At 35.3% G+C, this 72,089-nt stretch overlaps 2 protein-coding genes across 3 annotated transcripts; one reads left to right on the forward strand and one right to left on the reverse strand.

The window, feature by feature from the left end:
- Nucleotides 1–286: 286 nt before the first annotated feature.
- On the reverse strand, nucleotides 287–9,817 carry LOC128218989 (F-box/LRR-repeat protein 6-like). Of its 2 annotated transcripts, XM_052926782.1 has the most exons (11): nucleotides 9,679–9,817; nucleotides 9,307–9,445; nucleotides 8,453–8,589; nucleotides 7,420–7,516; nucleotides 6,737–6,941; nucleotides 6,469–6,600; nucleotides 4,717–4,839; nucleotides 3,414–3,821; nucleotides 2,548–2,577; nucleotides 2,265–2,428; nucleotides 287–1,180 (listed from the first exon to the last, which is right to left on the reverse strand). In XM_052926782.1, the coding sequence occupies exons 2-11, from the start codon at nucleotides 9,435–9,437 to the stop codon at nucleotides 1,042–1,044; spliced, it is 1,566 nt and encodes a 521-aa protein (XP_052782742.1). In that variant the 5' UTR covers nucleotides 9,438–9,445; nucleotides 9,679–9,817; the 3' UTR covers nucleotides 287–1,041. The 2 variants fall into 2 exon arrangements, with proteins under 2 accessions (XP_052782742.1, XP_052782743.1); XM_052926783.1 differs by lacking the exon at nucleotides 2,548–2,577.
- Nucleotides 9,818–16,169: 6,352 nt separating this feature from the next.
- Nucleotides 16,170–28,522, forward strand: LOC128220726 (uncharacterized). The gene is made up of 6 exons (XM_052929227.1): nucleotides 16,170–16,367; nucleotides 24,845–25,003; nucleotides 25,857–25,996; nucleotides 26,799–26,890; nucleotides 27,242–27,511; nucleotides 28,187–28,522. The coding sequence occupies exons 2-6, from the start codon at nucleotides 24,851–24,853 to the stop codon at nucleotides 28,231–28,233; spliced, it is 702 nt and encodes a 233-aa protein (XP_052785187.1). The 5' UTR covers nucleotides 16,170–16,367; nucleotides 24,845–24,850; the 3' UTR covers nucleotides 28,234–28,522.
- Nucleotides 28,523–72,089: the final 43,567 nt, after the last annotated feature.

A 72,089-nucleotide genomic window follows, 5' to 3' on the forward strand; every position in this document is an offset into this window, starting at 1 on the left:
TTGTTTCAGATTTTAAGGCCAATTAAAGAACACTTTGTATAATCGCCATTATCAATAAACGAAATGAACAACATTGTTTCCTCATTGGCAGTTAACCTTGCTGTTCACAACTTACAGATATAAGAGGATAACTCTTGTATTCACCATATTTATTTATGGGGCAACTTCCTCTAAATCCGGTACGACTTAGAAGTGGAACAAGTTCGTATTGGCACGACTTCGAGATATATCCCAGAAGGTCTAAGAAGATTTCTTGCTAGACACGCTCATATTAGAAGTCAGGCAATTAGTTTTCAATGTTTAATCAGGTATAAAACTCAATCATCAATACCAGACAATAAAAATTATAACTGATCCATTTAAACCTGAAGTCCATGTAAATCCTAGATAAATATCAGGCAATAATAGATGATGGTGTTCCCTGGCACTGATATAAATGGACTTATTTAATTAAATCCAGTTAATCAATAATTAAAACATTAAACACATTGAGAGAAAACTTCACATATCAGAAGACAAATGGTGTTTGTTAAAAGCATAATACAACATTTTTACAATACACTTGGAACTGCATAAATATTAAACAAGTTTAAAGTAAATACATGCACAATGTAGACTGTTGATGGTAGATGCTCTGAGATCACACTTGAAAGAAAAATGTGTTGTTTTTTTCTTCTTACAGTTTTGTGTGTCTGTAATATATGGTACAACATCAAGAAATGAAACTCTAGGTCAATAACTGACAATTAAGTTTTACAATTTGGATGAAAAATATAATATTCAATAAATTCCATGTACACCGCCCTTGCTTGGGAAGATAAATGAAAATACATGTAATTCCATTCCATGCAGATAATTTAAGTCTTATATACCCAAGTTTATTCGATTTTTATTCAAAACAGAAAACAATATCTTGTACAAAAATATATAATTTAAAAAAAGTCCTGCATGTAGTAATTACAGTGCTGAACCTCTAATTTCAGTTGTTATCGAATCCAATCAAAACAAACACCAAACCAAACTTTCTTCGCCAGCGTGTTTCTAAGATTTTTTCTGCAAATCCTTTTTCAAGTTTGACATTTCTCTTCGATTCTTATATTCCCTTTTGATTCCCCTGGCCAGCTCCCGACATGATGTTAGATTCAAATCTTCAATTGAAATACAATTTGTCAACAGCTCCCTGAAATGCATGCATACAAAACTGGGTTTACTCTTATCAGTTACAAGGGCCGATCAAGGATTTGACTTTTGAGGGGTCTTAACCTAAGGACATAACTAAAAGTGCAGGTAAGTGTACGGGTCACTCCTGAAACCCAAGACAAATACAGGCTTTATAAGTGTTTGAAGTTACTCTCCCAAGGAAGTTGGCAAATAATAGTCTTAATTAGTGTTTTCTATGAATATTCTTTCTACCATATTCTCCTGCCAAGTTAATAGAGGTAAACCAATTTGGGGGGGGTCCCCTCCTTTCTCTGAATCCATTAATGAGAAATGTTTTTGAAGTACCATCAAATAGTAACTGTTTATGCTACTCATGTTAAGGGTTAAGGTGCAGCAATTCAGACTACTACATGATTTACTGTCAGTATGACAGTTATAACTGTCATACTGACAGTAAATCATGTAGTAGTCTGAATTATCCCCCTTGATAATACACTCTGAAAAGGGTTCTGGAATGTGTTGTCACTGGAATATACATGCTGTAGCGAATCACTTAGGGAAATGTATTTGCCCAAGGGATAATATACATAAACATATTTCACTAAAGCCATGAAAAAGGTTAGAACCCTCAAGTTAATGTGCTGGAATACTGTGTTTAAGGGGCATATAACTGCTGTATTGAATTATGTAGAAACAAAGGTTATCTCCCCTGATCATTCTCTCACCCTACTGAAGCCATGGAACAGGTTATAACCCCGAAAGTTTATGTGCTGGAATGCTGTGTTATAGGGGCATATAACTGCTGTATTGGATTATATAGAGGCAAAGGTTATCTCCCCTGATCATTCTCTCACCCTACTGAAGCCATGGAACAGGTTAGAGCCCTCAAGTTAATGTGCTGAAACGCTGTGTTATAGGGGCATATAACTGCTGTATTAAATTATGTAGAAACAACGGTTATCTCCCCTGATACCTCAGTCACCTTACTGAAGCCATAGAACAGTTAGAACCACTCAAGATTATGTGCTGCAACGCTGTGTTGAAGCAGAAAGGGGTATATTACTACTGTATTGAAATAAAATCTCCCTTGATAATTCACTCACCTGATAGCAGTGGTTGAACAATTCGAACCACTCAAATTAATGTGCTGCAGTGTTGTGTGGGTGTTACGGGCATGTAACACCCGTAGACTATCATCTACCAGCTTGATTAGTCTCCCCTGACCAACTATTCCTGAGAGATCCAAGTGTGTCAGACTGTGGCGCCACTGGAACCAAAGGTTGTATATATTAACATTCAAATGCTTCACATACAAAATACAATCAGAAGTTTATTAGTCTACAAATAATACAGCAGATAATAGATTTTGCAAATAGATCTTAATACCTTTCTTGTTCTGATTCTTGTAGGGCAATACTTTAAAAAAGAAGAATACAGAATATTAAATTGAAGCCAAGATTTAAAAACTCAACTTATATAATTAATTTAATAGCTATCAAATGCACCACCACAAGTGGATATATCTTTAATACTAATATGTATAAAACATGATGTTAAACTTAAACTAGATTTTCAACCCTGCACCCCCCCCCTCCTCTTTTCCGCCGACCCTTAAATCTTATTGACTAAAATGAAAATGTTGCACTAGGATCAGTATTTGTGTTTTGGTCTGGTACTGTCAAGGAACCTCGTTTATTCATACCTACAGTGTAAATGTATAACATTCATATGTAAAAAGGAGGATTATTCCAGTCATGTTTGTGGTCTGTCTATAAACACATGAAATGGTCCCTTATGCAATAAGAAAGAGCATGAACTCATATTCAATGGTAAAACAGTGATCTAAGTAAAATTGAAATACATGTAAAATGTCAACCAACGCCCCCATTTTAAAAAAAAACAGATGGCCTAAAATATATTTGACACGATGCCAAAAACTAATAACTCCAAAAGTTATCACTATAATAACCATTTTTGTTTGACATGAGCCAACGCACTATGGTAATACATGTAATTCACATAAATTGAATTAACTTTGGACAAATTTTAGCTATTTACATTAACTTAAAGGCAATAACTCTTGTGCAACTGACTTCGTTGAGATAAATCTTATGCAAACTAGTTTCTTTTCAGTATTTTCATAGGAATAGCTCCTGAATGATGAAAAGACGGACGGACAGTGCCAAATCTATACCCCTCACAGATTTGTTACGGCAGGGGATAACTAAATGTAGCATTATATAAAATTATACCTTTCTAATAATGTGTGGGAGCTCCTCACAGCTGCTGGCCTGACTTTTGCCCAAAAACAATTGTTCTACATTATCTGCTTCAATGTCTTTTAAGCACCCCACCACGTTAGTCTTGACACAACCCCTCAAATCCAATAACCGCAACTTTGGTGAGCATTTCAACATCCTTGACACAAAAGTTTCTGTGATCAGTGTAGTATCCTGGCATGCTAAACTCAGCTCTTCCAGGAGCGGGAATCCCTGACTTGCATCAATTGCCTCCCGGGTCGAATGGCTGCATCCAAGAAGTGTATTTGATAGGTAGAGAGATTGTAGTTTCGGAAATGCTGATTGCAGCTGTTCTATATTGATTGCATTCTGTGCTTTGCAATTACTCAAGTCAAGGTGCTGCAAGTTTGGACATTCTTGCTGAAAAAGTAATTGCACCAAAAATAGAATTATTTCAATGGGTTGCTATCGAAGTGTTGTTTTAACTATAAACATATAATTTTAATCTACTCAAAGTATACACGTAACTTATGCAAGATTAAATGAAATAAGTTTAAAACTCACATTAGACAAACTACATAAATAACAACAATGACGATAACAAAAAAGGTGTTGCCAGTCAGGAGTGTCAGGACCTTTGACTCTAAAATCAAAAGGAATCATCTACTGACCGTGCACATGGCAAATGACATACCAATGATGGCAAATGACATACCAATGATGGCAAATGACATACCAATGATGGCAAATGACATACCAATGATGGCTAATGACATATCAATGATGGCAACTGACATACCAATGATGGCAAATGACATACCAATGATGGCAACTGACATAACAATGATGGCTAATGACATACCAATGATGGCAAATGACATACCAATTATGGCAAATGACATACCAATGATGGCAAATACCAATGATGGCAAATGTTGCCATACCAATGATGGCAACTGACATACCAATGATGGCAAATGACATACCAATGATGGCAAATGACATACCAATGATGGCAACTGACATACCAATGATGGCAAATGACATACCAATGATGGCAACTGACATACCAATGATGGCAAATGACATACCAATGATGGCAACTGACATACCAATGATGGCAAATGACATACCAATGATGGCAAATGACATACCAATGATTAATACTCTACACCAAAACATTCAAATGATTTTGATTAGATACAAAAATATAACCCAAAGCAATTCTTGTCAGGAATGTGTCAGCCATACTTTGCAGATGAGACAGAAATAGCCCTTCATTTCCAGCTTTTAAGAAAAATAAACCATGCCTTACCGCAAGTATATTAATGATTCTTGAAAACCCATCAAGTCGGTTGTTGGCTAGGCTGAGCCTAGTGAGATTTTGCCCGAGTTGCTCAGATATTGTGGAAATTGTCTTTGTTGAAACACTATCGGGCTGAAAATGTTCATTTAAGAGTTTTCATAAACAACATAATGTATTACAATTTCTTTAAATTTATTTGGCTATAGAGCAGTTCAATTGGAAAGTTTCAAATTTTTTCGAAAATCCATGGAAGCCAGTAACTATATTACTGCTGACAGAAAATCAGAACCGAGAATTTCATATCTTAGTTCAAAATTTGATGTTTTAAGCATTTTTAGTAAACCGTTAGTTACGAACATGCTTGAACATAAAACATAAATTTTCGAACGGAAATATGAAAATCTGGGATTTTTTGTCAGCAGTCTTATATCATTGGTTTGCAGATATTTACGCAAAAATTTGCTCTTTCCAAGACAAAAAATAAAAAAGTTGTCAAAATGGTAAATCTGTGAGAGTGCAGCTTTAATATATGAAATTTATTCTAATTTTTATTCTAATTTTCTAGTTGCTGATGCATACCGGTTCATGGAGCAATGATCAAGGGGCACTTAGCATAGCATTTAGGTTTCCCCATGTTGCGCAATGTCAGAGTCTTTTTGTTCCACTTATTCTTTTTACATGGCTCTCACTTATAGCATGATTTTTTAAGGTCAGAACCTTCAGACTGCTCCACCCAGTAACAAAAGATCCAATTTATTGCAATTGCCTGCATTTTCACAAGTCACTTCATTATTCAAGGAATCAATCAAAACTTCTTTTTTAAAATCCACCGTTCTTTATGTGCTATTGCAATTTTGTTTTTCAGATTTGCTTGTTGAGTAAACTTTTCTTCATTAGTTTTGACAATATTCTGGGCTGGTTCTGATATCTTCTTTGAGGTATTTCCACATTAATTTAACATGCATGCGCATTATACTTTCGATTTTGCAAATCAGATACACACTGTGCAGTGAGCTAGCTCATTTGATAAGCAACATGTTTATGACTCTGATAGATATTTTTACACACAGTGTCAAGTAATAAACATGTAACTAAAGTCATAAATTATGTGATAAAAACTTATTCATCTTTTGGGGTTTTTTTTGCTGAATTTTAAGAGTCCCGACCAAATACCTAATTGTCCCTTCTAAAAACTTATTGGCTCCTCAGGTTTACAGCACTCCGTTAGTGTCGAATGCGTTTAGGCATCATACCAATTATTGCAATTTGTCAAGGTTGTTAGGAAAGATGTTACAGAAAATCTATTCGAATCGCAACCATAGGCTATTATCTATTTGCAAAAATAATCCATTATTGGTTAACAGATTGAGAACTGGCGACTGGTCAATTCATTTGATATTTTCAGGAAAAGTGTACAGCTGAAATCTTCTATTGATCAACTCTTCTAAGGGGCAATAACCTGTCATATCTGGAAGGGTATCTACAAACTATTTGTCTTTGTTCCATACTTAATGTTCTTCATATGGCAGTAAATAAGAACTTAAAATTAACAATCCTTTTTGTGGCTCAAAAAAGCTACCGGTAATTAAAGTAAATGCAAATAAACATCTATGGTATCAAATTATACTGTAAAATCATTTAAAAAATGGCCATTTCAATACCTATCTGTTACATTTTCATACCAGTTTAATGCAAGCTGACAATCTTATTCAATGACTGTTAGTTGTAAATTTATATTGAACTGAAAAAGCTAGTTCATACTGTTGTGTTCGAGAGGTCTAATTCACGCAGGTGTTGGCACGCACGAACAATAGTCTCCATCGAGCCAGCTGGCAGCTTGGAACAGTTGGACAGGTTCAGTGAACGCAGTACACCGACATGCTGGCATAAAGCCTATAATATACATGTAATTATTAGTTTTAAAACTGCAGTAACTTCACTGTGTAAATGCTTATACACTTAATGAAGCCTGTCTATCTGTAAGAAAAATAAATCTTATTGAATATAAGCCCAGAAAAAATACACTCACACTGACAGCCCATGTCTTAGACATGAAGGGGCACCCAGAAACGTTTAGACTATGGCAGGCTGTAAGGGATTTCTCACAGAATTTTTTAAACCTAGCCTCGTTCATTTTCTTCCAGCCTTGGTAGAGACCTGAGTTCATGTCTACTTTTCTCCATAGCTCCGGTCTGTTCACAAGCTCTGCAAACATGTGACACACCTTCCGAAGCCTGTAATATGCAAGCATTCTTAAAACATTACTGTGGGTGAATTTTACACAACAGTTATACCTTAATAAAACAGATATGCTCCTTGTACATGTTTGTATTTCTTGAGACTCTGTAACCCAGACTTAAGACATTTATGAATATGGGCTTGAGGCTCTTGTCGTCTTGTCAAAACAGTTCCCCTGCAAAAGGCTATAAATTTTGAATCAAGACTTAATGAACCTTTTGTAATGCAAGATGCTGGACCCAGGTTTAAGTAAAAGCTTCTTAAAAGTGTTTTTTTTTTTTTTTTATATGAGTGACTGAACTTTTACTGAAGTTATTGATGGTGTTTTGACAAAACATCAATTTTGTACATGAGTTTTTTACAAAACCTCAACCTAAAGATATTTTCCAGGTCTGCAAACTGTCGTTTTTTAAAAGCCCTGGTCTTGATACACAGATTCAAAGTAAATAACTAATAAAATTTCCAAATAAATACCTTGGCAGGGTGGGCAATGCCCCCTCCTCCTGTACCACCAGGATAAAGATCTTCAACCATAGCTCGGGGGGAAGTCCTGGCACAGACACATCACTCACTTGATGGGGGAAACAATTGTATGTCAATGAAAATTATACTATAAATAAGTATATGATTTTTGCAAGCTTTATTAACAATTATAACAATAACTAGTGTTCTCACAGACTAGCATATTTAATTCCCTGGACTCCAACATTGGCTACGGCACTAACATAGGGTGGACTCAGTCACTCATACTTTTTCAAAAAATAGCCTTTGGGGCTCACACTTTCAAGACTTAAATAAAGAACCATGAATAACAAGGACATCAAGCTTTGTTAGTAAAAATAGGAAATTATCTAAACAAAAATGCTACCCAGAGTGATAGAACTGGCTAAACACAATTGCTTTATGTATTTTTTTGCCTGAAAAATAAACTTTATTAAAAAAGAGAGTCAAATAATCAATTAAACAAAGTGTGTGGCCACTGCACTTTAACACAAATAATGAGGTCATGGTAAACTGCCAAAAACAAAACAGTCCAACACAAGATTTTAAACTGGTTGAAGTTATGTTACAAGACAATCCAATATTCACATTTGTGCCCATTTTGGACTGTCTCTCATGTTAAGTGGTTTACCCAGATAGTTCAAATTTTATTTTCAGCATACCTGGTCATTTCAAATTGTGAAGTTTAGTGACATGATACTAAAACACCATTTACTGTCAATTTTCCGACGTTGAGCTTCTATAATTCAGCAGGCAATCATTGATTTGGGTAACACTGCTACTATTTAATGCTTCAAAAAAAACTCTGAAGAAAATTGTAGAAGCTTACATCAAACAAGAGGATTTTGTTAATATCCTTAACAATTTCATGGCTAAAATTCTTAAATCTACCTCTAACATTTCCAACTAAGGCTCAGAGGTTCATACAACTTTCATTCAGTTTTAATTTAAAAGTAAATATCCATTATATACATGTTGTTTATAATATGAAAGCAGTTACATGTACCTCCTTTTAAACCCTTGGTAGTTCTGGTAGCTATAATGGATTTACTGTCATCAGGTTTACACGTTTTGGAACTCTCCTGTTTTCTCTGTTTCTTAACAGTTGGGGTTTTTGTTCTTTCTTCATCAGAATCTGAATATCTGTAAAATAAACGTCATGATCTCCGGATGCAAAACAGGTAATTCCTGTTGAAAGACAGTGCCAAGCAAAGTTTATTTTGTTTTAATGTGTTTACAATAAGTAGCATCTAAATGTGTATAATGTTTCTAAAGTTGACCACCATTGAGAATTGAAGTATAAAATCAAAGAAATTGAATATAAAATTATACTTTCTGATTGTCAAAATTAAATTGACAAATATGTATAATTGAATCGCTACTTTTGTGATTTTAAGAAGCATGTCCACAATTAATAAAACTGACAACAATATTGACAACATCTTCTTAGCCACCACATTCACAAAATATTATATTACCATAAATATTTTGATTCATTTGTACCGAGAAAACCAACTGATAGCTGTAGAATTTGACTACTTTTTACTAGTTGCAAATCAAAAATTTGGGGAATCTATTTTCGTAGTCAGTCAATAGCTATTCATAGCTAATGTTTTCTCTGTTATGTCATACCGACTAAAAATAAAATTTGATTTGATTTGATATATGGTCAATATATTAATCAAGTCTTTAATATTTCCCACTCACTGTGACACATTAAATATTATTGTTAATATCCTATATTGACAATATTTTTGTCACTTTTAGAGAGCAAAATTAAAGATTATACCCATAATTGTCCATTGATGGGCTAATTTTGATACTGAGTGTTATCAGGTTAATGGAAGACCTGTTGCTTACCCTGGTGAAAAGTCTGAGTCGTCATCTTCTGATGGCCATTCCTCTCCTTCCCTTGTTTGGAACGAAAACAAAATCTGTCCCTGGCGTGGTACACCCAAGATTCCTCGGCTTACACGTCTACGCTTACTCATGTTTTTAACTGGATAAATGTAGTGTATTTGTAAGATTCAAAAGCCAGCTTTAAACCACACGATTAGTATAATTGCCAGTATATACACAAAAAAGTAACACATACATGCATACTTGTGAATTTTAGCCAGTAGAAACTAAGAAAGAAAAGAGAAGACAAAAGGTCAGAAAAACAAATCAACTTTCAGAGGATTGACATGAAAATAAAGGAAATATACATTTCATCAAAAAGGCACTACTTACCACCACCAGAAACGCCATACAAATGAAGAAATTGAATTTCTCAAACTTGTGCAACATTTAAATATTTACATTCAAACTACGTAAGCGACCGCCGCATTCGCTAGTATAATTCAAAGTCGTTAAACTAGTGTTATAGGTTACATTCAACTTATATAATCGAGCAAAAAAAAACAACACTATACATTGATTACGTCCCTTCAAAAAACATTTTTCTTATCATGATAGCTATTAATACAATAAACCAAATTTGCACTTTACTCTTTAGTAATTGTTATGTGATAATATTGTGGTGACTTTCAGGTTACTTTAATATACCAATAAGCATAGGTTATTTGGGACAATTACCTCTCCTTAAGGTATCTGCATAACCCGTATATTCGTCTAAGAAAGTAACTTTTTACTTTCAACTACAGCAATCTTGCTCCTGGCCTCATGCCTCGGATTCGTCTCCCTTCTTCCCAGGTCCTGGTTCCTGGTTATCTCCCTTTGACTAATCTACTAGCTGGGTAGGGTACCAGTACCGAACGATACCACACCGTCACCCCCATCCTATTATTTAGGCTGGGAGTATATGATGCTAGCAGACTTGTGTAATCCCTAGTTGGACCCAGATACTTCAAAGCCTTTGACCTACTTCAAAGCATTAGACAGCTGGACCCCAGAGAGAACCCCTGAGATACTTGTCGGCATGACAAGAACTGGTCAGGACTACTTTGAAACTTTAGTCAATAGCTTCAAAGAGAACCGACCTAACTACAAAGATACCTCTGTATTAGTTTCTAATGAGCACCACTACTCATAAGCCAAGCCAGAAAGATAACTGACAAGGCTACTTTGAGGTCTGGGATGATACCTCAACGAGTACCTGCCTACAGAGAGACCTCTGCATCAGTGCGCATCTGCAGCAGTGAGAAGCCTCAAACCGTTGGAACGTTATACACGTTGAGACACTCTTAAACATGAGTCTGAGGGAGTCATAGGAATAGATACCTGTACATAATAATTAAGCAGAGAAGATCAAGGGCTGTCAATATATGTATATATGTTTGTTAACCGCCTAGAGAGACCATAGACAAGGGAAAACCAAGAAACGTCCGCATGACAAACAGCTAGAGGCATGTCAGAAATTTGAACAACTTATTTTAATGAGTTAATGTTTTCAAGTCCCTAAAAGGACAAAGATGAAGAAACACAAATCAGTTATCTCCTCATATGGATTTGAGTAAATGGACGTGATATATAAAACACATGAACACTTTTAGCTAAATAAAAGAATCACATGATTTTTTTTTTAAACATTACGTTCAACATAAGCTCAACCCTGTTTTGCTACATATATATATACAAAATGGCAAACGACTGTGATTTTGTGATTTATGAAGTTCTCTATATGTTTCTATATTCAGTTTCCTCTCAATGAAATGTCTTTAAGACTTAGTGTTATCCAAATGAATCCAACCCAAGGCGAACACCAAAAGGGTGCTGTTTCCAAGAGGTGTAAATGTTATACTGTTTGACACTATAGTATAATATTACGTTTACATAACAATATTGACCGCATGGGCAAATCTACCCCATGCAGGTACAAATATGAGCATATGAATGCAAATGATCACGGGTAAAAGTTTACTAATGGGTAAAAATTAACTTGCCACGAGTCTAGAGGTGGGATGAATTTTACGCCTGGGTTTTCATGTCACATAAGCACAACAATAGATTTTTGGGTATTCATTTTGATTTGGCAGAATTTAGCAGTACACAAGTACAGAAGGGATATTGTTATTAATTCATTTTTTTTATTCTGTAAATTTGTTCTTGAAGTTTCTCGGAAGACTGATTCTACAAAGGACTGAAATGTTTGAAATATCACGTCAAATTTTGATTTAAATATTTTGTATTCATATCTAGCTATTTCGTCTTTCTTGGAGATTCATACGCTACCAAAATGGAATGCTTAACTTTCAAATACATTTCATTAATATAACCTATCGCACTTCTATTTCAGCTGATACTTAAAAAGTTATCAACTTTAAACATATTCTTGATTCTTTTTTTAGAATGAAATAAACGTGAATACGTGCAGTTTATATTTTTTTCGGACCGTACTTATTTCCCGACGTTGCATAAACACACATATCTTTATATTTTTATTATGGATATATGCTATAACTGTTCCATGATGCACTTAGGCATTTAAAAATCAAGTTCAAAATCATTTATATGTCAAAGTTCAAATATGACAAATATCGATAGCACTATTGCTTATTTCATTATTTTATTTGAAAAGTCTTAACACAAATAAAATTACAAAGCCTTTTTAATTTAAGTCCATCTCTTTTGTAAGGTAAAAATCAAGCTAACCATACAATGGCCCTACTCTAGCGCATTTAGTGCTTAACAAGCTTCATGTGAAATACTTGTATGAGCTTCCTGTAGTCCTATCCAGCAGGAAAAAAATATAAAAAAGAAATTGAGCGTATAGATCAGCGGGTAGGCAGCTAGAGGACAAGGTGGATTCGGTTGACGTTGAGGCGGCGCAGATCGCCACTTTGGAAAAACAGCTGGAAGATCTTCGGGACGATGTTACGTACTTGAAGTCGCAATCTATGAGGAACGATCTGATTTTTACTAATATCTCCGAAGATAATTCCACCGGCAACGAGTCAACTGAGGTCACCGAAGACACGCTCCGCCAACACCTTTAGGATACACTCAAGTTTGCGAAGAAGACGGCCAAGTCCATTCAATTTGAGCGGGTTAACCTGTCTCCATGGCAACCAGTGGCGGGTAAAATCAGCAACATCGCTGCAAAATTCAATTTTTTTAGGATTGGGACGTAGTAAGGATACAGTGGAAGCAGTTTGCGGGGACGGGTCGTCCGATGTACGAGCAGATTCAACCGGAAGTAGTTGACAAGCGCGTCAGACTTGTGCCCGAAATGAAGGACGCCAGGGAGGAGGCCGAACAATCATGGATGGCGTTCAACACCCTGTACGTAGACGGCAAGCCGGTGAGGAGCTGGGGACACGATGGAGTTATACTCTTGGTTTCTTTAGTGGAATGTTCATGGACTAAATAGGGACAATAAAGAGAGTGTAGACTTCTAGTTATATTTTGATTTAAAGGGATATAAGTCAATTATTTGACTCATTTGTTGTTTAATTTTAAATTTCAGCTGGAGGTTTGGGGGTACACCAAATGTAAGGAATTATAAAGAACTCATCATATGTTTTTAAAAGATAATTTAGTCGTAATAAGCATCATTATATAACGATATGGAGAATATTTTTTTACAGTGTAAGATCGTCATATATTTCCCCGAGTGAGCACAACAATTTATATTTCTCGTGTCTTTCACTGGAACATTTTCTTATGTTTTTATTGTGAGCCTTAAATTGGAATTAAAAATCATTCAATTACACTTGTTCAAAAAACGCGCCAAGTTGTCTGCGCACATCACGTCATTTCTGAAATAACGATATTCCTTTCTACATGCTCAAGTACACTGTCGTCAGATAATTCGTCTAGCGGGATGACGATTCAGCCATTTTGAAAACTGTTTGCGACTAACAAGGCAGTCAATATAGTAGTTAGCGGTGCGAGCTGTTCCCGGCTCACGTTTGCGGAAGCTGAACGCACTGCTGTTTCAAGGCCCTGTGCGCGCTAACGTTTTATTTGGAACCGGAGGCGGTCTTTAATTACAAAACAGTGAAAAATATCAAATTGACAGGTTCACTGTTTGAAAAAAATTCTAAAAAAAACTACCGGAAAGCATGATATAAATAGGGGTCTTTGCCATTTTAACCGGTATGTTAATCATTTTCAAAGAAATAATGATTGCTAGAATAATTCACTTTTCACATCTTAATAATCACTTAATAACACTAAACAAGGCAGTTATTCAGGTCACAGGAAGTATTACAACTGCGTTTGTATATATTAATATTCTTATATGTACGCTGGGCATCTTTAATTTCGACCGCTATTTTGGGTGAATACACAGCGGGCTGAGCTATTTCAATCATACACATATTTCGGCAAGAGTATTAATTAAGTTTCATAATGTTAACCTTCGGACTAACTAATCTACGATGTTTAAAGCTTAGTGAGAGACCAAACCTTTCATATCGACCAAGTGTTTGGTGAATTTTGTTGTTGGTTTTGATTCGTAATTTTCTACTTACGAAATAAATCATTGGCGACGTAACAAACGTTTTATTTCAATTAAGCGATACACTAAAATAATTCAGTTGAAATCAATTATTAAGTTATGTTATTAATACTTTCATAATATTTATATCATATATTTAATATTATACAAGCGCACTAAATTGGGCATAAACGGTCCTTAAATGCAACCGTGACTCGAAACTGCTCATGTTTAGATCATTTTAAACTTTGATTATTTTACAACGATGGTGACGAAAATTACATTGACTCATACTTGGCAAGATCTAAAATAGAGTGTAATCCTGTGTTGTTGGGGAAACCTTGGCACCCGGAGGAAACCAAGTTGTCCGTCTTGTTTACTATAAACAAAACTCACATGCACCCGAGCCGGGAATCGAACCGGATACAGATTACCTGATTGTGTCTGTTTTTTGGTGTTATTTATTTCCTTGAATTTCCGGTAAGATGTAGAACACAGTAAGTTCTCATTCTTATGCATGCACACACACGTTATGTGTTATCATTAACATGTATGCATACACACGTTATGTGTTCGCATGAACATGTATGCACACACACGTTATGTGTTCTCATTAACATGTATGCATACACACGTTATGTGTTCGCATGAACATGTATGCACACACACGTTATGTGTTCTCATTAACATGCATGCATACACACGTTATGTGTTCTCATTAACATGTATGCATACACACGTTATGTGTTCTCATTAACATGCATGCATACACACGTTATGTGTTCTCATTAACATGCATGCATACACACGTTATGTGTTCTCATTAACATGTATGCATACACACGTTATGTGTTATCATTAACATGTATGCATACACACGTTATGTGTTCGCATGAACATGTATGCACACACACGTTATGTGTTCTCATTAACATGTATGCATACACACGTTATGTGTTCTCATTAACATGCATGCATACACACGTTATGTGTTCTCATTAACATGTATGCATACACACGTTATGTGTTCTCATTAACATGCATGCATACACACGTTATGTGTTCTCATTAACATGCATGCATACACACGTTATGTGTTCTCATTAACATGCATGCACACACACGTTATGTGTTCTCATTAACATGCATGCATACACACGTTATGTGTTCGCATGAACATGCATGCACACACACGTTATGTGTTCGCATGAACATGTATGCACACACACGTTATGTGTTCTCATTAACATGCATGCCACACACGTTATGTGTTCTCATTAACATGCATGCACACACACGTAATGTGTTCGCATTAACATGCATGCATACACACGTTATGTGTTCTCATTAACATGCATGCATACACACGTTATGTGTTCGCATGAACATGCATGCACACACACGTTATGTGTTCTCATTAACATGCATGCACACACACGTTATGTGTTCTCATGAACATGTATGCACACACACGTTATGTGTTCTCATGAACATGCATGCACACACACGTTATGTGTTCTCATGAACATGCATGCATACACACGTTATGTGTTCTCATGAACATGCATGTATACACACGTTATGTGTTCTCATTAACATGCATGCATACACACGTTATGTGTTCTCATTAACATGCATGCATACACACGTTATGTGTTCTCATGAACATGCATGCATACACACGTTATGTGTTCTCATGAACATGCATGCATACATACGTTATGAGTTTTGATGAACATGCATGCATATACACGATATGTGTTCTCATGAAAATGCATAGAGGTACACGTTAGGTGTTCTCATGAACATGCATGTTCTCATTAATATGCATACAGGTACACTTTATGTGTTCTCATTAATATGCATACAGGTACACATTATGTGTTCTCATTAATATGCATAGAGGTACACGTTATGTGTTCTCATTAATATGCATACAGGTACACTTTATGTGTTCTCATTAATATGCATACAGGTACACATTATGTGTTCTCATTAATATGCATATAGGTACACGTTATGTGTTCTCATGAACAAGCATAGAGGTACACGTTATGTGTTCTCATTAATATGCATAGAGGTACACGTTATGTGTTCTCATTAAAATGCATAGAGGTACACGTTATGTGTTCTCATTTTTATGCATACATGTATACGTTTTCTGTTTTCCTTTATTTCAGTGGACACATCAGTAGGTACTTTAGAATATTTCCTTTCTGTTTCTGTTTGTGTCTTCTATTCTATAAATTTTCACTCTATTAACCATACCCGTGTCTTAAATCAGAGTCACCATGTCATAACCGAACAAAAACCTTGACATCTACACCAGTGCTTTAAAGCCGCCGTCTCCACTCACTCGTAATTACTTTAAATATGCTTGTATCAGATTTAGAGTGAACTATCTATCAAGGAGAAGAGGGTTGTGATTTGACTAACTGAAATAATATATAAGCTGATTCCGCTGGATTATTTTATATAAACCGATCATTGGAAACTTATCGGAACGCAAAGAAGCTTGTATAACACAATCATTATAAAGGTTTGGTATAATTTGTTTTACTATCTAATGTAAATAGATGCCATACTATTGAATAATATGTAGCTTTGTCACGCGTTCACTTATTTGTCTTGTCTTGTTTTTACATTATTTAACCCACGCTGAATTTGATAAACACTCGTCGCCATTGATATAAAACAAACTACATGTACAGGGACCAGCCTAGTCGTAAAAACACACGACTAAAAAACCTTTTTTAAGGCCAAAGGTAAGGGTCCCAAAGACACTAAACAAGAGACAAAAACGTAAAAACCCAACAAACAGACCACACACGCATCAATATACGTGTAGTTTAATAAATGATGGTATAAAGTCTTTGCTTATTTGCCATAAATAGTTCCATTATGTTGTCAATAGTATCGGGTGGTATGCATGTTAAGTTGTAAGTCAATAAATTCAATTGACTTTGATAAACGATCCTGTGCAGTTTTGAGTACTGTTCTATGTGAAGCATACTTATTTACTCCTTTTATTTCTAATGATCCCCATTTTATTATTCCACACGACAGTGTCTTAATTTAAACCTGTTGCATATTGGATAACATTCACTGGGCTACGGGCAGTATAAGTGTGCTTTGGTTTCCTTTTTTAAAAGTTTAAATACTTTCATTATCGGCTGGAAATAAACAAATCTTCTTACAAATGCGCATTACTATTCACAACCGACATGCTTAACTATATGGAGGCTATTCGTTGCCAATAGTCCAGACGTGTATACATGTGTGTATTTTAGGTTTGTAACATTGATGATTTACCAATTTACATTTTACAACCGCCAACTCATCGGTTGTATGTTTACATTTTACACTGCACAATTTCATTTTTCATTATACCGATTGGAGTTTTATTCTCGTTGCATCTATTCAACAAACGATTCAGTCGTGTTTATAAAGTTATGTATGTTAAACACACGTCATTCTGTGAAAGTCACATGCCGAGTTTTACATTGCGGTGTGCAGAAGACAGATTTCAGTTCGTAGTTCTACAAAGTACATTGTATGGTGGTGACTTTTCATTCGCAGTTGAACATGTTTACGAGATGAATTTAATTTTATTTATAGATAGCTCCGCCTTAACCATGTCTTAACTCCGTCTTAACCATGTCTTAACTCCTCCTTACGTCTTTCGGAAATTTCCGCTATCACTCGGCTCTATTTAAACCAATTATGGATACTTTGGACCATTGACATTGCGAACGTTATTATGGACATTACGAATCATCTATATTATGACATTATGGACTATGATTTGGAAACAGGATGGATTATAAATTATTTCATGTCGAATAAAATAATATATGATATTACACCATGTTTTGTCTATATAATAGTAATTAATACGCACATATGACATGAAATGAGATGTATGCAAAATGATACTTGACTCAAACACAACAAAATGTAAGTCATTAGCATTAAATTATACTTCAAGAATGAGAAGTCCCATTGTCTTATTTTTCTATTAAAGCTGCCCTCTCACAGATTAGCCGTGTTGACAACTATTTTTATTTTTTTGTTTTGGAATTAGCCAATTTTTGCGTAAATGTCTGCATACCAGTGGTATAAGACTGCTGACAAAAGATCAGATACAGTTTTTTAGATTTACGTTCGCAAATTGATGTTTTATGGCTAAAAGTGTTACTACAGTAACGTTTTAATAGAAATGAAAAATGTCGGTAGTTTTCCAAACAATTTAGATCTGTTTTATTGTGAGTAATCTTATTATTTGTATAGAAAGCATTGCTGCCAAAATCAGCCGAGTCTGGGACAAAAAAAGGTTGTCAAAACTGTCAATCTGTGAGAGTGCAGCTTTAAATTACTATAAACACTATTTTAAATTCTACCATTAGAGGACACTTTCTTGCCTTTTTGCAATGTTTAAGATTGCAAGTAATATTAGATAATCTAAAATTTACGAAGAAAAAAATCTAAATTTTTATGAAGTTGAAATTATTCACTAAGATGCCCCAGAGGTTTATTACCTGGTAGCTGGAACTGTATAGATAAAATACACTAAGATTACAACTTCATATAACTCGTTCATTATACTGTAAAGAATATTATTTTATAGGTAATTAATAAAGTATTTTAATGATGAAGTCATTGCTAATAAACAATTATTACTTGCTGCTACCTTTTATACCCCACCCACACTCAACAGTCAGGGCTTTTTTTCACATTTAGGTGAAGCGGCCCTAGCCCTTTTGGAGGGGAAAAATCGCGCGTTTGTTTTCCTAATCTAAGACTCACGATATCTTTTTTTTCATGTTCTTAAAATCCCCCACTTGATTGTTATGGTTCACAGTGGCAGATCCCGTAATTCATAACTGGGGGACACAAGTGGGTTGGAGGACTGTTCTTCCATCCACATGGATATTTTGTTTCAATGATGTATTGAAATTACACGTTTACACCATACATGCTTATTAAGATAGTAAATGTATAACATCAGACAAAACTAGGTGGATATCATTATAAGTATCTTCCATGGCCGAGAGTGTAAGATAGGTTCATTCCGGCCCGAGCGTAGGGTGTTTTGCATAAACGAGGTTTACCGAGTTTCCGCAAAACACCCTGCGCGAGGGTTGGGATGAACCTATCTTACACAAGCGGCTATGGTAGATGCTTTTTCTCCCACCTCAGTTAAACAAAATTAAGTAAAAATGTATTTTGTGCTGGAACTCTTTTGTGCTTAGTGAAAATAACTGCATATGGATATGCGATATCACGTGGTTGTCATGGATATGCGCGCAGTGATCAAGTAAATGTTAATAGACAAATCGGTTTTTTTAAATAGTTCTAAGGAGAATGAAGCATTATTTCTTGAATGGTGCTTGAAGACTGTTTTATGGTGACATTTGAAGCGAGAAATAATTAATTAGCGTTCTAAATATTACCATAAAACAAGATTTCCTTGATGCTACTGACGACAGTCTTCAACAAGGGAGGTAATTACAATGTGGTAAAAGGAGTTCCATACGGGCATTTTATCTTCGCCCGTGGGCAAGATAAGAATATCTAGCATGGTTAAATTATTGGATCTACTTATCTAAGGTGGGAGAATATGATGTCCATCAAAAGTTTCGTGGGTTTGCTGGAGCAGGTTTTGAACAGGGACTTGCGTTAGAGGGGCGTTACTTAGGGGCACAACTTTTTGGACATGATCCCTCGAGTGGGCATGACATTAATATGTTTAAAATGTGGGAAGTGGGGCTTAGGGGTACTCCCCCCAGAATATTTTAAATATTTTAAGTCTGAATTGGTGCATTATGGCGTAAATAAGTACTTTTTTCTGAGAAATATTTAAAAAAAAAAACAACCTTTAAGTTTACTTGCGGGCCAACTGGGGGGAGGACACAGGCCCTACAGCCCCCCCCCCACTGAACGATCCGCCCATGGTCCACTTGTAAATATAAAATAAATGAACAATTTTTGCTTGCTTGGGTATATAAGTAAAAAAAAAACACTGACAGTGACAGTATAAATCTGGGTCCGTGAGCCCAGCTCAAATACACCCAACTGCAATTGACTAAATAATATGGTGATTTATAACCCATTTAGGAACATTGATCGTCAAAATTAAATAAAAGATGATGTTAATTTTAGATTTTATTGTGAAATAAAGAGAGAGTACTCGGACTTACAACCGGGAATTTACAGGAGGTAGGCGAAGATTTTTTCTCCCACCTCAGATAAGTAGATCCCATAATTTAACGATGCTAGAAATTCTTATCTTGCCCACGGGCGAAGATAAAATGCCCGTATGGAACTCTTTTTTTATGGTCGCTGCATAGTAATTACCTCCCTTGTTGAAAACTGTCGTCTGTAGCATCATGGAAACCTTGTCTTATGGCAATATTTAGAACGCTAATTAATTATTTCTCGCTTCAAATGTTACTATAAAACAGTTTTCACGCACCTTTCAAGAAATAATGCTTCACTCTCCTTAGAACTATTTGGCTATTAACATAACGTGTATCACTGTGCGCATATCCATCACAACTACGAATAATCGCATATCCATACGCAATTATTTTCACTAAGCACAAAAGAGTTCCAGCAAAAAATACATTTTTACTTGATTTTGTTTAACTGAGGTGGGAGAAAAAGCATCTACCATAGCCGCTTGTGTAAGATAGGTTCATCCCAACCCTCGCGCAGGGTGTTTTGCGGAAACTCGGTAAACCTCGTTTCCGCAAAACACCCTATACGACGCTCGGGTCGGAATGAACCTATCTTACACTCTCGGCCATGGAAGATACTTATAATCCCCCTTGCTTGATTGGACGGAAATAAACGAAAGAAAATCTGATTCGTTAGCTCCGCCCATTCACCTTCGTTTCTTTCGGTGACATTTACCATATAAGGTATAGGCGAAATCGTCTATCCTTGTAATTCTGAACTTGTCAATTCACTTTTGTAAACCTTGACTTGTTGGACTGCAAATGTTCATTTTACGAATGCGAGTGTCGACTGTAGGATTGCAGTTTTACATATGCATGATTCGGCAAGTTATACGATCTATGTTTTAATGAGTTTATACAGGGTAGATCTGACAAATATACATTTTGACTACTATAATGACAAATGAAAAATCAATACGGAAAAACTGACGAATAGAAACAACAAATAGCACGTCTACATTGACAAATGTAAGAGATATTTAGTACGATTAAGAAGCACATTGTGAGAATTACACGTCTGGACTTTTGGCAACGAATAACCTCCATATAACTATAGATATTGGCAATGATGGATCGATCCTTCAGCCTATTACTGCTTGAAGACATACTCGGACAAACGCAGAATACTGGAAGTGTTTATTTTCAAAAATCGCGTCTTTGGTTGTAGTGGCCCACTGTCTAGATATGATCTATAATTCGCTGAATTGTTAACCCACCACATTAGATTAGAATGGATGTAATCGCATGGTTATATATGAGTGTGCGTTTCTCTTCCTATTTGGCGAATTCAGTTGAAACAAGACGTATTTCATCAGATTCAAATTAAGAAAACTTCATGAAAAATAACTAAAGCAGCCATTGCAACATTTTGACTATTAAAGTTAAACCCTTTCGCGTCATATCAATACTTTTGCATCGTTTTGATTAAAGATTAAGGTCGTTCATGTCAGGTTTACTGATGATATCTGTACTGTATACATATGCACGATTGAACGTATTCGAGAGCTGAGGCCAAATATTTAATTAACCTTACTGGGTATTCGTGTCAGAAGTACATCGACGGAAATATACTGAAGGCGTAAACTATGGGCTGGGCGTTTCCATTGATTTCTAGAGGGAATTCGTTCTGGATTAACTAAAGCATTGTTGATAAAGCTTTGAAGCCCATATGTACATAGGATTTTACATATATCAGGAATAGAACCTAAAGAAACATTTCTAGCAATTTCTTAATGATCACCGATGAATACAATTTATGAAGCCCAAGCATATCAGATCTCGTGCGAAAATGAAATCCCTGAATTTTCATAACCATAAAATGCTGTAAGCGATTAACTGGAGCTATATCGCTTTGTACAATATTATTCCATAATTCACTACAAAAGAGAACAATTGGCATTATGATTTTAACATAGAGTTTAACCGAAACTAATGGATTAAGACCATGTGGATGTACACATTGAGCAGTCATTGCAAAAAATGCATTTTTAGTTTTTTGGCATCTCTCTTCAATTTGTGCTTTGCACTTCATGTTAGAAAATTGTTTCACACCCAGGTGGCTCGCACTATTAGTTGGAGGGATTATCTGGTCACCATACATTATTGCAACTTTGGGTGGATCACGTTTCCTTGTAAATACGATTATTTCTGACTTGTTAACATTCATGTCTATTCGCCATGACTTACAGTAGCGATATACAATGTCCATCATTTTCTGAAGATTCAAGGGAGATAATGCCAACAGGGCAATATCATCAGCGTATGCAGGATTGCCGGACTTGGTTGAAAGAACACAGCAGCCGTTGTTACTGATCTCAAGATCTCTCAGAAGGTTGTCGACGTAGATTAAATAGTAAAATGTAGATAAAACACCTCCTTGGCGAACTGATTTTTGTATTTTGATGCTATCTGATGTATCGCCATAAGCTTAACAACGCATTTAAGATTGCTATAAGATGCTTTAAGTGTACGTAGGGCTTTTCCGACAGTTCCAAACTGGCCAAGCTTTAAGAATAGTCCATCATGCCACACAGCATCAAACGCAGCCTTCTGATCAAGCATGCCTACGTACACGTTGCTGTTTCGTTCTATTTGTTGATAAATAGTCTCTTGTAGGATTAAACTCGGTGGTAACACAGCTGAGGCCCTTACGGAAACCTTGTTGTTGTTCATTGCGAAAGTTTATGTGCTGCGATTTTATAACGTAATTGATTCTGTTAAGTATAACCTTATCAAATAGTTTGCTTAAGCATGGACTGAGGGAGACGGGCCTGTAACTGCCAGGGTCGGTCTTGTCTTTGCCTTTGCCTTTGTAAATAGGGATAAGAAGGCTGTTGCTCCATTTGTTAGGTGTTCATTCATTGTACAGAACGGAGTTGAAAAGAATAGCTAATGCTCTTGTCAATACTTCACCACCATGTTTATGTGCTCATTTAAAACGTTATCGAATCCGGGGCTTTTACGAAGTTTCAGGCTTCTCATTGTGCTGGTAATTTCTTCGTTTGTAACTTCTTTCGTAATTTCTAGTGACATTGCTATATCGTTATCTTCCCTTAAAAATGTTTGTAAATCTTCGTTATGTTTTTTTATCATTATTCGCGAATTTATCTTCAAACATCCTGGTAAAATATGTTTCAAAACCTCTTATAACGTTCTCATTTGCGTATTTTTTGTTATCAACAGATAATTCGTTACACATAAATGGTTTTTTACCGCTTCGTTTTCGGAGTAGTTTCCAAAATAGTTGGTAGTCTAGCTCTGCAGCCTGCCAAAATAGTTGGTAGTCTAGCTCTGCAGCAATGTTCAGGTCATCGATAGCTTTGTTTTCAAATTCGTTTTGTTTACAGCGCTGAACTCGTCTAAATTCCCCTTTAGCGACTTTGTATCCGCAAAATGAATCGTTGATATAGCCTCTCGGTCTACCCTCATTGATCCATAATCGGCGTAGATGCCGCGCCTTTGTGTGGACGGCTTTTACTTCTTCACACCAGTAGGGTTTCGCCCTTTTATTATATTTGCTTACTGGAAGAATACTAGCTGCACGGTGTATTGCATTAGTTATTAATTCGTTAAGAAAGTCTGGACAGCATTTTGTACTTTCAACTATGAGTATACAGTTCAGTTCATTTTGTAACATATGTTGATAGCTATGATAATTTTCAATAGTACATTTATTCCAAGCAACGTTGACACGTAGTGGTGGATCCGGTTTTCGAATAGGAGTCATACTCAGACTGCAGACTAGTGGCAAGTGGTCTGATGTCATAATGTTTGCACTGTCTTCAATTATAAAGTTAGTACAAAGTAACACATGGTGACTCAAGCAATATGTGGTCGATTACTTTCCCCGTTGGCACAAACGTAAGATTACTGGTAGAATTCATTCCTTATGTGTGATTGGCTAGTCGGTGTTATCACGTGATATTACCGGGTTAGGGGTATAGCTTAATTATGTCATCAAAATAGAGTAAATAGTCGTAGCTCAGTGGATACGACGCTGGGCTGCAATTTTGGCGACACGGGTTCGAACCCGGTCTCCGCCACATTCTTTTTTACATTTTGGTACTTTTTTTTACGATAATGATATCAAGGCGTAACACATTCTATTATATAATTGTCCTGAGATTCGTTACAGAAAAAAACTTTGTTGGTGCCAATCTGGTTTACAGTCCCTTTAAAGCGTCACCCTTGCACCATATTGTTCGTTTTGTATCCATATATTAAACGCATTTCTATGACGACATGCAGTGTTCTTTTTGCACGCTATGTAGGTTATCGTATTATCTAACGTTGTTCTTTTTTACTGTCCAATACTTAAACAAAAACTGTCCATTCTTAAAATATTGGATATTTCATTTTTAAAGTCATTGCCAAACTGTAGAAAGCAAGGTACATCACAGATAGTGTTTCTCAACCTACCGTATATAAACAAAAAAACACTAAGACTTACGACCTTTAGAATACAACCTACATTTTCAGCCAATATAAACATTGCAGATAGGCAATCATTAAGTACTAGGCTTAATCATTCAGAATTTCTTCGTTCGCAGGTGTTTAAAGGTCTGCCCAGTGCCATTCGGTACACACTCCTTACGTCATATTTTGCTTTGACGATGTGTCAGCCAAAGAGGCAGTATTCTAAAATGCCTAGCTGACCTAAAGTAACATTTTAATGTTGAAGAAGGACTCGATCGTTACGCACACCTCGCCCATTCTTAATCATTAAAATGTAACTTCATATTATCTTACTTGAACTTGAACATGTTTTATTATGTAGGTTAATATGACGTCAGCATATGTAAGCCTGGGCGTCATCGCCGCAGCGGTAATGGTTTTGTGGGGATATCCAGAAACGCAAGCGGACTGTTCTGCTAAGCGTGGTGTCTCAGATCTCAAGATCCCACAAGGACTGGATCTATCAACATTTAACTCCATGGTATGTCTCTGTATTATAAATACCGTAATAGAAAGTGAAAATCTTTTATCTTAAAGCTGCACTCTGACAGATTTAACGCTTTGACGACCTTTTATTTTTTTGTCATGGAACGAGCCAAATTTTGCGAAAATCCATGGACACGAAATATATAAGAATGCTGACAAAAGATCAGATCGCAGATTTTTATATTTAAGTTTAAATAAATGATGTTTTATGCATTTTTCTTAAACCGTTAGTAACGGTTTAAACCATAAAACATTAATTTTCGAATCAAATATAAAAATCTACGATCTATTTTTTTGTCAGCAATCATACATCATTGGTTTGAAGATATTGACGCAAAAAATTGTTTTATTCCAAGACAAAAAATAAAAAGGTTGTTAAAATGGTCAATCTGTGTTGGTGGTGCAGCTTTAAGGCCATCTTTACTGCGATTATAATCAGTGGTCTTAGCTTTATTCTAAATTTTGAAAAAACAAATAAGCCACAACATAATTTATTACCAACAATGTCATCTTAAAGCTTCACTCTCACAGATAGAACGTTTTGACACCTGTTTTTTTGGTCCAGGAACGAGCCAATTTATGCGAAATGCATGGAAACCAGTCAAATAAGACTGCTGACAAAACGAATCAAATCGCAGATTTTCATATTTAAGTTAAAAAATGATGTTTTATGATGTATGACGTCGCTATTTCTTGTAAACCGCATTTATTAACGCTTGTTTATTATCGCACAAATTGATCATTAAAGTCAAATGAGTTAAATATATTAAATATGTCATTAAAATTTGTTCGTCTCCTTTGGAGGACCTTAATATGCATCTGCTATCTGTTTGTTCATTTTTTATCAGATCGTTAACAATCTCATGGGCGAGCTTTACTACGCCATGAATTTTGAGACCAAATACCTTCCGGACGTGAATTATTTCTCACTCATCACCAGAGAGAGCGACACTGTATACAGATTAGCCTCAGTTGGGGATTCAGTAGGGTATGTTCTGCAGTCAATTGTATAAAACTTGGATAAGATGTCCACAAGCTTGTTTGATAATCGAAATGATTTCATTGGTTAATACTAATTTTCGGATAAATATTGACCAATCAATAAATATTTTGGCCAATTCTAACCTAGCCAAAGACTTAACCAGTTTTATACAATGGGCTGTGGTAGATAGCGCAAATTATCATTGTTATGCAAATTTGTTTCTTTTCAGTTTTGTCCAATTTCATATATTGCTGGCTACTCCGACAAACACGATTTAATTCCTTTGACTTCTTTTTTTTGTTTGAGCGTCAGTAAACTGTGGCTTGTGATTATTTTGGATTTCACACATTTCACAGCTGCAGTTGATCGTTTCATTTCGTTCATGTTTATCACTTTTGAACGCAAAATAAACATTAATATGTGTTTGTTGAACATTTCGAGGGCCATCAAATATACGTAGACATTTTACATAAACTATCAAGCAGAAGGTTATATTGATTTTATATATTTTTTACATAATGTGCAAAATAATATTAAGCTACATAGACTTCGTAATAATATATTAAGTAGGTTAGATAGAACAAGACGCCCAAACCCTATGACGTCAATATACCATAATTTTAAGCATATGTGTAAGAGAGTGTTAAACAATATAGAATGATAACTTCATCACTCTGGCTGGTGTGAAATGATGACATTTGATCATTTCACTCTGGCTAGAGAAAAAATGATTTATTTATCATAATTATGTGCATATCCAGTAAATATTGTATCAGGGTTTATAAACATATACCACATGGCTTTGCAGGACAGTTCCAAGGTGTAACACGTATAGCAAGTATCTTTATACAGAGACGTCGACTGATACTGCGGAGGCTCGATTCCGCATTGGCAATTCAAGTAATTTTTATTTAAGAAATTATATGTTTTATCACAATTCAATTCAATTCAATTCAATCAATATCTTTATTTCCTCCTTGTAGGAGATTTGCATTTTATATGCAAATAAAAAAAAATCAATATTCAAAATTCTAATGGAGCATTACAAATATGTACAACATGTGCCCAAATAGGGTGATTCGTCTACCATATGTACTCTTCATTGAGTCACATATGTGTCACATTCAACTTAAACACAATGAATACATTTGGAGATGTACTGAAATAATATCAGTAAGAATGACGTGTTCACGTTCATATATTTTATTCCTTAAATGAATTAATTTAACTAGTTATGTCTTCTTTTCATAGCTACAACCGATGTCTATTTCTCTTCCTGTCCAACGGACTATGTTTGGTTCATGCAATGCAGGAAACCGTACGGTCCAAAGCTCAAAAAGTGTGCCGTTGGTGATACCTTCCTGGGACTGTTCATTATCCAGCAAAACAAGTCTTTGATTCCCGGAGATAGGGAGTTCTTGAATAACCTCCCTTTTGACAAGATGGTGAGAGATGTTTGCCCAACAGGAATGAAGTTTGGTTTGCCGGATTTGAAGTGGTATTTCTCATTCGGAAAAACAGGTATTCCATCTATTCAACTTACACTGTCCTTAAATGAGAATATAGTAATGTGCAATATACGTATATGTGTGTTTTAAGTGTAAGAGCGCAATATAGTTCACCTTTTAGACATACAATGTTAATATTTCACTCGTGATTATGCCACTCGTGTTATGAAACTGTTCGTGTTCAGGTGAATGTACGAGTATTATATATCACAGAAATAAACGATTCTTTTTCAGACATACATTTGGGAATTATTTAAATATTGGGTCGATTGTTAAGAACGTTGTTAATGTTAACAACGTGATACACGGCATAGTTGCTAACTTACAGACGGGAACTATTTGATGAATGCTCACATGTATGATTATACACAAGTGAAGCGTAAACAGTTGTCTCAAACATGTTTGAAATACAGCAGACTATAAACTTATAGAGAAGTTACGATTTGAAAGTTAACAACGATAAAGTTAACAATATTCTGAACAATCAACCCTTTATGTTTTAAATGATCATTTTTCTATTATGTTCATTTCACGTCGAACTTGTTATTTCGGTATTGGTTTCCATGCTTATAAAAAAACGAAAGTTAACCGCGAAAATAAAAAACCCACACACATTCTTTTATGCATTTGACATTTTTGACGGGTTAATGACCTTGTTTTTGTTTCACTATTTTGGTTATCATTCCAGTAAACTGTGCAGGGCAAGATGTCTTCAGCAAATATATCCCTAAATGATGGCTATAGAGAACAATGCTGAAAAAAGAACAACCCGCCAAAAAAATAAACAAAGGAATCAACGTTACAATAATGACGTCTGTCCTAGCTAAGAATTCAATTTCTACAAGCGTTTAAAGTACTTACAACTTGAATTGTGTGACAAAGTTCAAAGACTACTGTATTGCGTGACGTCATTCTGTTTACTTTGTTTCATATTTCTGCTTTGTGTAAATATCGCTTTTAATCATTACCTGAAGGCTTTTAATTTGTTATTTTATTGGCCAATAAATTGTTTTGAACACTCAAATTGTAGTTTAGTTCAGGTTGATTAGGTCTTCACCATTTATGCAGCCAAACTCTTATATTTACATCTCAACTTCCATTCCTTAAATGAACTGCTTTTCGGAACATCTGGTCTATCGTGTCCTAAAAGCAGAGCGGAATACAAGCGGATGAAGACAAGTAGCTTTCTTTCATGAATAGTATGCCATTAGACAAATCATAATGCACCAGGGCGTAGTTTCTATAAACTCATTTTGATGCAACTTTAGCAAGTTCTGACTCTTTACAAAGTCTCTTACGTAATTCTAGGGACTTGGTTGAAAATACGACCGGATAAACATTTTTAACAGGTTCTTTTCTAATCAAGATTAATACACTTACCTGAAGGAGAAGCATCCGCTTATGGAATTCCTGCGGCGATGGCTTTTGCCTCATTAGACGATCCCGCGGGCTTCGTGCATTCGCACGGGCGTTCTGAGCGTCCACATGCCTCTCTCAGGATAAGCCATCACCCTATGTGACGATCTTAAATAGTTTGTGTCCATCTGTGGGTAGGTTTGCGTGCAGTTTGTCGAGGATGCTGATTACACCAGGAATGGATCGATGATTCTCTTCAAGAATGCCAATGTAGAACTGAAAGAACAAATGGATAATTTTATAAGTACTTTTATATAAGCCATTGTCTATATATATTTTATGCGACAGTTTGGGGGCGCGGCATTGTGTACCTCGCACCCGCAACAAGACATTGCGTATGTCTGCCACATAATGTTACTCCGACAAAAAGAAACGTGCAGCGCCAATTTGTTTTCATTTTATTCCAGTAACAAACAACAGAGTATTATGAATAGTTTAACCTAAAAATAGAAGTCTAATTATTAGCTCGTTCAATTAAATTGAGTCACTTAGAATGTTCACACAGTTTAAAATGCACACAAAGTTAAGCACAAAGTTTTACACAGAGGGAAACAGAGTATAATGTCTTTCACAGTTACACAAAGTTTTTACGTTTTCGATTACTAAATCTTTACTTTCTAAATAAAAACATGTATGTGATTATATACTCCTAAAAATGTGATACAGAGTTTGTTAAACAAATGACAGGTGATGAATGTACTTGTCAGAACAATCAAAATTGAAAATATTTGTCTCCAAGCAAATTAAATACTGACACAATATGTCAATTACTGAAAGATCATTCAATGATTATTTAGATCCTGTCAAACCTTAGAAGTGATAATTGTTACTGATGTGTCCTTAAAGGAACATCTTAGTATCTGAGGAAATGCCATTTATATTTAATTATGAATAATAACCTGCACGATCCATCCTCCCAACCTAGGTTCAACTCCATGGTCAAGGAAGATAAATCCTTAAATAAATTACTAGAATGATTGATCTTGCTAGGTTTATCCATAGTTAAGACCATCAAATGAATGGCAACACAAGTCAGAAGCATGCCGCCTAGAATTTTCCGCCATGCATTGTGACGTTGTTAATCAAAGCGCTGAAAGCGCTGAGGAACGGTGCCCCCGAGAGAGTAAGCAATTTATTTAAATGATGACAGGAATTTCAGAAACAAATTGATAGGAGCACACAGGGAAGTTGAGGCGTGATATATACATATAGAACATATATATACAATGTAAGATAAAAATAATGTATTTAGAATACTTTTGAACATTTTAGGGTTGGGGCGTTTGTTATTTCGAAGTAGTTGTAAGGGAAATACAGATACACAAGTTGATATGAAATGTATGTCATTGTATATTTTCATGCAGTAAGTATGCATAATATGGTCATTTTTGAAACTCATCTAGGCATGTATGCTAAAAGATGTTAAATTGTTCCCAAGGGATAAGTTTCACAATGGAAAAGAACATCACGTTAATGTTGAACAAGAGCTGTCGCAGAGACAGCGGGCTCGACTATTCCGCCGCTTTTCAGTGTAAGGATTGAAAAGTTTTGGCGAAACATGCATGGATTACTGTTAGATAAGATTTCAATGCAATTCATGTGGTGAGATATTAACATAAATGTGGTTACATGGAAAATTTCAACCAGAATGTTTAAGTCTAATAATAAAGGGCAATTATTTGCAAAATACAGTTATATATCTTGGTTATTCAATTACATTGAGTGGTTGAATACCATTCTATAAAGTCTCAATGCAATACATCGAGTAGTTGCTGGGAAATTTACCTATGTGTGCTTACACGCAAAACCTTAACCAAAATTTCTATGTCGAATAATAAAGGGCAATTATTTGCATTAAATGAAACTAGAGCTATCTTACATGGGGAAGTTTGATGGTTGAACAATTGTATGAGTCTAATGCAATACATGAAGTAGTTGCGTTGATATTTATATAATGTGTGCTTGCACACAAAACCTTAATCAGAATATCTAAGTCGAATAATAAAGGCCTATCATTTGCAGTAAATGCAAAGTCAAGTTACCTTACTTGGTTAATTTATAGGTTGGATGGTTGAGTACCATTGTATCAAGTCTCAATGCAATACCTCAAGTACTTAATGAGAAGTTAACCTATGTGTGCTTGCACGCAAAACCTTAACAAGAATTTCTAAGTCGAATAATAAAGTCCTATTATTTGGATTAAATGCAAACAGAGTTATTACTTTATTAATTCTGTAGGTTGGATTGTTGAGTACCATTGTATCAAGTCTCAATGCAATACCTCAAGTACTTAATGAGATATTTACCTATGTGTGCTTGCACGCAAAACCTTAACCAGAATTTCTAAGTCAAATAATAAAAGCCTATAATTTCATTAAATGCAAAGTAGAGTTATCTTACTTGGTTAATTAAGTAGGTTGGATGGTTGAGTACCATTGTATTAAGTCTAAATGCGATACCTCAAGAGTAACTGTGATATTAACGTATGTGTTTGCAAGCAAAACCTTAACCAAGGTGTGAGCTGACGCCGACGCTTGGGTGAGTAGTATAGCTCTCCATATTCTACGAATAGTTTAGCTAAAAATTGATATGAAAATACCATCTGCATGCAGACAGAACATGGAAACAAACAACATAGCAAATGAAAAGTTGTTGTACAAACGAGTAGTACAATGTTTTATTTACATATCAAAATCAACGTAAAGTAGTAATACATTCAGTAAATGTTGTGTTGGAAATATGTATGTGAGCAAACTATGCATGTTTTGATGAGGTTGGCAATAAACACATGTGTAAATGCACATGAAATATGTATTAACATTATCAACATATACACTGAAAGAACATGTACAAATGTATGAATGAAATATTTATGTGTTATCAGTGTTTATGCACCATTTTCAATAAAAGTTTCAGTATAAAGCAACAACTGGTACAAAAAATGTGGTCATTGCAGCATTGCTATAGTATGATAGATGGCACAGTGTAATTGCAAGCATGTTTAGTTGTGGAATACGAATGAGTAAGAGATGCTTATGAGTAAGAGCTGAGCATCGTTAATAAAGATTGTTTGTCATTATTCAGTAAAATATACATCGAAATTGGCTGATGAAATAAACAGAGCATCCGAAAAGTTTATGGTCAGTTTGTGGTACATCTCGTATTCAAAACAAGTGACAGTTTGTGTGCTCCTCCTCATAATGATTTCCATGGCAACAGGGCAATGGTCCATTTAGAACGTCTGAATGTTCTTCGGATAGTGGCTTGAAGGCATGTTACATCACAGCTGAGTACATCAGAGCTGAGTAAATCAATACCATGGTGGCGTTGACTTCCTGAAGGCTTCAGTTTTCTGAAAGTACATGTACCACATACATAGTCATTAATATTCATTGCACGATAGAATTAGGAAGTGACTACAACACAATTTTTTGGAACTTCTTTTTTATTTTATGTGTGCTGAAATTTCTAAGTAGTTGTTCATTTTATATGCACACACAAACAGGTCTAGATGAACAAGAGACGTCATTTGAAGGTGAAATGGTGGGAACTGATTCATTTCTGAAAAATGCATGCATTTAAAGTATGATGAAAAGAAATGCAATGCAATGTAAAGCATTGTATGAAAATAAATAGTAAATAAAACCTGACCTGTTGGTATCTGAATTACATGCAACATGTCACATTTAATGTTGATAAAAAATATACCAAACCCTAACAATACATATATGACAGATAACTGTGGTCTTGAGCCTATTTAAGCAACATATTTTCAGAAACAGACTTCAAAACTCCTATAGTTCATCTTCAGGCTATATGCAACACATACTGAAAGTTTGGAAATGATATATTAAACAATAAATGAATGAGACAAATATTAGCACCTGTGGTATTTTCATAAAAAGCAGAAACAGCCATTTCCCTCAAATGGTAAGCTGCAAACCTTTGAAGAGCCATTATTTCCTTATGCATTGGAATAATTTGACCAAGTAAAGTTTTCCTTGTAGCTTTCAATGGTGTCTATAGAACAGCACCACAAAAATGGCCTGCCTGCTCTTTTAAGATTTTTTCTAAGCAAAATAAGGTTTTTGCACTTCTTTTGCGCTTAGAGTTTTATATAAATATGAGGCCCAAAGGGCCTATGCTCTACTGGCTGGGTTTGTGTGGTCAACATCACTGTTTTCGAAAAGAACCAACCCCTTATGGGAATCTCAATACTCAAAACTGAAGACTGTATCATGTTCGCAAGCATTTATTACACAATAGCATTTTTTTATACTATCAAGGCCCATAATCTAATCATTTCAAGGCCCATAATCTAGGCATGCATGGGCAGATCTAGCTGGTTTTCGAAAGGAACCCAGCTCTAATGGATATCCAAATACTGTACAAGTTTCATCAAGATACAATCAAAACTGAAGACTGTATCGTGTTAACGAGCAATTGTTTACTGACATATATACTGATTTTTTTAACTATCAAGGCCCATAATCTAGGCATGCATGGGCGGATGTACCTGGTTTCCAAAAGGAACCGAGCTCTTATGCATATGTAGATACTGTACAAGTTTCATTGAGATACAATCAAAACTGAAGGCTGTATCGTGTTAAAGAGCAATTGTTTACTGACACACTGATTTTTTTTATACTATCAAGGCCCATAATCTAGGCATGCATGGGCGGATCTGGTTTTCGAAAGGAACCGAGCTCATATGGATATGTAGATACTGTACAAGTTTCATCGAGATACAATCAAAACTGAAGGCTGTATCGTGTTAACGAGCAATTGTTTACCGACACGCTGATTTTTTTATATTATCAAGGCCCATAATCTAGGCATGCATGGGCGGATCTGGCTGGTTTTCGATAGGAACCGAGCTCTTATGGATATGTAGATACTGTACAAGTTTCATCAAGATACAATCAAAACTGAAGGCTGTATCGTATTATCGAGCATTTGTTTACTGACAAACTGATTTTTTTTATACTATCAAGGCCCATAATCTAGGCATGCATGGTCGGATCTGGATGGTTTTCGAAAGGAACCGAGCTCTAATGGATATGTAGATACTGTACAGGTTTCATCAAGATACAATCAAAACTGAAGGCTCGTTTTAACATGAATTGTTTACAGATGCACGGACGCACATACTACGTACAAATTACCATCGCATAAGCTCTTCTGGCCATTTGGCCAGTAGAGCTAAAAATGACATAGAGCCAAACTGAAATGCTTCAACTTGTCAAAATTTTGCTTTTCTTATCCACTTATTATAGTTATATACAAAGGTAACAGAACTGTTCAGTTTAACAAAAGAAATTTAGTTATAATGTGTTTATAGACAGTCTAAACACCACTTAATGCCAAATTGTTTGCTTCCGGGACAAATGGCGCAACCAAAGAAATGGCAAGAAAACCAAAACTGAAAGATTCATGACAACTGCTAGTGTTTTCATGTATGAGGTGGCTACATGATGTAGAAAATGCAGAGATAGCATTAATATGCCCATTTTTTTTTACTTTAAGTATCTATTTTGAAGGCTAGATTTGGCATTAAATTCAGAGTACAGCACTTCACCAATGTCTAGAAGTTGCTTATTTACACCTGATTTGCTATAAATCTCACTCATTTGATCTTTACACACAAACAAGTTCTACAGAGTTGACTTACATCTTCATTCTTCTGAAATATTGGATTCAGAGCTGCATCTCCTGGATTCAGATTGCAGGACTACTGCCGGGAGGAAAAAGGCGCAGCTAACTGGAGCTTATTAGTACATCAAGCAAGACACAAAAGCAATGTTTTACACTTATATAAAACTATCTGCCAATACTGTTAAAGTTTGAAAAAGGGCTGTAAACACTCATTTGAGGCATACACAACCTTTTATGTGGTCATAAATGTGATAAATATGCAGAAAAGCTCATGAATTGAAAGATTTTTAGGACAAATTTTATGAAATATATAGTCTTTTGGACATTTTGCTATCAGTTTTTAACAATTCAAAGGTTAATCTCATCTTATTGAGTACCCAGATGCATTTTGAAAGCATTAAACCCAGACATGCTTAGAATTTCTTCTTACTTGGAGACGGTATTCCTTTCTCTGAAATCCTTGCTGAGAGCCGGTATGGAAAACCACATGAGACCACATTTTTACCAGCACTGGTTCTTGTCCTTGAAAATTCCCCTGTGGCTACAGCAACCAGGCTGGCTATTGAAATAAACAATACATTAGGGTTTTAAGACATGTATAATGTATTAAGGTTGTTTTTATAATGCATGAAGGGAAAAGGCTCTAATCTTTATGAAAGCGGCTCACTTTTTATTTCTTTTGCCTTGAGAAATGTCAAGTTTTTCAATGTATAAACTGAATAAATAAATGAATATATGAGAATGATTGATAGAATGAATTAATGAAAGGTGGCATTATTTCCTTAAAATAGGGATCTCATTGTGTTGCTGTGATTGTTGAAGTAGATGTTTTCTTGTCCATAAGCTGAAAATCATATGCACACTAAATAAAACATCATTCTGCATCAAATGTGCACTAAGTTTTGTTTAATTGCTTATAGAATTTTAAATTAATGTAATGTTTGCTCAAAAGAGCAAACAAAATGTGCGAATAGACGCACAATACAGACCAAAGACTAATAAAAGTCAGCAGTTTCATTAGAAAATAATATTATTATCAAAGCCGCACCAGAAATGATCGACAAACAACATGAAATAAATTCATTAAGGAATGGAACAAACAGTATCAATGGGCTTATATGATCCAAACTTACTCACTTTATACTTCAGTTTGGATGCAATTTTCCATTATATGATCTTGAAGTACTAACAAATTACATCATGACAGCATGTTGGCATACACCAAGTACAGCTCGGCCGGGTGGGCAGCTCGGCGGCGGGCTGTCTGGCTGGTTCTGTTCCTCCCGGTTCTGTTTCAAATAATAAGAAAGGAAAATAAATAAATCAACAACACCTACCCAAACATACAATCATTGACACCCTTATAGCCTATACAACATACTCAATTAACACATCTCTGGCATACCAGTTTAAATTGATGGGTTCAACTTTTAAGTGTTCCTCCACGACCAAAAGCTGCTCATGACAGGTGCGATGAAACCAACACTTGAAGATGAACCCAATATCACGTTTCAGTCAGAAAACTACTGATGTAACCTAAATCTGGCATTTTTCTTGGGCTTTATTTTATATAAACACGTCTTTATTACATACTGTAAACATATTTGAGAACGAAACGGTACGAAACTGGGGACGAACACAAACTTTGTGAAAAACATGCTGTTGTTTTTTTTTACGAATATTTAAAGAATAGACATAAAATGTACTCATTCTTAATGTTTACACCTATTTACACAAGGTTTACTTTCAGTTTGAAGCTGTCAGCAACTGTTTCATGCATTAATCATCAAACATCTGACTATGTGAAAACTGTAGTTTCACTTCGCGACAGCCATTTTTGATTTTGTTTACATTTTTGCAAAGTCTATAAATGGTCTAAGAACGTTAGATAAAAGACTATGAGAGACCCCTCCCATGCTTAAAAACAAACCAAATAATCCTTTGTACTTGCCTTAAAACATGAAAAAACGTTTAACAAATTTTCACTTTCGTTTTTCATTTAGAAAAACCATGTATTCAGTTTGTATTCAGTGAACTCTGACTGGATCCAAGAATGTTTCATCATCTAATTTTAACTATAAATAGCCACATGGTTCTCCGCAAATGTTGATATATGTGTTTTAAAGGGTGTATAAAACCGGTATCAGCATTGGGTCGCCTTCCGTGGAAAATTAATATTCATGAGATTCATAAGGTGAGATTACTACAATCGACTTGGTATCACTACAGTACATTCCTACAACTACGTAGTAGGTCACCTAAGGGCACGAAACTGTGTGAGCCACGAACGGCACGAAAGCATAAATTAACGAAAAGCATGATATACGTCATCAAAATTAGCTAGATGAATTACACAAATTCACATCCTAATCTAAACAAATTAAATAACAGAATAAACACGCAGGTTCATGATTTAGGCCTCTCAATTAATGAAGGTCACGTACATAAACAACGCACATTGACAGGTAAATATACAGTGTAAATAATGAAGCAATTTCAATAACTGTCATGCCACGCACACGTAGAGCCGTTCATGTGTAACAATCTGATTATAAAATACTTACAATACACATTTATTCCAGCTGAAGTCCATGAGACACTCTTAGGCAGGGCGCTTACAAAATGGCGACGATCGAAAAGTGAAATGTCTAGAATCTTTGCTAAATACAAGCGGAGTAATCTGTATCATATACTTTATCGATATACGGTTTCAATAAAGCATTCACTTCGTTCATTTGTTTATTGATCAGTAAAATAGCGTTTAAATATCCTTTCATTTTTAAGGAAATTTTAGAATTGTTTGGAATCGATTAATCAATTATGGTAACTATTTGTTATACCGACTCACACCTGTAACAATACATTTAGTTTTTCGCTGTTTTCGAGCAGTTGCGTATAAATAAATTGTCGTCATTTTGTGATTTTTAAGCTGCATTTTCAGGGATATGCAAAATGTACGAGTTCAATTTAGATTTGTTGAAGTTTATAGATGTCATGTGTATTAAATCATGCAATGAGAGGATTATTTCGACCGCTTCACCGTGTAATCATTTGTAGTAACGATCCTGATGTGCCTACTATGAACGTGGCCCTGAAGGGCCCCCGTTCAAAAACAGTCTCCTCTGTATGTGCAACATAGGCCCCTGAATATCCAAACAACTGTTTTATAGTTCATTATGATTGACTGTAGATAAATTGATTATATCCTCAAGCGTCAGATGCACACACACACGACATTGACGGTAAAGACGACAGTGCCCAGTACAAGGCCCCCGCGTGCGCCAAAGGCAACACTGTGCCGTGCGATCAATTGCCCGTGCATGTCCGCGTTGTGCCATGTCCAGTTTGATATGATAGTGACAACCACTGAAAATACACAAAAAATTCGCGCAGTATACAGAAGTGCAATACCAGAATGCAAACCATAGTATGGGCTACACAGCATCATTTTCAATAACTACATAACAATGGATTATGCAGCATCATTTCCAACAATTACCTAAAAGAACATTAAAATGGGCTAACAAGCATTATTTTCACAAACATATGGAATAATATAATATATACAACTGGGTGCGGTGGGTGGGTTTTTGTGAGAGAACGAAAGTAAATCTAGGAAATTCTGAAACCGGAAGTAAAAGGGAGGAAACTCGTAACCGCATTCGCAATCCAATGGTTCGAATCAACCGATTGGTCCCCGATAATGAAAATGGCGAATGTTCCCATGCGAATCGCCATTATTTTACGACATGAGATATAACACAAGTTAACTAGACATATATTTATTCACATTTTCCATTAAAACAATTAATTTACAAGACATTTATATTTTATAGACATTATACAAAAATACTGCAATGTTTATAATACTGGCATGGCACATTCTATTACAAACATATTATGTTTGCATTGCATATAACAATAGTAAATCGATACAAAGGAAAAAAAAATATAGAAATTATAATGTGGAGATATTTCATCACAATGTTACTCTGTTAGGTTATGCCGTAGTCAGAGAATAGGAGGAAAGACCCCAAGCGGCACGCCAACGACATGTGTTAACCAAATAAAAACTAATGCTTAATGCTGTGGTTATGATAAGGTTTTGCGTAATTATATCCTTTATCCATATCCTTCACAATTTCCGCAAGCTTTAAATTCCGCAAATTCCTAATAACCAAAAATAAGGGGATATACGGGAGAAACCTAGTGTTAAACTATTCGCGCTTAACCCTGGCCCCTAATTACATTCCAGTTTTTGCAATTGTAACCAACAGCTTTTAATGGATATATTCCGCCAATAACCTGCACGATCCATCCTCCCAGCCCAGGTTCAACTCCATGGTCAAGGGAGATAAATCCTTAAATAAATTACTAGAATGATTGATCTTGTTGGTTTATCCATAGTTAGACCATCATATGAATGGCAACACAAGTCAGAAGCATGCCGCCTGGAATTTTCCGCCACAGCAAATTTGTGGGAGCACTTCTAAACAAATTTGTCCCCCAAAGTTCTAATCTAAATTTCAACATATTTGACTGCAGAAGGATCATTGAGGAACTTGATTAAAACTGCCTGCAATGTGACAAGATACATCTGACAACCAACTTGGGACAGGTGGACACCGTCAGAAGAGTAGAAACCAGGCGTTCTGCGATCAATAGTAGAGACAACTATCCGACCACTATGACTGCTACAAACAGCCTGTCGACCCGTACGATTTGCACGTTTTCTCTTTAAATCCATTGGCATCTCAGAGGCATCATCCACCCCCTCCATTGCAACCTTGGGAGGATATCAAACCAAGCTAATAATGCAGTAGTGAAAACGCTACGTATATATTTTATTCTGAAAAGACATGCGCTTTAAATTCACCTAGCTCTATAGATGACAGATCATTGCCGCCCAAATTGATCACAATAATGCGCGGTGCCTTGCTTGACATGGTCTTAAGTTGAAATTTCGGCAACAAATCTTTCCATTGCACCCCAGGGAACCCCAGCCACTGTATATTAAAGCCATCGACCTTCAGGCAGCGTCCACCTGACCCACTATGGGGCTGACCCGCGCGAGTCACTAGTGAGTCACCAATTATCCAAATATCTGTAAGAACATCATTTAATTAGGTAAGTTCGCTGTACGGATATATGTTTTATAAGAGTCGGAAGTCCACCTCCCCATCCGTTGTATCTCACTATCGGGAACACCATCCAACGCTAACTGTGTGGCTCGAGCTATGCGGAAACTATGCGATTTGAAATTAGCATACGATAAATGCACTTTCGTGATGGTTTTGGTGAGGCCCCTGAAAATTGAGCCCTAGTTATTGGCCGCCCGTTCTGATAGAGGAACAAGAAACCATCACCACATGGGCGTACCGAAATATAATCCAGCATCGACTTTACTGGACAAGGTTGGCCCGCTCCTTCGGGATCCTCGTGGTCAAAGGTGTCTTGCTAGTTTTGCATGCCCTGACCGTAACCAATAAGGCTCTGTTGTCGCCTTCGAATACGAGATCGCTCCTGCGAAGTGGATCTGGCGACGTACCCGATAACGCAAGCTCGCTTACTCTAAATAAACCAAAATAAGCCAAGACATACGCTGCCCTAAATAAAGTTGTCTCAAAATGCGAATAACAATCACTGCCCAAAGCGGTGTGTATCTTCGACAATATGGACTGCGTGATTGGGGCCCTGGTGAAGGGCCTTTTGTATGACCGACGACAACCCTCTAACATCTTCCTAACTACAAATACGCTACATGGGTCTGACCAACCATGTAATTTATGATAAAAACAAGACCTGCAAGATATACAGAAATTGTCTAAGAGGCATAATATTGCTCAAAACATCTGGCTATGAAAAGAACTATGTGATTAGTAGGCGTGGGCCAGGGAGAAGGCAATTCACATTCCAGCCGAAACTTTGTCAAGGCAGAAACTGATCGTCGATAGACGCCTTTCGTGTTGCATGAAATACTAGCATCTATTAATTGTGTTGCTGTGTGGTGAATATGCTCCATATTTGAGCTGGGACCGGCTCTGGTTCTGGATTGGCCCTTGGAGCCAACTCTTTGAACCGCCTGATCTGTAAACGAGATAAAGAGTCACATAATAAGTTTTTTTTTTGTACCAGGGAGATGCACAGCTCTAATCACGATATTATGTGCCAAACACGCAAGAGTAATACTTCTTAAAACGACCATTTCATGAATTTGGAGGTCATAGTGTTTATGACCGCAACCACAGATTGATTATCACAATTGAATTGAATTTTCTTGCTTTGCAGCTGGGCGCCCCATAACCTAATGGCCACCAGCATTGGGAAGATTTCTAAAAGAGTGATGTCTTTTGTTAACTCCTTCTCGTGCCAACTGTCAGGCCACGCATTATAGCATCAGTTGCCCTCAAAATACACACCAAATCCCAAGCCTTTGCCACCTGCACTGTCCGTGAAAAGTTCAACGTCTGCATTACAGCACCAAAAACGATCATGAAACATTGAAATTCCGTTATACCAATGAGCGACTGCATTTCCCGCAACTTTACCCTCGATTTTGCTACAACAGACTCTATTTTTTAACAATGTCCTTAATTTTCTCCAGAGGCATGCGTACAACTAATTCGTCTGAATCAAACTCTAAACTCAGAAAACAAAGATCAGTTACTGGACCCTCTGTTTTCTCGTCTGCCAATGGGACCCCCAAATTTGCCATGCACTTAACAAATGAAGACATCAGATGCTGACATTCGGTAGTATCACGTCTGCCCCCATCTAGAAAATCATCAAGGTAATGTAATAAATTCTCATTCGATGCTTTTCGACGCACACAAAATTCTAAAAAGTGGCAAATTTTTCAAAGGTACTGCAAGAAATGCTTCAACCGAATGACAGGCATTTATCAAAATAAAATTTACCCCCAAAATGGAACCCAAGCAAATCAAAGTCATGTGGGTAAACCGGCAAAAGTCTGAATGCACTCTTAATATCCATCTTGAAAAGCATTGCCCCTTGTCCCAGACCTTGTTTCAACGGCCTTGTCAAAATTTGTGTACTGGACCGAGCAAAGGGCTGGGTCAATAAAATCATTTACAGAATTACCAACAGGATAAGACAGATGGTGTATCATCCTGAAGTCTACTGGGGTCTTCTTAGGAACCAGTCCAATAGGTGACAAGCGAAGATTCGAAATTGGACTTGAAACAAACGGGCCTGATGTAAAACCGTCAAGTATGACTTTTGCCTGATCGCTTGGATAACCATGCACTTCGATTTGTTATTGTTGTATGTGAATTTGGGAGGGTGCTAAGGACAAAATACCTGGAATATACGAATGATTACTACTGACGGTTGTAAGACCCTCGCTGGCCATACACTCGTCCAAAGGTTATCCTACCTTACTGGCCCCTAATCCTGTATTGAGAACGAAAATTATTACTGTTCATGTTTACCATCTGGTCAAAATTATCTGGACTAGCACCTGTGGTACTGTTGGCGAGGGAACAACCTGACTTGCCATGACGTGGCGACATGCATATAGAACATTTGTGGGCAAATCTACAGGGGTTCCAGTGACAGTACCCCCTGTTCAAATCGAGGCAACAAGGCATTTTAGCATTGCCCAAAGCAGAATTGGATTGTGGTCTATATGATTGCAGGGGCTGAGGCATTGACATGATCCTCAGCCACAAATCAGGGTTTATCTTATCCCATGGCTGTGGAGACATGGCCTGCCGCAGACGGAACTGATCGTCATATGTACGCCATGCAAAGCCTGCTTGGCGTGCAGCACATTCCCTTATAGTGTTCATGTACCCCAATAGTTCCCGTGCTTTATTGGGGGACTTGCACAGGAAGATGTCCATGAACACTACAAAGGCGTCTGTCCACTTTTCTATGCTGGTCCCTTTGTCTGTGCATGACCTCGCTTTGGACTCAAGGACCCCCTGCTCATTCAACCGAATGACACTGTTCTCATTGTATATAGCTGTGAGCTCAATTGAGTCCTTTTACAAAACAGGGAGATTAACGTATTCATTATTACAGATTTTATTACAAATCTGGACAGGTATATGTGAAGAAAGTCCATCCCCACCGCACCTTAACAGTTCTGGCAGAGCATCAAATGGCTCAAATGTATTAGCCATAAAAGCTTTCTCAAAATAAATAAAGGAACACATAGTATCACCTTCGGCCTCCGTTCCCACTTCGTTCGCGTCCTGTACCAAACGCACCACCTCCGCCACCTCGCCTTCCTTAGTCGGTGGTACCGCCTTGTCCGTGTTTTCTTTGGAGCGGGCTCAGGATTAGATTTAACCAGTTTCCGTCCTTTACCCCTGCCTGGCATTTTGAAAAGCTTGCAAAACTAATCTGAGAACTATATAAAATGTAGTAGATAGCCAATTGTTGAAGATTGTTGAAGATTAAATTCGATTAAAAACCTTTTTTGCGAGAGAACGAAAGTTAATCTAGGAAATTCTGAAACCTGAAGTGAAAGGGAGAAAACTCGTAACGGCATTCGCATTCCAATGGTTCGAACCAACCTATTCGTCCCCGATAATGAAAATGGCGGATGTTAACATGCAAAAATAAACGCGATTACGGTACAATACCTAATCGCCATTATGTTTGCCCATAGTTTTAGCTTGTCTGCGTTTTTTTACGTTGTGTCCAAATTTGTTTTAACTGAATTTTTACTTGCTGATTTTTATTCTTTATCTTTCGTTTGATTTTAATAATCTCATTGTGGGAATTAACCACATTACTAAAAGGAGCACTCTGTATTAATTCTTCGTCATCAACTGCTGTAAATGGTATTGTGTCTTGATGCTCATCAGGCTGAGTTGTATCTGGTGGGGTTGGTTTGGACAGTGGTGCAATTACTTTAACTGATGTCACCGACGCTGGTACAGAGTGTTGTTGTTGTTGTTGTTCTAGTGGCTGTTGCTGTTTTTTAGACATGAAGAGGCATAATGACCGTACTTACTGCACTTATAGCAAAACCTCATAAGTGTTTTGCAGAAATGTGTAGATCCGGAATAAAAAGCACTGCAACGTCCACATCTTGAAATCTGTTCTGTATTTTTTGTGCCATGATGTCCATAAGTCACGTCTGTTTAGGGGAATGCTTGGCTATGAGTGTCCGGGAAAGTAACTTCCGTGTTCTGCACCATATTCTATGCGACATGTTAGGTGCGCGGCATTGTAAGCCTCGCACTCGCAACACGACATTGCGTATGTCTGCCACATAACGTTACTCCCGACAAAAAGGAACCTGCAGCGCCGTTTTATTTTAAACTAGAGATAGATAAACTAACACTATTAAATAACAAGAGAATATTATTCTGTCTCCACAATTGCACTGTATATTAGAAGTCATTCATCAAGGATTATAATTAATATTTGTTTTGAAATGGAACAAGAGCAACAGTGACCTTTGACTTTCGCCTAATGCCATTATTACAACAGAATCATTCTGTATAAGCTACCGTTTTCTACCCAAGGTCACTGCTATTTGACCTCTGGTATGGAAAGACAATATCTGCAGCTCATATATCTAACAAGCTTTTGCAGCATCGGCATTCGTGAGCGTTCTCAAGTTATTGGGAAGCAGGCCAGGAAGACAAGCCAAATTACATTTTCCCCGACCATGAGACGTAATGTACAAGAGAATATAAAAATATTGTTTAATGGCATGTCAACTTTAGTTGCCATACAAGATAGGCCGATCTGCCTCAATGCAACTCTTCGCATCACTTAGGTCACGAAAGATGTCCTCAGTGTCCCGCAATTGTCGTCATCTTTACCGTTGTTGACCAGGGGGTCCTCGCTGTCGAATAGTTACCTCATGGAAACTTGAGACCTAGCGACAGCTGCTGCCGGTGTATCATCATTCACACAAAATACGTATTCCTGGACAGGAGAGAAGCAAGAATGACAAATAAAATAGCTAACTTTTTATCATATCTGTCTTCTTTAACACATACCAGTCGTACTGGCATATTATATAAACAGACATAGTATACCACATACTATCGAAATGGTGATAGTTTTCTTATTAATTAGAGTTAAGCTTTTTGGATAAAATTAATCTGTATCTTTCACTGAACGTTTCTGTATTTCATAAATTATACGAAATGACAAAATATTGTGATTACCTGTAGCTCAGTCTTCCACGTCTTCAGATCGTTATCAAATGACCCCTAGGAATAGAACGTACTAAGGTCCCCGCGCCCAGACATATTCCGAGATGGTTGACTTCTTAAAACAGCTGAAATGCGACACATGTTTGTTCCTGATAAAAAGCAATCGATCAAACATCAAAATGAAAATGTTATTGTAAAAACCACCCCGTGTTGAAGTGATTCAAATACATGTATCTATATCAATAAATCCCGGGACGAGCCCGTTTATGATCAGCTAATTCCGATAAAATAAATTAGTATTAGAAATACTTTTACATAACCAGAAACGACCGAATTTCATCGGAATCGTCATTAAATTAACTGCTAATGGCCGCTTTCTTGTTTTAGGCTGGACGTCATTACGGGTGCACTACCAGGGGCGAATCCATGTTTTGACGTTAAAGGGGGCGTTAATAAGTGGCGCACCCGTTTGACTTGCGCTCCTCCCTCGAACCCGAAAGGGGTTTTGGTCGTAAATTATTTCGTTTTTTTTCCTAATATTAAAAATGCAACTTGGACGACTGTAGAGCTTGGGATGGTGTGGGGGGAGGGGGGTAACGCCGCATCTGAACTGCATGTTCTGGGATACATCACGTGGGCAAGTATGGACAACATGAACCCAAAGATCGGAGTCAGAGTCGCTAATTGACTTTTAAATAGAAAGAATGTTAGTTAAACTATCCTTATTTATAATTGCATACATTAACCTGTATCGAGGACCTTCGAATGTGCGAATTGTTACCTCGTCCTTTCATTACAAAAATGTAACTATGCAAGCATGCAAATGTATTGTTTTCGGCTTATTAAATATTATTTAATCGCACAACAATTAAACTTTTTCCAAAACAAATATATATATATATATATATATATATATATATATATATATATATATATATATATATATATATATATATATCTAAGAGGAATAATATCATTTAACAAATGAGTTAAATAATAAACATTTTAAAATGCATTAACATCATTTTGTAATATTAACAAAAGCGTTTACAAAACGTTTCGAAATACGTTTATTTTTCAAGTGAGGTTGAATAATGTTTAAATCATTATATAAATGGTACATACTATTTATCGGTTTGGTTTTCCTTTCACAAATATAATAGGTCTTATAATTGCAATAGGCAATAAACAGACTTAAAGCAATGTTTACAATATTATACTATTTTTGTTCAACTTTGTAACCTGTAAACTATTACTATATGTCTTATATTCTTAATGTCTTTCTGTTTTCCACATCTTTTAAAAATGTCCATGCATTGCATTCCCGAAATGTGGAATGTCTTTCTGTTTTCCACATCTTTTAAAAATGTCCATGCATTGCATTCCCGAAAAGTGTCAGAACGGGACATTTGATAAAGAAGTGTTCATAGTCTTCTACTTCATAACAATAAATATATAAAGGACAATCCTTCAAAATCCATGTAAATAAATTTTAATTTGTTGCTACGAAATTATGCGATAACTTTATTTTAAATTGTTTGAAATTATTATCCACAATAGATTTATAAACAATATCGTACCAAGATTTTCAGCGAATATGCCCCCTTGTAACCATTGATCCCTATAACCGTGAATGTAAGGCTTTTCATGAAATTGCTTTATATAGATCTGATATATTTGCTTATTCGTCATGTCTTTGGATGGCTTATTTGGGAGACTTATTAGTAATTTTATATTGACGCTTGAATTTGTAGATATATCCGATGTAAGAGTTTCTTTCAAACTGTTAGGAGTTGCTTGTTAAAAAATATTTACTTCTGCAATCCAGTTTTGTTTATTTTTGAGCATATAAAGAATACAATTCGCGTCTTGCCCGAATTCGATAAAATATAGTTTGTGTAAAAAATATAATATAAGGAGGCTTTTATTTTTATGTTTTATAAATTTATAACCCCACATCATTTCTTTCCTTATATTGAAGTATCTTTGGGTGTTTTCGTTTGATTAACTGGAAGTTGTTTAAACTGAATCCATATTAATAACATATGCTTATAGAACAGAGTGACTTTGTTTGCTTTGATAGGTATAAATCAAATTTCTAAGTTTATATGAAATATAAGAAAAGTCTTTTAAAATTGGTCTAATATTACTGATGGTATAATTTTTCAATTCGCAACAACTGTATTAGATTAATCACCCATTTTTATGTCATTGTTTTAGAATAATATTCAAACCTGGCATCTCTAAACCACCTTCAAGTCTGTTCCCCATAACTGTTTCACGTTTTACGCTTAATTTTATCTTTTTTCCACTCCAAAGAAATTTAAAAAAAAACCATGGAATTTATAGTTTTTCTAAATGGATCAGGCGTTACTATATTTTGAGCAAAATATACTTGTTTTGGAAGGGGGAAAGAATTTAAAACAGTTATTTTGCCAAAGACAGTTAGATTTTGTTCAATCCAATTATAATTAATACTTATTTACCAATTGTTTACATTTATTTATTTTTTCATCATTCCAGCTTAGATTTATACATTCATATTTATCATTTACAAACTATACTCCAAGTGATTTAACGTTTCTTGACGTAAACATTAAGTTTTTCATAATATTAATTATATTACGTTTTGATTTGCCAATCCAAATGCCTTGTTTTTTTCCCTATTTGATTTTAGTCCAGAATAATTTCCAAACTAATCGATTATATCAAGAACAATTGATATTTCATTGTGATTCTTTAAAAAACAAAGTTGTGTCATCCGTGATTTGAGTAACTTTAAGAAATTGGATTTTCCTTTATATGAACTTGAATGCATATAAATATATCAATTAAAAAAAATAATGAAATTGAAAAATGGCCAAGCCTCTGGTTCCCTTACACGAATTAGGTAATAAATACATTAAAGAAACTCAACACTAACTCTATCTATATATACAATTATTTTCAACCTAATATTCGATTCTGGAGTTGTACTCAATTCAAATTTACAAAGGCAAAACCTCGCCTTTAGATTCCGCAAATTACCGCCCGATTTCTATATTTAGTTGCGTTTGAAAAAATATTCACCGCAGTTCTCTACGCGTGACTCACAAAGTTGAGTGACCATCAACAATTAAACAATCAAACCCCAGCTGAATTTAGGAAAGGCTATCCTACTGCCGACCATGTTTTCACTCTGAATTATTTGATTAACTTTTTTATATCACCAAAGCAAACGATATACATTGGACACGCAAAACCGATTTATTTTCCATACAAGTAAACAATTGAGTCAATGAAAAATTATCAAAATAAATCGTAATATGTACAAAAATATAAAGCATGTGACAATATCTGCTTTCTACGCACCAAATTGTGTTTGTTTACAGGGAGAAAGCCTGTCTTCATTTCTTTTCTTCCTTTTACTTAAATTACCTTAATGAGTATTTAACAAATTCCCAAAATCCAGGCATTTCTATAGACTTTTTGATCAAGGAAACAACAGTGAAGCTTCAAATATTGGTACTGCTCTTTGCAGATGATACATTTATTCTGGCTCGAACACAATCTGTCTTTCAAAAATGCTTAACATACTTTGAAAGTTACTGTTCATTGTGGATATTTAAATTTAATACCGCAAAAAAACAAAGTTATGGTATTTATCGAAGATCTTGGCCACGATTCAAATTCATGCTTAACAATACAAGGTTAGAATTGTGGACACTTATTGATATCTTATTGTATATTGAACCCCATCAGGAAACTTCAACACAACCAAAATTTACCCATTGATCTCCAGCTTAAGCTGTTTGACCACATAATACTGTTAACATACGTATGTAAGGTCTGGGGTTTGAAGAAAATATTAATTGCATTAAGTCGGGGCAGCTTTGGAAACCAGAACCGCTATGAGGCGCTGAGTGACTATGACGTTGACTAGCTATGGACGATGTGAACACTGAATAAAAAAAAACATTGTATATGTCTATAATTGTTTTGATCTCATTTTATGTTTCAATCATTAGGGCTCTTAACGTAATAACACCGGCACAATATGTCGAGTGCCTCGTACCTTGCTGACTTATTGACTGAAGGTAACATGAAGAGCACTGATTTCAATCCCAGACTTAACACTTAACAATCATGTACCAATGATAAATCACTTATGTCTTTTTTAAAAGATTGTAACTTGTGTACTTTAAATATGTTACCATTGTGTTCGGGCTCAACAGATACATTTGTTTCATATGACAACAATTCCCGCTCAATGATTGACTATATATGCCTACCTTATGAACATGTTCATTTGGTAATGCATTGTGAAATTGCTACTGATCATTGTTTAAACGTGTCTAGGCACCGGCCTATTTTATGTTGAGTATATACTGATGTATTGTTGTATGATTGTAATCTTGAAAATGCAAATGTGAATGGCGTTAACTGGCGAAAGAGTAAGCCTGAACATCTAAGGGAATATCAAAGCCTAGTGCAACTTGACAAGAATCTTAAGGATATTCAGTGCAATGAACTCTGTAAAGATGATCTTGATGACGTTTACAGCATTGTTTGCGATAAATTAGTTGAATACGCTAATCAGTCATTACCAAGAAAACGTTACTGTTCCTTCCTTAAACCGTATTGGTCGGAAGAACTGCCCGACGTACATAAAGTCATGAAAGACGTACGAAGTGAGTGGATGCCAGCAGGGCAGCCAAGAACAAAGGAGTCGAGTGAATTTGTCAACTATAAATTTGCTAAAAGCAAGTTCCGCTATGTCCACAGAAATGCAATTGTAATATACTTAGACAATTGGACAGGCAACTTGATGAAGACGCTTAAAGGGACTCTGTTACCTTTTGGAAACACGTCAATGCCAAAAAGAACACATCAAGACAAGGGAACGGTGCCGGCATAAAATTTGATGGTGTAGTTCACAGAAGCCACGAGGGTCAAACAAACCAGTGGGGACTTTACTTTCAAAACCTTTATTCACAATCAAATTCCCCGTAGTTTGAAAATGAATGGGAACGTTCAGTGGCAACCTGTATTATAGAAACTTTGAAGTCGATAAAACCAGACCCGCAGGCATTTGTATCAAGTGACGTTGTGTGAAAAATAATCGGGACTCTACCGAACGTAAAGCGGGAAATTATGACAGCATTGTATATGAACATTTAAAGAATACAAAAGAATTTATTTCTCCTGTATTATCAAGTATGTTTTCAAGTATGATGAGGAGTGGATATAAACCAGTAAAAATGAAGAAAGGGATCATTATAACATTACACAAAGGCGGGAAAAAGCGAAAAAATGAGCCTAGCAATTATCGCGCTATTACCTTGTCCTCATCTATTTTAAAACTGTTCGAAGCTGTCGTGTTAGACAAATGCAAAAATAAACCGTTAGAAAACCTCAGCAAGTAAACAGCAAGATTGATTTCAAAAGGGACTTGCATGTATTATGACATCGTTCGCCTTCCGCGAAAGCCTACATTTTGCCAAAGAAATGTTGTCAATTGTTTACTTGTGCTTTTTGGATGGCCGCCAGGCGTTTGACCATGTGTGGCACCTTGGGCTATTATTTAAACTTAAACAGTGTGACATTGATGATACTTCGTTAATTGCCATGAAGGAACTGCTTTTTCACTCTCGTAGAATGACTTCTGGCCGAGCTACGTTACATGTGAGCCATGGCGGTCACACGGGTCGCTCCTGGAACCAAGGAATGGGTCGGCAACTTCAAGACCGGATGGGCGTCCGCCGGGAGTGGGGCAATCGGATTACCTCATCTAGAGCGAAAGCGTTCTACGGAACCCTCAGGGAACCAAGCGAGCGCCAAACGAGTCGGCCGTCGGGGACTCATCGTGATATTCCTCCAAGGTTTAGAGCAGCTATGCAACAGATGGCGGAGGGACGGCGAGCGAATGGAGTCACACAGTGGAGAGAGTGCGAGTGGAAAAACCCATTCAGTACATTGGCTGAGTTAGTGGACTAATAAAACGGACGTTCATAAGTCATTTATAGTTAGCATTGTGATTGTTATTATGATTATGCGAACCATACTTATATTTTTAACTATATTTATGAGTCTGTGCAATCTTAATCTATTTACATGGAATATTACGGGAATTATGTCTAGTGCATCTTATCTTTGTGATGTATTAACTCAGGCAAATATAGACATTTGTGGTATATCAGAACATTGGTTGCTGCCATCCAACTCGCATTTCATGAACTCGATATCAAGTGATTACAATCATTATACATGTTGTGATAAAACTCTGAAGCAATGTGGGGTAGGAAAGGGCGGTGTCTCTATATTTTGACCATTTTATTTCACCATTGAATATAAATGATGATCGTATTGTAGGTATTAAATTCCAAATTGTACCTGGACAATATATGTACATTTTTCAAGTATACCTGCCTTGTGTAAACCACTCTCTTGAGATATATTATGATTATATTTCCATATTGTATGATTTACATCATACCTATAGTGAAATGGGTCTAACGATTTTCATGGGTGACTTTAACGCCAAGGTGCGTGCGCCGTCGTTAAACAGCCGAGATAAGTGTTTGATAGAATTTTTAAATGATTGTAACATGTGTCCTATAAATACATTGTCATCGTGTGTTCGTTCTGACAATACTTACGGTTGTTATACGTCACTTATAGACTATATATGTATACCACAGGAGAATATTGACTTTGTGACACATTGTGAAGTTGCGGATGATTGTTGTTTAAACGTTTCTCGACATAGACCTATTATTTGTTGCTTAGCGCTTAAAATTGTTGACTGTATTGAAAATGAATATAATGCCAATAATATGACTAATTGTACTAACTGGAAAAAAGTCAAGGTAAATCACATTCATTGCTATGAATCTTTATTGCATTATGAGTTTAACCAGTTTACTATAGACCCATGTGACGAAAGGGGCATTGACAAATTGTATGAAAGTGTATTGATAATTTGTTAGAATGTTCGAGTAAATCATTTCCAGAACGGATCTTCAAGAGACACCTGAAACCATATTGGTCGGAAGAGCTCTCTATTCTACAGAAAAATATGAAAGTGCTACGTGATAGCTGGTGCCGGGCTGGTAGGCCAAGAGGCGAAAATTATTCTGAATATGTTGAGTACAAAAAAGCGAAGTGTGCATTTAGACGTAAACACAGAAGAACAGTTGAATAATTTCTGCAAAATCTGGACCATGCGATTGAAAGGGCGGCTGAAACAGATTCCGATTATTTCTGGAAATCAGTGAAAGCGCGAAAGAATAGCTCTGTGAATAAGATTGGTGATGGAATTAAGTTTAACGGGGAGATGTGCAGAGGCCGGGAGAAAATTACAGAGCAGTGGGGCTTGTATTTTCAGTCACTTTATTCCCCATCAGAATCACCCGAGTTCGACGAGAATTGGAGAGAACATATAACAGAGGCGGTGGAGCAGTCATTTGCGGAAATTACCCTTGATCCAAAAGTTGTCGTGTCACCTGAAGTTGTGAAAAACGCGATAAAGACATTACCAAAGGGAAAGGCGTGTGGGCCAGATAGTGTTAGGCATGAACATTTGATTTATGGGCGAAACGTTGTGTCCAATACTCTTGCAAACTTGTACACAAGTATGTTGCGTCTAGGATATATTCCTGATTTGATGAAGCGTGGTGAAATAATTACACTCCATAAGGGCGGGAAAAAGTCAAAAGACGACCCCAATAACTTTCGCGCTATCACGTTGTCTTCTACACTGCTCAAACTTTACGAATTAGTACTGCTAAGTCGATGTAAGGACTCTATTACTCATAAGCTGAACAGACAGCAAGGTGGATTTCAGGATCATCTTGGTTGTATCATGACGTCATTTTCACTCCGGGAATGTCTGCACTTTGCTAAAGAAAACATGTCAACAGTGTACCTTTGTTTTTTGGACAGTAGACAGGCCTTTCACCGTGTCTGGACCGACGGTCTTTCATTCAAGCTTATTCAACTAAACAAAGAGCGTGACAAAGATACCTCATCCACAGTTATTGACAGTAATACCTTGGTTGCGTTTCAAAATATGTATTTAAATGTGACTAGCCGTGTAAGACATCGAAGGAATTTCCAGTTTTACAAGGCACCAGACAGGGCGGGAACGGTTCACCGTTAATGTACCTCCTTTTCATAGACGGATTAATCAAAGAACTGGAAAATAGTGGCAATGGTCTTTGTATCCATGACCTGAGGATGTGCTCCCCGACAGTGGCGGACGACATGGTATTGGTGTCTTTTTCTAAAACGGGACTAGATAACATGCTAGACATCTGTTGGGATTATTCTAGACGGTGGCGGTATTTTTACAACCCAGGTAAATGCTCAGTCGTTGTGTGTAATTTTTCAAGTAGCATTACCAGACCACAGCAAACATTTTCACTTGGTCAGAATTTAGTTGCCACCGTTGGTAAATACATGCACCTGGGTGTTGTATGTGATGAACATCTATCTGCCACAGAATCAATGCGCGAAGCGTGTATTAAACTAAGAGGGGCTTACTTTAGCATTTGTAGTAGTGGCATATGTCCTGAAAAGATCAGTGCTATAACATTGAGGACAATTTACCAGTGTGAAATCCTTCCAAAGGCATTATATGGATGTGAAATGTGGAATCAGTACTCGGCAAATGACATGAGAAAGTTAGAAGTTGCCCATCGTCATTGTATTAAGCACATGCAAGGCTTCCGCAAAAGTATGTCATCAAACTTTTCACTGTACACATTGAATATGACAGATATCGAAACAATGATAGACTATCGGAAACTTCAACTATTTGGCCAGTTATGTCGGCTCCCATGCAAGTTTTTAGCCAAGGAGTTATTTGTGAATAGGCTTGTGCGATTTCTGAAATTAGATAAACAGTTTGGATTTATACCCGACGTTTACAGACTATTAACAAAATATAACCTGTTGTACTATTTAAATACATATGTAAATGATGCCATATTTCCGTCGAAGTTTGCATGGAAGAAGCTACTTGACATTAACGTAACTCGACCGGTAAAACATAAATTGTTTGTGGATATAACGAGCGTAGGGGGTAACCTAGCACTTGAAAATGTTGTGCAAGAAAATAAATGCTCCCCTCTTTGGAGAATCGCCAGAAACAGTCCAAAAGATCGTCCACTATGTGTAAAAATTCTAAATGCTATCGGAAACGTTGTTTCACGCCCATATCCACAGCGGTGTAACTTGTGCAGTTTATTGACTGAAAACATGACTGAACATGTTCTTGGTTTTTGTCATATAAGAGACAAATGGCAGAACGAAGTAAAGAACTCTATCATTAAAGCGTATGGTATTCGCAAGTTTAGCTTGTTTATGTCAATGCCCTATGCTAATCAGTGCCAGTATTTGTTAAGTGTTGCTTCGGCAAGTAGTAACGATTGCTTAACTAATTATGATGTAATGGTTGCATGTGTTAGGTGTTATGCTTAAACTATAGCACCTTATCTGAATGTACTGCTCGTGTACATGTAAACTAGTATGTGATGTACTATATCCGATATTAATTATGCATTACTGTATTTTGTATTATTTATTGTTATGAATTGCTTGATTATCAACCACATTTTGTAAATGTGAACAGATGAAACATGTACTTTACATATATATATTATGTGATATCACTGTATGTGTTTATCAATTGTAAATACGTTTTGCTCTTCATAATTGGAGGAAATAAATAAATAAAATCGATGGGCTTATTAGGCAAATAGAACATAGTAGTTTGTGACTGTGTATTTATGGTCAAAATATGAGTTTCCATACTGTAGCAGATGACATGGTACTACTATCATTCTCGAAATCAGCCATGGACCAAATGTTAGTCATCTATTGTCAATATTCCAGGAAATGGAGATATTTTTATAACTCGGACATATGCAAAGTCTTCGTGTTCAACGAAAAAGTCAGTCATCCACTTGACCGCTGTTTTGAACTTGGACCTGACAAGATCAACGAATGTGACAATTATACCCACCTTAGAGTTATAACGGGCAAAAATCTTTCATCAAAACAAGCAATGCGCGAAGCGTGTAATAAATTGCGTGGATCATATTTGAATGTCCTAAACTCTAGGTTACATCCAAAAAATTGGACCCTCTGACATTGAGAACAATATATATTTCAGCAGTTCTCCCAAAGGCCCTTTACGGGTGTGAGACATGGAACACCTACTCGTCGAGTGAAATATTACACGTGGAGCGTGCGCATAGTTTTTTGTTTAAAACACATCCAACAAATGCCAAAATATGTCAATGTAAACTTTTCTCTTCTTACATTAGATGCGTTAGCGATAGAAACATACATCGATCATAAAAAGCTGCTCATGTTCGGCCAATTATGTCGTTTGCAGGAGGACTACTTAGCGAAAGTTATTTTTATCCATCGTCTTGAATTGTTCGCTTTTCAAACGGCGAACAACAGCGCCTTGGTTTTATACAAGATATTGTGAGAATTTTAAACAAGTACGGGCTGCATAACGTTTTAGAGCAATTTCTTGCTTGCGGGACATTTCCATCAAAGTTTACCTGGAAACATATACTGAAGAGAATAGTGTTAATATATGTGAAAACATCATTGTTGAACACGCTGGTGTCTGATAATGAATGGCTATATCCAAATATCATTGTGGATGGCCACTGTTCAAAACTCTGGACTGTTGCGAGGAACGAAAATAAAATAACGATTCACTTCTTAAAGCTGCTGGACAGTAAATTTCAAAACACTTTGTTATGCGCTGCAGACGATGCGGTTTACTTACGGAGAATGCTACAAAACACGCACTATGCTTTTGCCCTGCTAATGAGGCTAAAAGAAAGCTAGTTTGGGATGCGTTATGTGATTTAAGTCAAACGTTGTTCTTACAAATATTAAACATCAATAGCAACGAACAGTGTCAGTTCATTTTGATGTTTTTTACTGACACCAACGGTAGAAGTCTTCGCCATTTGAACCAGGCAACTTCATTGTGCAGATTACTACGTTAACGCTGTGCCGATATCATACTTATTAGCCTGGGCTTAAATGTCTTAATTTTCGATTTTCGTTAAGACAACCTTGCCACTGGCTGTAATATAGAGCTGAGGCTTATTACGATATTGCGGTATTATATGTTATATGTTAGTTTGAATTTGAATTGGTACCGTCTCTAAAATTTCTTTAATATATATATACAAGCTATTAATACCATTGCATGTTGACAATACTATTATCACTTTTGTATTATGTCATTTGTACATGTATATTTGTATATTGCAATAATCCATATACACACTGTTGTAATTAACCTTCTGTATATGTATATATGTTTTGCTCTCCAACTTGGAGGAATAAAAGATATCTATCCATCTATCTATCTATTAAAAGAATCCACTTATCAATTTTACGTAGAATCACCAAATCCAGAAAGTCTACATCTGCATACATGTTGTATGGGTAACTTAACAGATATCCAATTAGAACCATTTCTCAGGAAGTTGGCGAACGTCTGCCCCATTTAAACAAAATCTGATCCATCTAGTCCCTGCAATTATAGACCAATATCACTTCTAAATTGTATTGGCAAACTCATGGAGCGCTGAATCCACAAATACCTATACAACTACGTCATCTCGAATAGAATACTTACATCTTTCCAATCTGGTTTCATCAATGGCGATTCTAGCGTCATCCATCGGTATAAGAGGTTCACTTCTTCATTGATTTTCTTCTTATATTTCTGACCGCAAACAACGGGTAGTCTTATCCAACTCTGCTACAGGAATCCTCACTATCAACGCTGGTGTTCCTGAAGGATATATCCTTGGATCTTTGCTCTTCCTTATATTCATTAATGACATTGTCAATTACATTACGGCAAACATCAGCTTATTCGCAGATGACACGAGTCTTTACATTATTGTCGAAGATCCCGTATCTTCTGCAGCCGACCTTAACCATGACCTGTCTCAAATATCATCTTGGTCGAAGAAATGGCTAGTATCTTTTAATCCATCTAAGACAGAATCTGTTCTCTTTTCTCGTAAACGTCAACAACAAAATCAACCCTCACTTTATCTCGACAATGTTCCCATATCTCAAATCAGCACTCATAAAATCTTAGGGTAACCTTCTCTTCAGATGGCAAATGGCAATCTCGCATATCTTCAAACATCAACAAGGCATGGCAGAGAAAAGGTATTTTTAGGACATTTAAGTTTGAAATTTCCCGTGCAGCCTTGGATAAAATGTATGTGACTTTTATTAGACCTTTACTCGAGTATGCCGACGTTGTCTGGGACAATTGTAGTAATAAATTAAAAAAAAATGATATCGAAGATGTGCAACTCGAGACGGCTAGAATTGTAACCGGTGGTATGTAACCTTATGGTAAGATGTAAACAAAATATGCTCTGATAAAAATGTAACAATATGTAGTATCCAGCAGTGTGGTGAAAATGGATTTTAGTGCAAATCAATGAATTGGATGATCAAATAGGTAAATAAAATATATCATGACTTGTCACTTTGTTAAAATGCGAAACTTTAACATTGAAAAAACTGAGCGCTGAAAATTTTGAAAAGTATACTGTGAGAAAAAAATATGGCGACACAAACATTAATAAATGCAGATGTTGACCTTGATTTAAAACGCAAACGCAGTGAAACCTCAAGCGTGAGCGAACTAGATACAAGTAGAACAAAAGGAATTGAAGCAGAGGGAACAACGAAGGAAAAACAAAAAAAGAAGAAATCCAAAAAAGCTGAGATAAATGAGGATTCTGACATGGCTGATATAAAAGAAATAATGAAACAGTGGAAGCAAATAAACACTAAATTAGAACGATTAGAAAGCAAAATTGAAAAGGCTGTACTAAAGGGTGATGGGACAATAAGAAGCAGCATTAAGGATCTTATGACTGAAATGAAGGAAGATCTTTTGAAGTCTGTTACCAACAGAATTGAGATTCTTGAAGGGAAATTGTTTGAAAAGGAAGAAAGTAGTGAAAAGCTTGCACAAAAAGTTACGGCGCTTGAAGAACAGCTAGAAAAGAATACAGAAGAAACATTCAGAGTGAATAATCAGTTAGATTTCGAACGTGAGAAACACAGAAAATTTGAAAATGAAAGTGAACAATATAGTAGAATAAACAATATAATAATCAGAGGTTTACCAGACACAAATCCTAGGGAGACAGCAGAAGAAACACTTACAAAAGTACAACAATATTTACAGGATAAAGACATTATTGAGCTCAAGGCAAGTGATGTAGACATGGCACATAGACTGCCAAACAAGAAGTCACAAAACAGGGATGTGATTGTCAAACTAGCTTCAAGATTCAATAAAATGTGTATTATGCGAAACCGTAGAAATCTTCGGGGCACTGGGGTCTTTGTAAACGATGACTTGACACAGCTGAACTTGCACGTGCTAATGTGTGTTAAAAAGAAAATGATTGACGAAGTGAGTGAAGCATGGTTCAGTAGAGGAAAGATTTTCTACAAAAACTCAAATGGCCAAGTTCATCTTGTCAAGTATGAAGACTATGACCATTGGATCGATTTACCTTGGCCTTTTCATAAATAAGAACAATGTTAACCCCAGTCTGTTTCTTAACCGGCGGAACTTTTTATTACAAGTATAGATTACACCTTCACCTGTATAGTAACAAAATAACCTGATACAGTAAATATTTAATCCCTTTGTATGTTTTAAACTGTAGCAATAGTGATTGTATTTTATACATTGACACTTTGATACTTTAAATGCTAAGGGATTTGTAATGATGAACAAAATCCTGGTCTTTGTTACTGAGTGTTTGTTTAATGTCAATGAAAAAGTACATGCATTATCATCGGCTGAAAGTTTTTTTGTTTTTTTTTAGGATTATAAATAGTGTTCTTTCTTTGTTACTTTTGAAAAACCAATGTTTATTTACTGCCTTTGAGCAATCCACCCCTTAATACTTATAGTACATATACATATACTGTTTTTTTTACTTCCAATGGTTTTTCCTTTTATTATAAAAGGATAACAGTGAATGATAAAAAATTATTTGTAAAAGTATTTTTCATTTTTACACACACTATCCATGTCCTTTATGCTTGACACTTTCAGGCTTTCAAATAGCAATTTCGGTCAAGCAAGGGTATATATGGATTAGATAAGCGCATTATAACACTGGGTGGAATTGCGCATTTAAAACAGTTTAAAATAAAAAGATAAAGTTTCAGATAAAGTTATACAATATAACATTTATAATGACAAAACAAAATCATTTGTGCATGGCGTAACTGCACTTTTAAAACAGTCTAGATACAGAGTTATAAAATAATTATTTTTAATTTCAAAACAAAATCATTTGTGCATGGTTCATGTTAATTTGTTTTACAAACATATCATTTAGTTTGTCATGTGATATAGGCTTACTCAGTGTATTATTATATTGTATCTTAGTCATAATACACGTTTGTAAATTCTAGATGGATTTGTAATATAAGTAGTTCTCATATACTGAAAGTATTGTTAATGTTAATGGATACATCGTTCTACTACGTTGTATTTATCTTTTGATATCAGCACGATGTTAGGGTTTTCAGTTATCTTTTCCTTCTTGCTTCATGTTGGAAAGAATATGTCAACTTATTGAACAAAAACAAATAATACAATGTCATTCCAAAATCATTTTCGCTTTTAGTTATTAGTATATCTTTCTTAACCTAGACTAACTAGCCTTTTCACTAGTTTGTTTTACCTCAAGTCAAGTTGTTGTTTCAATGTACTAAATAGCTTTATCCCTAAAGTATTATATACTAAAATGAAACTGACTACGCACTCTTAGATTATACAATTCCATGACAGCTCTGCATTGTTTTCTGTTGTTTTTCTGCTTTTATTTTGTTTTAAACTTAGGCCGACTGCTTTTGAATTACAAATCGTGTATACTCAATAGCAAATTTGTCTAACAACTTACAAAACCAACTACCTCAACAAGATCCATTTATCCACACTTCAAACATGTTATATGTCGTATCATATGTTATGCATACTACTCTCTTTCACTCTACTTCCCACTACTCTTTATAGCACAATGTGGATGTGTTTTGTTTTTTACACGAACTATTTGGTACTGTAATGATTATAAAAATATGCACATTTAATGTTAAGGGGCTAGCAGCTAGAACAAAACGTAATGATGTCCTAAATTGGTTAATATCTCAAAAATATTCAATATGCTTGTTACAAGAAATACATTACTCCAATGCCGACAATAAATACAAATGGGGGGAAATGTGGAACGGTGAATTTTTCTTAAGTGGAGATAGCACAAATAGCAAAGGGGTTGGTATTTTTTTAAATTCTAATTTGTCCCATAGTTACATAGATTATAAAGAAATAATAACAGGTCGTTTACAAATGTTATCACTGAAGATAGGCAGCCTAGATATCGTTATAATAAATATATATGCGCCAAATACTGACGATACAGATTTTTTGCATCATATAGAAAAACTGCTGGAAGAAAATTCGGATAAAACAGTACTAATAGGTGGTGATTTTAATACAATTCTCGATTTTAAATATGATAAACTAAATGGTTGTCAGAACACACATATCAAATGTTCAAATAAATTAAAACAAATAATGAACGCTTACGATTTAGAAGATATTTGGCGTGTCTCAAACCCCTACAAGAAAATGTTTACATGGCATTCAAATACAAAGCCACCAATATTCTGTAGATTAGACTATTTCTTGTCATCATCAGAGCTAACAAACATCACTTCAACTTGCGAAATAAAACCTGGTTTTAAATCAGATCATTCAATTGTAACATTAGCCTTAAATGAAGTTCAAGATAACCGCGGTCCAGGCTATTTCAAAATCAACAATTCATTATTAACAGATGAAATTTATATAAGTAAAATTCGGCAATCAATTATTGAAATTGTAGAATGTAACAGAAATTCGAACCCTAATACACTCTGGGAGGTTATTAAAGGAAGAATCAGGGACGATTCTATAAAATATTCAGTCTTTAAAAGAAATAATGATTTAAAAGAAGAAAACAAAATATTGCAGAAAATACGAAATATAGAAACCGACCTTTATAGTTCACAAACAAATGAAAATCTAGATAAATTAAACAAAGAAAAAGAAAAATTAAACAAACTTAACGAAGAAAAGATAAAAGGGGTATTAATTAGATCAAAAGCCGAATGGATCGAAGGGTTTGAAAAAAATACTAAATATTTTGCAAATTTAGAGAAAAACCGATCACTACAAAAAACATTCAACCAGCTAAATATTAATGGCAATCTTGTATCAGATAATAATCTAGTTCTAGCTCATGCAAAATCATTTTATGAATCGCTTTATAAGAAGGATGACTATATAGAATATCCAGAAAATACCCCCTTCTTTCAAAATGAGAATAACTGTCTTTCAAATGAAGATCATAGGCAGGCAGATCTTACTGAATATGAATGTTTTAACGCTTTAAACGCAATGAAAAATAACAAAAGTCCCGGGTCGGATGGTCTGACAGCGGAATTTTATAAAACTTTCTGGAACGAAATAAAAAAAATACTTAGTTAAGTCTTTAAATTATTCATTAGAAATTGGAAGTTTGACAGAATTGCAAAAACAAAGTATTATCACCCTTCTTCCGAAAAAAAATAAAGATATAACTCAAATAAACAATTGGAGACCAATTTCGCTTCTTAATATAGATTATAAAATAGCTTCAAAGTCAATTGCCAATAGAGTAAAACCATTCTTACAGAAGATTATAAGTTGTGATCAGACAGGTTTTATCAAGGGGAGATATATTGGGGAAAATGTCAGAATTCTTCAAGAAGTAATTGATTTTACAAATGAAAATGATAATGAAGGTTTGATATTCTTTTCTGATTTTAATAAAGCCTTTGATAGCCTCGATCACAATTTCCTAACAAAATGCCTTAAAAAGTTCAATTTCGGCAATGATATAATAAAATGGGTTCAACTATTTTATTCAGATGCCAAAGGTTGTGTTACGAATAACGGTTTTTTATCCGAGTTCTTTAATATACGTAAAGGTGTGAGACAAGGATGCCCTCTTTCCCCGTATTTATTCATTTGTTGCATCGAACTATTGTCTATTGAAATCAGTAAAAATGAGAATATCAAAGGTATAAAAGTAAACAATATTGACCTAAAACAAACCCTATTTGCGGACGATGCTAGTTTCATTTTAGATGGATCAAAAAAATCCTTCGACACTCTTATAAAAACTTTAGATAATTATGGAAGTATATCAGGATTAACTCTAAACAAATCAAAGTGCTCAATTTTAAGGCTAGGATCACTGAAAGATAACAAAACAAGATTCTGCGACAGCAATTTCGAATGTAACATGAACACAGCGCAGGCACTAGGAATTATATTCAGTAACAATTCAAAAGTCATAAATGATTTGAATTTTAAAGATAAAATGCTGGAATTCGAAGCCTGTTTAGAAAAATGGAAAAAATGGAATCTTTCGCTTTTAGGAAAAATAACAGTTCTGAAAACGTTTGCAATTCCAAAGTTATTGTACCTATTAACAGTACTTGAATCACCCTCACACACATTTTTAAATGATATTAAACAAAAAATGTTTAAATATTTATGGGACAATAAACCTGATAAAGTTTCAAGAAATCAGATTATACAAAGTTATGAAAATGGAGGTTTAAAAATGCTGGACATATTAAAATTCGAATGTGCAATAAAATCAAGCTGGGTTAAACGAATGCTGTTTCAAAAAGATTCAAAATGGGTAAAAATATATGAAAATATGATGGTTAGATTTGGAAAAGATTTTATTTTCAAATGTAATCTAGACCCGAATAAAATTGATAGGCTTGAAATAAAATCGAAATTTCTTCGTGATATAATTAAATCATGGGCAAGTGTAACATTTAGAAAAGAAGTAAACATTATAGCAAAAGAAATTATTTGGAACAATAGTTACATTAGACAACAAAACGATGACACATTTTTCTATAAGAATTGGTACAGCAAAGGTGTACTATACATTGAGCATCTGTATAACTTTCAACAAAAACAGTTTTACAATTTTGAGGATCTACACAGACTATACGATATTAACCAACATGATTACATGAAATATTACACGCTTTTGAAGTGTATTCCTCAAAATTGGAAATCAAAAGTAAAATTAGAGGAAATGAATTATAATGTACCTACGTTTTTTTTAAATAAGGTGACTGAAAATACTAAAATATGCAAGCTGGTATACCAGAAACTTATTTTAAACCAAAAACCAGTGCAAAATGCGAAAGAAGGAATATGGGAGGCAGAACTAAGCGTAAATGATCTAAATTGGAAAAATATTTATACCCAATCATTCAAACTTTGCATTGATACCAAATTAAGAGCATTTCAGTACAAATTTCTTCTTAGAATACTGCCTGATAATAGTAAACTTTATCGATACAATATTAGTTCTTGCAGTCTATGTGATTTTTGCTCAATGTATATAGATTCGAATAAACATATGTTTTGGGAATGCCATTCCACCCAAATATTCTGGAACAAAATAACACGCTTTCTTATAAGCATATCTGAGGTTGATATTTCGACAATAAACTACAGTGAGGTCACTTTCTGTAACTTTAAGTCTTTAAATGGAAATTATGAATATGCAATTAACTTCGTTATACTTCTTGCAAAATACTTTATCTTTAAATCAAAGTGTGAAGGAAGTACGCCTATCTTCGAGGCTTTTGTTCCATATTTTTCAAAGAGACTGCAATCTGAAAAGATAATAGCTATGGCCAAAAATAAATTGCATGCTTTTCTTGGTAGATGGATCCTAGTACTTAACAAGCTTAATTCTTGAATACCACAAGTTTACACCAATGTAAGAATGTAAATTTCATCCACATTGCTTTCTTGCCTTCTTCTATCTAACATTTCTTACTTTCTTAACTAACACCCAAAAAACAGAAAAAAACACAATATTTTCTTCATGATCGAATTTGGAACACGACTTTTGTATACTTTATGAATATATGTATGATGTACATGTATATTTGAGAAAATAAAATTGAAAAAAAAAAAAAAAAAAAAAAAAAAAAAAGAAAAAAAAGAATTGTAACCGGTGCTACCAAACTTTGTAGTATTGAGCGGCTTATGGCTGACATTAACTGGGATACTGGCGGAAAGGAGACGAAAACATTCTGTTCTTTAAAATGAAACATTGTCTTTCTCCATAGTATCTTACAAATCTTAATCCTCAGCATTCATTGCAGCATCAAAGTGTTTTGATGCCTAACAGTCGACACCATTAGTGTATCGATCGCTTTTCATCGGGACAGTGTGTGTGACAGAATATTTTTGCGTGTTTTTGTTTGTTTGTTTGTTTTTTGGTTTACATTTATTATTTCAAACCATTCAAGTAAAATTGTTTGAACAGTTTTTATAATAATATTTTTCGTCATATTGTACACATCATACACTGACTTGCTATGCTATTCGTAACTGTACACTGCTACATAGAAAGAAATTAGTCTAAGCAATTACATTGCTTGTTTTCCAATCCATTTCATCTTACTATTGCTGTACTGTTATTTTTGTATATATGAACAGAATAAAATATGTTCAATCTAACCATAACTCAGACTAGAATAGAAATAAATTTATTCTAGGTGATAATAATTACTTAAAAATAAGTACTCTTCCTTTGATTATAATGCAATGCTGCACTCCACGATGCAATGTGAATGCTTAAATACATTACAACATATACTTAACAGCTCAGGAAACTCATATATTTGTATGAAAGTCAGCGCTTTCTGCAACAAGAACATACGCAAGATTGCTAAACGAGTTTTTTAAATTTATTCAAACATGGTCAAAGTCCATGATAAATTTTAAAATAAAGGTAAAATATACCAGGTCACCAAGGAGCATATGCAGTTGAAGCCTTACATTAAACTATTACCATCAAAACAAGTCATATCCCTTTGCAAACTAAGAACCATGTACTTATGCACCAGTCAATTTTAACCACGCCCCATGGTCCTGGGAAAAGCGGGGACTTTAAGTTTCAGTCGATCCAATCCCAGGTAAAATCCCCGCCAAATGCCCTAGCACCCCGGGGACATCATAGTTAAGGCATATTCCCCGCTAATTTCGACGAGAAACAAAATAACCGATTTTACTCACGGGGCCACCTGGAAGGCCCACGGCCCGTTTCCCCGCTATCCCCTGTATACCTCCGCACATGGGCGTGGTTACAATTGACTGTACTTGATGTGACAAAAGAGATTTAGGAGATCATTTTCACTTAACTCCTTGTCGGTAGCTATTTTGATCATCAACGTTTAAAGTACATTATAAATATATTTTCATACGCATCAAAATATATAGAGGATATTTGTTTATTTCAGTGTAGGATAGTATTTTATTTCATGAGTGTCAAAGAAAAACATATTTTCAAGACTGGTGAAGGTGCTGAAAATACACTGAAATAAACAAATTTCTACTTTATTTTATGCTTATTTCCGAAGTTTTATTGGTATTTTAATTTTTTTCACGCCGCTTTCCGTGTGACGCCTCTCAAGCAAAATTATAGCTGATGACGTAGCTGTTAATTTTCTATTTCCGGTTTTCTGTAGTTTTTCGCATTAGTATTGTTTAGAAAAACTTCTGTTTTTTTTGTATTGTATTGTATATTATTTGCAGTTTTTACATTAATCAGTCAAGTTTTATTAGTGCATCTTATTGTTTAAAAGAATAACGAAAGCACAATTATATCAAATAGGGCATGAATTTCTTTCATGCTTATTTTCCGAGTTTTTATAAAATGTTAATTATCCCCTTTTTTTGAAAAGGGTGCTATTTACGCCGCTACCCGTGGGGCGCTCCTCATGCAAAAATTATAGCTGTCAATTTTCTGTTTCCGGTTTGTTGAGAAAGAGTTTTCTGAAATTATTTTAATAGTTTATTATTCGCTCGTTTTTTTTAGTGTAAAGATTTTATGCACAGTTTTCAATGAAGTTTTATCAGTGCATCCATGTTCCAAAAAATAACGAAAACACTTTATTTTAAGCGTGGTAAGAATACATAACCAAACTACGCCGCCATTTATTTAAACAAAATTTGTAAGGTCGAATGTGATGTCAAAAACAATTGCGGATAATCATTGGATGTAAACCATTTTTCTTAGTTTAAGAGTGTGTTTCATGATACATGGATATTCAGTCATCTTACTGTCAGAGACCAGTATGTTTCGCTTGAAAACAGGTCGTTTTTCCAGGTAAAGATGAGGATAACGCTAGTTTGTTGACAAATTTGACGCGCTGGTGGGGTAAACGAATCATTTAATCTGTAAATTGCTGTGTGAAATTTCCGGGAAGTTCGTATTACAAGGTTAAACAGTAGTTCAAAATACATTTGAACGATGATATATGAATGGTCAAGGTCAATGGTCAAATACGTAGTTTTTTTCAGTGATACAATTTAATATTTTCCAATAAATAACGAGAGGATTTCAGTGCATTTTCGTAAAAAATGACAGTAAATGTATTTCTGGGGAGGATCGAGGGGTTTTGGAATACAGTGAGGAAGAGGGTGACGAGGAATTGGTTTTTGATTACAGTGTATCTACCGAGAACATGTATGAACAAAGGCAAGATGGCGGACGCGGGGGGTTTGAAAAGGTAAACAGAAAAAGGAAGAAGAAAAGTAGTGGATCTGTAGATGCATTTGTTAGTATGACATTGGATGACAAGCTGGTGTGTATTTATGAACAAATTAACCGAAATTATGACAAAATAAGTGGTATTGAAGCCAATCAGGCAGCTTGCAGTGCCGACATGCAAATAGTAAACAAAAGTTACCGGGAGCTGGATTTGCGAATAAAACGTATGGAGGAACTTTGTAAAACACAGATCTGGAGTTCAAAGGTATTGGCATACAAATCAATTGACGCGGAAGCACGAAGTATGAGGAATAACTTAGTGGTGTATGGGTTGACAGAAAGGCTCCGTGGTGACTGTAAACATCTGGAGCGTAATTTCATGAAAAATGAGCTAGAAATCGACATGGATGACATGTACATAGAGCGAGCACACATAATGGGTATAGGAATGCGGACAAGGGCGAACACGCACAGAAGGGACCCGAAAAGACCCGTGGTGGTGAGATTCAGAGACTATGTAGACACAGAAATAGTTATGGCGAAAGTCTACAGACTGAAAGGAACGCCCTTTGGGATAGACAGGCAGTACCCTAGAGAAATTTCAAAGGCCAGGTCAGAATTGTACAGATCGGATGAAGCAAGGGAGGCTAGAGATGGGAGGAGAAAGGTCCAACTTAGATACCCTGCAAAACTTTTTGTTGGTGATAAAGTTGTGCGTGACATGTTCCCTGACTGGTTAAGCATACTTAGTACGGACAGAATAAAGGAAATTGGCAATATGGTTATGATTCGTTATTCACAGCAGAAAGTAAGGATAACAGGGCGTACTCGACGGAGACAGTAATAGATGAAAGAAATACAGATTCGGAGAAGGAAGGGGCAAACGGGGACGAGGAACGCGAGGTATTTGATAACATTGTACATGCTGAACGTCAGCAAAATGTAAACATTGGGTCACGTGATCAAATTAGTACAGGTAAAAACCAAAACGAAAACAATGACCTACCTGTAGTTCCCGACCAGGAACTTGCTTTGGATGATAAAGCAACACAGGCTACTAATAAGTTCACTACTCCGTTAAAAAAAGACACCAAGAAAGCACAAAAACAATCCATTCACAAGGGAGCAAACACAAATGTACAACACATGGTGTTAGGCAATGTCCGAGGTAAAGGTAAACAGAGTGTGACAGCGGCTAAAAATAGACCAGTGGGAAATTCTGCTTCAGGTGAAGAACGGGAACGAGGCTCTTCGCTGGGATCCCAGGGAACGACGGGTGGTGGAACAAGTAGACAGAACAGCGGGGCACGAACGACCAATGAAAACCAAGAACAGCGAAAGAAGTAGGACAGCGATGGGGTCATTAATGGGGTTAATTTTTGTTTATTAAATGTGCAAGGACCAGTAGGACAAAGTTACAACAAGTTAGACTTGTCGGAAATAAAGCAGTTGTTTAATAAAAATGATATATTGTTATTTACAGAAACTTGGCTGAATGATTATTCTAAATATAATGTTAAGAATTTCGTTCCGTATATGTTAAATAGACAAAATAAAAGTAAAGGTGCAAAACGTGACAGTGGTGGAATTATAGTGTATATACATGACAGATTGTCAAGGAATGTAGAATTAGTGAAAAGTACAGATGACTGTTCAATCTGGCTGAAATTAAACGGAGCTTTATTTAATTTAGAAAGTAACATTTTACTGTGTTTGTTGTATAATGTACCACAAGGGAGTAGTAGAGAGATGTATTTAGAGCAAAATATTTTTAATTTATTAATGAATGATATGCTTTATTTACAAAATATTAATGGTGAGGAATGTGAGTATCTATTATGTGGAGATTTTAATGTACGTGTAGGGGAGAGGCCAGACTATGTAGAAAATGAATCTAAACATTTGTATGACATTTTACCCGATGATTATATTCCTGATGAATGCATACCCAGGAAAAGTTATGATAAAATTGTAAATGAATATGGCAAACATTTGTTGGAATTTTGTAAATCTACTGGTTTGTGGATTGTTAATGGCAGATGTGGAAAAGATAATGCTGTGGGTAAATTTACATGTGTTAATAGTCAGGGCTGTAGTGTAGTTGATTATGTTTTATGTAAAAACAGTTTTATTAAAAACATTTCATCTTTTGAGGTTATGGAACCTAATATTATATCACTGTGTTGTTATCTTTAGGTTACACCAAACTATACAATGTGCTGAAAATATTGATAATGATACTGACTCATTTACAATTCCCTTTATGTATAGATGGAACAATGATAAGAAAGATTTATTTATTGAAGCATTGCTATGTGAAGAAACTGTTGAGGAATTAGATAGATTATGTAATAATATAAACATGTCAACTTGTCAGGCAGATTTAGATGAAAATTTACAACAATTTTCAAATGTAGTGGATGATGTTTGTAAACCATTGTTTAAAAAGAATATCCCAAACAGATACAATAAGCTGGATTTTAAAGATAATAAAGATAGTGAATATTTTGATGATGAATGTTATAGATATAAACAACAGTATTATAGATGTTTAAATGTATACAGAAACTATCCATGTGACCAAACAAGAATTGATATGGTACATGCTAGAAGGGACTATAAAAATACTACCAGGAAAAAGAAATTTTTATATGATAAAAATAAAACCAAAATGTTAGAAACAGCTAGACTCAAAAAAGCAAAGATGTATTATAAAAGTCAATAAATGATCCAGATTCAGAATATTTTCAACCAGATGAAGACATTTTATATTTCAATGAAAGGTACTTGAATGGTGAAATAGATGTTATGTTTAATGAATTGAATGTTTCAATACAAGTAGATGAAATAAACAAAGCATGTAGAAAACTAAATAATGGAAAGGCTGCTGGACCTGATTATTTTCTGAATGAATTTTTCAAATATGGTTCAATGAATGAACAATTTACAAATGTTATATGTAATTTATTCAATAAATTGTTTGATATGAGTTATTTCCCAGAAAAGTGGTCTGAGGGATATATTATACCTTTTCATAAGAAGGGTGATGTCAACAATACTAGTAATTATAGAGGGAAAACATTGTTAAGTACCTTTGGAAAATTGTTTACAAAAGTTTAAATGAGAGATTAAATGAGTGGGCTGAAAAATACCATGTATACATAGAAGCACAAGCTGGATTTAGAAAGAATATGGGCACTGTTGATAATATATTTGTCCTACACGGTATTATTTCACGATTGTTGAGCAATAACAAAAAATTATATACAGCGTTTATTGACTTTACTAAAGCATTTGATTATGTTGTGAGAGACCTCATGTGGTTTAAACTTATAAAGCTTGGAATAAGAGGCAACATGTTAGATATAGTAAGATCTATGTATACAAGTGTTAAATCACGTGTTAAGTGTGATAATGTTATCAGTGAGGATTTTGATAGTTTTCTTGGTGTACGTCAAGGGGAATCGTTATCTCCTTTCTTATTTTCCATGAATTTAAATGATATTGAAGAATACTTGATTACAAATGATTTTAGTGGCGTTGATATGGGTGTTCTTAAGTTGTTCTTGTTATTGTATGCTGATGATATTGTTATTTTTTCTGAGTCAGAGGTAGGACTACAGAAAGGGTTAGTATTATTAGAAGCTTATTGTGATAGATGGAAGTTAAGTGTAAATTCTGTGCAAACAAAAGTTTTGATTTTTAAAAAAGGAGGAAGACTGAAAAGAAATTTAAGATTTTTATATAATGGTCAGGAGTTGGAAATAGTGAATAAATTTACTAATCTGGGTATTGTTTTTACACCTGGGGGGTCATTTTCTACCACGTTTGATACTTTATCAGGACAAGCTCTCAAAGCGATTTTTAAACTAAAAAGTTGTTTAACTAAATATCCTACTCTGTCAATTAAGCACAGATTAGACCTGTTTGATAAACTCATTTTTCCAATATTAAGCTATGGTTCGGAAGTATGTGGACTACAAAATAGTATACAATTAGAAAGAGTGCACCTGAGTTTTTGTAAGGATTTATTATGTGTTAGAACACAGACTCAAAACAATTTTGTATATGGAGAGCTTGGTAGAACAACATTGTTAGCTAAACGTTGTACAAGTGTAATACGATATTGGATGAAAATTATTCAAATGGAGACTATGAGATACGTTAGGATAGTGTATGATCAAATGTATTGTGATTGATATATACTCCAAATTTTAAATCATGGGCTTTTTGGTGAGGCATTTACTCCAAACCTTAGGCTTTAATCATGTTTGGATGTACCAAGGTGTTGGAGATGTTAACTTATTTATGTCTACAGTCAAACAACGAATAACTGATATATTTATACAAACGTGGATATCCGAGTTAAATAATTCTACTAGAGCTAGATCATACATATTGTTTGCAGATTTTAAACTTCAATCTTATTTGTCAAATGTTAATATAGTAAAATATAGGTCTGCTTTAACGAGAATAAGAGTATCTGCACATAGATTAGAAATAGAAACCGGTAGATGGCACAAACCAGTAGCAATACCACACTGTGATAGAAAATAATATTCTATTTATGCTCGAACAGTTGTTTTCGTCTGTAATTTGTCTGGTATGACAGCAAATGTTCGAACATTCAGCTTCAATATCAGGACAATGTTTGAAAAAATAAACGTATAACCATTTTCTTATATACGGTTAGTTTTTAATTTCCAAATATATTTGTTAAAATCTATCTTTATTTGATTTTAAAAGTGTTTGCAAACATTTTATGGTTGAGTGTTCTGTCTTGATCAAGGGTAACTTCAATGGATTTTAAAAGAAGTTCTGAATGTTGATATTTTCACTCCTTATTTTGCAGTGAAAATATCAATTTGATATTTGAACTGTTGTTTTTTTCACTGATTAAACTCCATTTTTCATCGAAAAGCATGAAAGAAGATATTTTCGCTCCTATTTTGGCATTGAAAAAAAAAGATATTTTCACTGTTGTTTTTTTACTCATTAAACTTCATATTTTATTGAGAAGCATGAAAGAAATTATAATATCGGGAATTTTTGCAATCAAATAATCTTCAGTTCTAAATAAATAAGTTGCATTTGCCTAGCATTTTAGTATTTTTTTCAAATTACACTTACGTATCAGTATATCCTTAAGTTCGTGTAGATAACCAAAGCATTTAAAAACAAAAGAATACCACGGTAACATCACAACACAGAGATTTGCTAATCCATATGTACAGGTTTACTTCCACACTTACACTATTTATTTTGTTTAGTTCGTCCTGGTTTTGCATAAAGATTAAAATTAAATTAATCCTAACTTGTCAGTCAGTGTGTCCCATTCATAAATTTCATACATAAATTATTGAAAGTAGCCCGTGGTCCTCGTGCTTATTATATTTCGATTAAATTTTTACCAAACATTGAGGCCAAACAATTACAGATACTTGTTTTGCTGTATGTTGTTTCATATAAGTTATGTTTTATAATTAAATTATAATGTTTAATGTATGTCGACTAGGAAACCTGTAGGATGTCCAATCTTTTTTGTTTTTATCCAATCGATGTAAAATGTAACACTTGAAATTTAATACCTATGAATAATTATATTTTAACCTTATCGAAGTAATTCTTATTTTTCCCGTTGAGATTGTACTTACTTTGACAAAATCGTCTT

Source organism: Mya arenaria, chromosome 15 (assembly GCF_026914265.1).
Source record: "Mya arenaria isolate MELC-2E11 chromosome 15, ASM2691426v1".
NCBI lineage: Eukaryota > Metazoa > Mollusca > Bivalvia > Myida > Myidae > Mya > Mya arenaria.

Excerpts from the sequence above, each read along its gene's own strand:
- LOC128218989 (XM_052926782.1), bottom strand. The coding sequence starts at position 9,437 with ATGAGTAAGCGTAGACGTGTAAGCCGAGGAATCTTGGGTGTACCACGC. Across the intron at positions 4,840-6,468 it reads TAGACCTCTCGAACACAACA|CCCGATAGTGTTTCAACAAA; the intron begins GTATGAACTAGC and ends GAACATTTTCAG. Across the intron at positions 2,578-3,413 it reads TCCCACACATTATTAGAAAG|TATTGCCCTACAAGAATCAG; the intron begins GTATAATTTTAT and ends TCTTTTTTAAAG.
- LOC128220726 (XM_052929227.1), top strand. The coding sequence starts at position 24,851 with ATGACGTCAGCATATGTAAGCCTGGGCGTCATCGCCGCAGCGGTAATG. Across the intron at positions 25,997-26,798 it reads TCAGTTGGGGATTCAGTAGG|GACAGTTCCAAGGTGTAACA; the intron begins GTATGTTCTGCA and ends ATGGCTTTGCAG. Across the intron at positions 26,891-27,241 it reads ATTCCGCATTGGCAATTCAA|CTACAACCGATGTCTATTTC; the intron begins GTAATTTTTATT and ends TTCTTTTCATAG.